This window comes from Lipophrys pholis, assembly GCF_963383615.2.
Source record: "Lipophrys pholis genome assembly, chromosome: 1".
In the NCBI taxonomy this organism is placed as follows: Eukaryota; Metazoa; Chordata; class Actinopteri; order Blenniiformes; family Blenniidae; genus Lipophrys; species Lipophrys pholis.
This window is the reverse complement of record NC_137635.1, coordinates 47,518,505-47,586,776: the sequence shown is the minus strand read 5'-3', so window position 1 is coordinate 47,586,776 and position 68,272 is coordinate 47,518,505. Positions and strand designations below refer to the sequence as shown.

Below are 68,272 nucleotides of genomic sequence, written 5' to 3'. Positions count from 1 at the left end.
ACCTTGGGGGCCATTTTCAAAAAGTATCGTTTTCAGTGGCTCCAGTGTCGTGTAAATACGCAAGTAATGTTTTGCATTTGCATTTGAAGTCATTCACGTGTAAACAGGCCCTGAAGTAAATGGTTAAAGTTTCCCGTTATCTCAGTGAGAGTCATGAAGGAGTTAAATTTGCAAAGATCAACCAGAAAGTTAAGGTGCTCATTATTTGAAAATCCACTTTGTTTGAGCCAAAGAGAAAAGAAAAAGGTGAGAGAATTGTACTGGCTCACAATGCAAGGGCAGTTTCAAAGGAAAGGGGTATCACAACACTGTGAACGTTCACATTTCTCCCTGAGCTAATGGACGTGAACAGAATAGAAACATTACTTTCTCTTTTCGTCGGTTGCAATAGCAGAGTAGTTGGGAGGAAGGTATTTCAATTATGTTCCAGCTCAACTTCCTCTTTGTTCTATTGATTCTGTGGTGTATTTTGGTTCCGTTTGCCGAGCCTGCGCACCGCCCACCAGCTGTCCTTGCAATGTCAGAGATGTGAATAGGAGTTTGATAAAGCCACATATGGCATGCTGCTCCAACCTCTCCATAAGTGCCATTCTGAATGTGTTGTCACATAAATGGAGTCGATAAGCAGAAGAAAATTGATTAGAATCAAGAGGACGGGGCGTCTGGTGTTTGTGACTCGGTGAGGATGTGTACAGTTGTGCAAAAGTGCTGCACGCGCTTGTGCACGAGTCTGAGCTTCAAGCATGTTTGATGTGTTTTCATTAGGGTGAACATCAAAACCACAAATGATGTTGTGATGTTCAGCTGGAAGTTGGATAAAGCAGTATAGAAAGTGAATGCATGTTTTACTTATCTGTCTGCATGCACGACTTGCAGAGGTCAGCATCGACATATAGAGAGGGCAGGGAGGCTTTGGGCATTATGGGATTCGGCTGCAATAACTAGCTTTTAACACATGGAATTGATAAAAAAATAAAATAAAAATAAAACATATATATATGTATAGTACAAACGAACAAGTTCATTTTTAAAATTTGTTTAAAAAAAATTTAATAATATATATGTGATTAAAGAAAACTACTTGCTGCAATGTGTAAAAACCGTAAGAAATTCTAGTAAACAAACGACTGTAAATAGGCTAAAGTCCCCTTTATACGACAACATTTTCACATGAAAACGGCAAACTTTTGTTGTGTCTGTTATCGACAACGGTGCTTGAAGCCACTGAAACCGCAAATTCTGGAAGATGGCACCCGAGGTGGAACGTTTTCTAAACGCTACGACTCCGTCTCTGGGAAACCGCAACTTCTCTGAAATGCTGCCACTGCGCATTCGCACTGTAGTTATTAGTTCTTCTGCACACGCTCGACTTGATGGACAATAACGACTATGGCGGCCTCGAGAGCGGCGTGACTGACTACATTTTTTTCTGCATTTCTGCCGTTTCCATGGAAACCGACGTTGTTTTCTAAACTTTGTAGTGTAGCATGAAACTTTTCTGGAACAAAAAGTCAAAATGATATGTTTTCACTTGAAACATTGCCGTGTAAACAAGCCCTGAAATTGTAATGGGACGTCCAGTGTTTTATACTTAATAGCTCACAAAGGTTTTAAAGAAACAATCAAAAGCTGAAAACATATGATACCTGCCATGATAAAGGGTTAAACGATCTAAAGCTGAATCTAACGCTTTTCCATCCACTTATTTTCACCTACCTAGAAAAGACATGATTTGCACTACCTTGCATTTATTGTTTGTTCTGTGCAAACCCAACATTTCTAAATGCCTTCAGCACAGTCAACATTAGCCAGCTGTCTCAAATAAGCACTATACAGTGAGTACTTTTAAATTGGTGCATGCAAACATTTTGCAGGAGTAGGTGTAACTTTTTTTTTTTTTTCCCCCTTCCCCTCCATCTTGGTTTTCTTTCTGGCAGCGCTGGCATCTGCAAAGAAACTTTTTCGAACAAACAAAACTGAGAAGCAGATAGATAGACAAATAAATAAATAAGAGTGACTGAAAGCTGCCGGCTGCCTGGCAATAAAAGCTATGAGAATAGCGATGCCTCTCAGAAGGAGAATGGAAAAAAAGAAAAAAGAAGAGACAGGCTTTATAGAAACTGCAGCTCTCCATATGGAGCGGAGCTCTCATCTCTTCTTTTGTTACAGTGACAGTCGAACCAGCAGCTGAACGTCGCGCGGTGGCAGGGTCAAGGACGACTTCGTCTAGCAAACACTGAGCTCCAGTTCTGTGTGCAAGTTCTCCATTAAGACTCCTCGCTGTAAACGTACATAAACATCCTTGAAATGTTTGATTTAAAAAAAAAAAAAAAAAAAAAGAAGACATTTTACATATCTCTGAAACCTTTAGTTGAAAACAGCCTCGGGAAGAAATGCGGGACACCCATATTTAGCACAAATGATTAATATTCAAATGTTTTGAGAGAAGAGGAAGGTTTCTATTTGTACTCATTATATTATGCAGTGCATTCGTAATATTTACTCACAAGTTGTTTTTGAGCTCTTTGATCTGTATAGATGGATATCGGTTCACTAATAGGCTGAGGTCTCCAGTCGTGCTGCTGAGCTTCTCCTTTCCGAGACACTGAACACCCCCTGTCTTAGGTTATGTAACTTTCTGTTGGTGCCACCAGTGCTGACAGCGGCAGAACACAAGGACTGCTCGTGTCTAAAAATGTCCTCCTAATACCCCCCTCCTGAGTCTGGGAGGTGAACGGAGGAAGGACAAGGCGTCGCTGTGACACGGAACAACGTGGAGTACAAGCAGCAGACAAACTCTTACAGTATTTTTTTGAGTTCTGGCTCTTGAACCTGCACACCTTGAAAATCCAACTTAAAGACAAGAGTATTTGTTTGGTATTCACTATATGTAAGTTTCACAGGAACAGCGTCAGTGGGGCATTGGTGACCGAGAGGTTAAGGCCTCGTTGACACGTTTCAATTGAAGATTTTTGCATTTTCATTTCAGAAAAGTCACCCATTCACACGGCAATGTTTTGGAAATGATGTACGTTTACATGGAAATGGGAAAAAGAGGGAAAAAACGGTGTAGTTTGTGCTGTTGTTTGTTTTGATAACAAAAACACACGCAGACAACAATACGGTCGAAACATTAACAATGACAGTACACAGACAATCTAATGGACAGACGACCAAACTAGATTATCACGGTGACTGTCAACCATAACACTATCAAGTCCCAGGAGAATATGGACTGGGAGTCATGACACTATGGAGGCAGCCATTGTTGTTATTGTCCATCTACTGAGCATGTGCAGAAGAGCTACTTACTACGGCAGTGTTTCCACCATCTACATGGAGACAGAGTCAGAGCGTTTTCAAAAAGTTTCATTTTCCCCAGATCCACGGAGAACACTGGAGTGTTCATTCTCAAAATGTTGCATTCTCAATGGCTCTGAGCACAATTATCATTTAAACAGACACCCAAAATGCAACAAAACCTTTGAAAACTTTCTCATGTAAACGTTGCCATGTAAACGGTGTCTCGCAAACGATGAGGGAGAATATTCGGCTGATTATTATCCCCAGTTAGGCTTTACAATAAAATTCCTTCTCTGTGTGGAGCATTTGGTGGAACTTTTAGAAAAGGCTCTGTTCGACCTGGAAATGGGGAAAAACGCAACTTTTTGAAAACGCACCACGGCTGTGTTAAGTAGTTCTTCTGCACATGCTCCCATATTATCCTGGGACTGGGAGAGTTTCATTACAAAAACAAACGACAGCATTGACGAGTGGCCGAACATGAAAACATGGTTTTCAGTTTTTCTTCCATTTCCCTGTAAACAGACGGCGTTTTCAAAATGTTGTCATGTAAATGCGAATATTTTCTGTAACAAAAATCCCAAACTAATTTCACTTGACTTGTAAACGAGGAGTTAGTTCAATAAAGTAGTATCTAAGATGAAGCTATTGTTATGCAGTTCCAAAAGAAATTTTCTTTCCCCAAATATTGTGCAGAAGGAGAGAAACCGTGTAAAATATTGTTATGACGACACTTGAACAGTCGGCAGACCATGCAGAGGAATTATAGTGCTGCTTTTTCCAACAAATGTCAACGTTGGCTGTGTCACACCTGCTCTTGAGGCAGAGTAATGGTCTCCATGCGGTTATTCATCAGCCTTTTCGGGCTATAATCTACATTTAAGCACTAGAGCCTTGGATCTAACCTTAAAGGTTTTTTTCTTTTTCTTTTTTCTTTTTTTTTTTGAGTGGTGATAATAATTAAATGAAACCCAAAGCCTGGAGCAAGGGTCATAAAACAAGAGTTTTATTGCACTAACATGTCATAAATGTAATTGTCTTACACACACACACACACACACACACACACACACACACACACACACACACACACACACACACACACACACACACACACACACACACACACACACACACACACACACACACACACACACACACACACACACACACACACACACACACGCGCGCACGCGCGCTCGCTCTAAGTCTCCGGTGGGCCACTTCACATTCAGCAGAGCCGGTTCGGCCAGAGGAACCTTGGAGGAAACTTTTAAATCAGACTGTGGACGAGGCTGGACAGATATGATTCGGTGACTATATTTAGGATTGCCGGCACAGTAATTTTCTAGGCTCTGTCATGTCTATGAACCAATTGACCTTTTTTGGTCGGGCCTCTCGTTGATGTGCAAGTCAAACTTTATGTTCCTGCATGTTATATACTCAGTTTTCAGGATGGAGGGCAGATTTACCATCAAGGTTTTTGAGCCAGTTCGTCTTCGTTCTGTGGACAGAAGCAGGTGTCTAACTGCAATAACATGTGTTGCTAAATAGTTTGTTCTTGCTTTGGCTTTGCCAACTACTGAAATGCTGTCCCCTCGCTCACTTTTTAGTGCGTAATGATGACTTCTTTGTTAGAAAGAGGATGTGCTGTTAATGTGAACCCGATGGATAAATGAAGCTATGAGTCATGAAATCAACTCCATTGGCTGATGATCAAAGTTTGTCCAGCAATAACAATGGCATTTTAAGTACATTTACTCTAATGAGGATGTGACAATACTGACTTTTATTTCAAATATATGATAATGGGATGCTGTTTTTTTCGATCAAGGATGTCAAACATGGCCCTAAAATGTATTTGAAATCCATGCTTTAGATAAGACTGACAGTAGAGACAATGAGGGCACAACAGTCCTATAGTGAAGCAATGACTATTATAGCTTCCTCAGCTAAAATAGTCATTTTATATCAATAGATTCGGTCTACTTCCACAAGTGGTAAGTTTGAAGAGTCACAGTTCTGTGTCCCTCCAATGTTAAATGTGTTTAAACCTCTTAAAATTGACATTGTGGTCATTGTCCTGTAACAAAACAAGGATTTTTATTGTTGGTAGTCAAAGCTAAATTCCATAATTTAGCTCGTTGACTGAAGCATTATTGATCAACAATTTGATTACTTCCTAATTCACCTTAGGTCCCGTTTACACTGTTTTGTTTCAAGAGAAAATGGAAAGCCCTTGTTGCGTTTCTGGGGTCTGTTTACACGACAATGTTGCTTGGAACCTCTGAAAAATGCATGCGCATGTGTGGTTTCATTACAAAAACAACTAACCGCAGCTACTTGTGACCAAACATAGAATTTCCATCGTTTTGAGCGTTTCGGCCGTTACCGTGTTTCCAACACAAACAGGGCCTTATTTTCAAACTATTGTTACTTGCATTTGATATTCATAAACACTTTACTGAATTGTGCTCCTATCGATTCAGAACAATAGACCTTTATATATAGTCCATAAATGATGTGCCACCATTGTTTTTTAGATATAGGCTGGCCCATTTTAAGGCTTACCTCACATACTTGGACAAACACGACAGAAGGTAGATGCTTTATTACTTGTAGTTCCACCTTTACGTTCCACTTCAATATATATTCTTGTACAAAACACATTTTGATGCATTTCTTTTGGATAACAGGATGGGCAGCAGTTGCTATTGTGGGGGACTTTCTTTATTTTCAGGGTCACTAGCATGAACCAAAAGCTGACAGCTATTGGATGATAACTGACAATATCAAGACAATACCTTGATTTGAGCTCAAAAAACCTCCCTTTGCTTCAAATGCAATGCAGTTGTAGTTCACATGACAATTAATGCATCCCTCACAGTTTTGGTTTTCTGGTTGCAGAAACTGTAATAAAAAAAAAGAAAAAGAAATATTCAACATTTATGTCATCACTACTAAGATATCCAAATGTGGACCAGCCATGATGCTTCCAATTTACTTAAATGAATAGTTTTTTCCTCACCATTTCCTCCAAAAATGTCATGTCTGCTAAATAATTAACATCCATCTGTTGCTGGTGTTTTGCACAGTTTCACACAAACCTCACCTCAGTTTGCCAACGTCGCTTTCCAAAGCAGGAGTCTCTGTCAAAAAAGGCTGCTACTCTTTTCATAGACAGTGTCATTTAATGAGAGGCACTTACATTAGACTCCAGCACAATTAGGTGCTTCACGACAACCTCGGGAATAAAATTAATCTCTCAAATGAAATTGGTCTCAGTGCTCAATATGTCACCCAGTGGGATGCAACTTCATTTCTATTCATTGACCCTCCATGAAATTAAAGCTCATTTCCTGAACGTGTAGCCGCGCCGTGGCTCCCCCAGCAGGATGCGGGCTTTCAGCCGTACCGGCTCAGAAAAACTTACCCTCTTCCCATTTGATTCGAGGATTAGATCCGATAACAGATTCGAGCCGGACAACCTCTGCGACAGCCGTGCAATCTCCTTTTTTTTTTTCTCTCTCCCCCAGTCTTCTCGCTGAATTTACATAAAGTTGATGGGATTTTGGCTCAAAATTCTTCGGATTCTCCCACATCATATGCGCACGACAAGCAACGTGTTACAGCACAGTGAAGGAAAAAACAATCGTAGGCATAGGACCGGGAAGTTATTTGTTGTTGCCTCAGTGAAATGGTCAATGGTTGGCATCGATAGGGTTTTAAGATCCTTTAAAATGACATTCAGCTATTGTCATTGGCTTGTCTACAAACAATACACTGCTTCACTCTACACATCTTGTCTTAAATGTCATGTTACTACCTAATAAAATTACTACGGTTCAACAACAAGACAAAGACATGTTTTTTCTTTTTCGCTTTGGTGGTAGTATATTGTGTACGTGTGTATGTAAACATAGTTTTGACGGCAGCTCTCGGACGAGGAGCGCCTCGTGCCACACAAGCAAAGAAAACGATCAAACCAAACTCCTTTAGCGCACTCAAAGAGTCCACATCGACGGTAGGACAGGTCGGCAGCAATAGAAAACAAGTAATACATCTTTCCGTTTCGCGTAGTCATGAAAATATCTGTTTTATACAAAATTAAATACAGTTACAGTATGTTACAATTTGTTTTTTCCCCACCCCCATACAGTCGAGCTCAAGCATGACTACGAAGCCTCTTGAAAAGAAGGAGAAGAAGAAAGAAAAAAAAAAGGACTAGATCGGTACTCGTAAGGGGCATGAGAATAATACATGTGCAGCATTTTGGCAAAAAACAACAGAGCAGATGCCCCTCAGCAAAATAACGTCACCAGGGTCACGAAAGCACAGGAAGGAGGAAGTGAGGACGAAGGGGAAGACCGAGGTGAGGAGATTACGAGTGAGGAAGGAGGAAGGAGGCAGTGGGGCAAGATCTTCCAAGACGTTCCCCGTCCACACTATTATTTTTTTTTTTAACTCGAGAAGATATTTAGAAATCGTGTGTCTAGTTTTGTACAGTTTCGCTCTCTGAATGCGTGTAACTCGATCTGAGAGGGAGTCTCCAGTCTGCCTTTAACGGGATAATCACAAAGCGAAGGGCTCCAGTCGTTTCCTCTGTGAAGTTATGGGACAACAGCGGCGGCACCGTGCCTCTTCCAAATCCTTCGATCATTCAATGTAACGCATCAGCTTGTTGCACAAATAACACAGTCACCCACCACTGCGGCCTGGGATTTACAAAAAGAGTTGTTTATACTGTATGCCGAGCACATTGTCCACACATTCCTTGTTCTTTGTGTCCTTAAGGTCGAGAGTTCAGTCCCAGCGTCTGTGGTCTCGGGGTTTTGGTTGAGGATTTGGTTCAGGTCTCTCAGCAGAGGGAAACAATCAATATCGGGACCACTCCGAGGACGAGAGCGAGCTGGAGGCCTACGGGGCGATGATGGAGCGAGGCCCGTCCAGACAATTGGTCATCGCAGTCCCCGGGACCCTGGCAGCTCGCTCGCTCGCAGAGGACGCCCGTGAAGCCCGGGGAACAATGGCAGCGCTGATGGTGGTGGCACGTGCCGCCGTTCTGACAGCGCAGCATCGCGTTGTCACACACCCGAGCTGCGGAGACAAAGCGGAGAGGGCAGGGGGAGACAGGGAGGCGTGATTAATAGATCATCCAGTGATAGGGTTGGCAGAGAACATCAACAGGCAGGTTCACAGGGCACAAGCTGCCTCTTCCTGTCCTGTCTGCGACGCTCGCCATCCTCGGAGCACAGCTGACACATTAGAGAGGGTAAAACCAAGGACTTCAGAAAAGTGTGCAAGAAGAAAAGAGGAAGAGGCCGCGAGACCGGGGCACTTAATAGATGCACAGTAAAAACACAGGCGGCCGCCTTTGAAAACACTTACACACAAAGGCTGTTCAGAACAAAAGAAAACAGACATTTCGCCGGGTATTTTTAGGAGGCACCGAAGGGACTCGAGAGCAAATAATCCTGGCAAAACAAAAGAGCAAACAAACCATGGCAGCGATGAGGTGAAATTAATGATTGGTGAATCAAAGGTTGCCAGAGTATTGTGAAAGTGCCCCTCTGCGCTGAGGGCAGGAAGACAGAACGGAGACGTCGCGGGACCGATACTTGGCGCCATCGCACCAACGCAGCCTTTCATATGCAAATCAGCGTTTGCAGGTAATCCACCAATTGCTGCTGTTTTTCATCTCTACAGTTGACCTTACAACACGGCTAGAATTAACAGAGTGCCGCACAGTTTTAACGGCCATACCGAATTCTCTTGTTTGGATGTCGATTGATTAGAAACTACATAAGCTAATATTCACATTTCGAGACAAAATAAAACATAAAAAAACCTCAAGACTCAATTATCCCGGGAAGCCTCTCTGCTGGCAGAGGTGAAATCCTGGAAGAGGTAATATTTGCCAAGAGATTTCAGTGTAATTGGATATCTCGCCTGCATAAATAGTAATCTCATTTTTGGTTTTCAGTAATGTGGCTCATGCATCAGAATAAACTCAACAAATAATCATTGCTCATGCCAAAACTGATTAAGAAGGCACTGGTATTGCGTTTAACTCGATAATATTCTCACCGGCTTCACGCCGACACCACTGCTGTTATGTGCTTTAAATGGAAAATTCCACCTGTGGATACAGGGTTTTATCTCCAATATAGGATTTTCAATAACTTTGCGATGAAGTGCGGCAAATTATACTTTTGGTTGATCCACTTTCCCTGCCTGGTCTGGCGCTGCTGTCGAGAGTCTGCAGAGATTTGTCATGTTGGCTTTCTTGTGTTGGACTGGTTTTATGTGCACTTCAAGGAATGTAATAATAATGGCATTATAGGAACAAGTATAGCAGCTCTTGAAGCCGGTCCTCACTTAGGAAGCAGCTGCTCTTAGAAAGTGGAAGGTTAAAAACTGAGCGTTTAACACCAAAGTCTGACTCCAATACAAAAGCACAGGGGAGAGCATATCAGTCTCAAAATGTTTCCAATTAAATTGAACTATTTCTCCACAGTTTGGTTTGAAGCAAAAAACAGAATAGACTGTAGAATTAGTACGACTCTCGCTCTACATGTGCTGCGTCTCACCCCAAGCTGTAATTATCTATGGAATTAAAGATTTTATTGGGATGCATTTGCAATAATGATAATATCAGTTTTTGTTGTAACTGGATGCCTTAAATTTGAAAATTTGAAAATCTGTCAAGTCTTTATATATGGACTGAGAGTCATGACACTCTGGAAAGAACATTGTTGTTATTGTCTATCTCGCTGCGTATGTGAAGAACAACTATTTATCCTGGTCGTGGTGGCATGTGCAGTAGTAGCATTTAAAAAAAAAAAAAAAAAGAGTTGCATTTCCCCCAGTTTCCATGGAGATGCAGTCAATTCATTTTTTTAAAGTTCCACCTTGGGAGCCGTTTTTTTCAAAAGTTGCGTTTTCAGTGTCTCTGAGCAACGTTGTTGTGTAAACACATCAATAGTTTTCCATTTTCACTGGAAAACATTGCATAAATGGGAAATTAATCCTTTTAACTCAAACATAAATATTGATAAATAGGATTTCTTCTTAAAAAAAAAAAAAAGCATTCCCCTGACTTCAAGTTCTCAAAAACATTTGGTAATTTAATTTGAATATGTTGGAGGACTTTGTTTTTATTATTTTGTAAAAAGAAAAAAACAAACATTTTGTATATATTTTGTATAAGATGGGAAAATGGGTGTAATATATGTTACACTGAATCCTTTGCTGACTTATCGACTTTTTATTCGTCCGTTTGTTGCCAAAGTATGCTTAAATTCAACTCCTGACTTGAATTCTGCTTGCTCGCAATGGACAACAAAATGACCCAAGTGGTCCACAAACGTCTGAGTCTGAACTTTTCGTGCATGGAAATTAAGTCAAAGTGGTGCCGTTCCTGTCCTCGGTGAGTTCCAACATTAATGACCTTCTGGCAACACAATCAGCGCCGTCTAATCAGGCTTTATTCATTTTAACAGCTAATGGAAAGCACCTGCTCTGTGTGTTTTGGAAAAGACCTCCATGGGATCTGTGGAGTCTCAGCTGCCTCGTCCACACATTAACAGTGTTGCCTGTGGCCGAAGGATAATCTGCGTGTCCTCCAGCGGACCCTCAGGACCGTTGTCTTCCTAAAAGCCTCGGTAGCCCAATTAGTTTGCTTATGCAGAGGCTTAAGCCTGCGGTGTCTTTGTGGAGCCCCACAGCATGCGGTCAAAATACAGACTAAAAGACATCCATTACTTTGGTTCATTTAACAAAGTGTGTGTGAGAGTGAAATGATAAAGAAGTTTGTCTGTTGATGTCTTTATGAATAAGAGAACATGGCAGTGATGATTCTTACTTTATATTATGATCGTCACCAGATCACAGCCAGTATTTAAAAAAGTAATGAGTACAAATAAATTACTAAAACTCTCAATATAATCTTTAGAATAACACACAACCTATACTTAGGGGCAATTTTGGTTGATGTTATACTTCCAATAGAATAGAAAACTATTCTGTTGGGATTTCTGAGTTTTGCTGTACACTTAATTTTATTATCTAAATCTGACTCCAGTACAGCTTCATTATATGTAGCTCCACTGTGCATTTAAATTAAGTAATGATTAGTCTATTTAAACTTTTTCCTACCATGAAATAAGTCATGCTGGGAAATATCTGCCCTGGCTTTGCAGTTGCAGAGAACTGGAGGCCCTGTCATGTGAACCCAAGAATTTCTTGCTGAAGGCTTTCCCAGTGTTTCCCTGCATACTGAATAGTTCAACATAACACAACACATACGTCTTATTCGACTTATCCAGCATTTTGAATCAGAAATGTGTGGGTTTGAAGCAAACGGCTCGTTAATCTCTAAAACAGGGATATCAAACGGAGAGCCTGCGGTCCAAAATCAGCCCACAAGAGACTCCAATCCAGCCCAGGAAATGACCAAGCTAACTGGAAAAATTGCAAAGGAAACATTGATTTTCTCAACAAATCTCTTAACAGTAGTGGACACAACGCGACCAGGGCTGAAATATCGGTGATTCCGCCATGAAAGTTGCCATGGAGTTTGTAAAATCACCCAGAATGCCACTGCTATAGGTGAAGTCTTTTGGACATTTCACTGTATTTTGCCCCAGAAGGTTCAATTAAAATTGGATTTATGTTGTAATTGTTTGGTTTTTGTGAAAATAGACATTATTGTCATGTATACTCTGCGCCACAGCAAAGAAAAACTTTAAAATTCAAATCTCAAGGTTATAATGGCTCTATTTTAATGGTCTGGCCCACTCGAGGTTTGACACCTCTGATCTAAGATTATGACTGTGAAACACTGTACTGGACCTTATCTATTGCACACAACCTGGATTCTTGTCCAAAATGTGGCCGTTCTGTGTGAGGTTTGCCTGCTTTTTCTTTTCTGTGATGGACTGAAGATTTGTTCAGGATGCACCTTGCTTTTCTCTGTCAGCTCGGACACTCTCCTGTCCTGCAACCTTCCCTCATATTCTGGGATGTACAAATTTGTCCTGTGTGGCATCACTCTGCCTCACTGCTGGACTTGTGGGAGCTGGAAGTGAGAAGACAGCAATTCGAGCAATGGCTAAGCGCCCGTGTGCTCTCTCTTAGATATATGTGTGCCTCACACCTCTGCAGGACGTGTGACATTTTAGCAGTATAACTGTTAGGACACATCCATCCTCGAGTCTGGGTGTCGCACGAAGCAACACGGAGAAGATTCACCACGCCGTCGACAGTGACAGGATGGACAAACACCTAAATTACATTTCATATGTTGTGCGACTGGACGCAGGGTGCACTTGAGAGGGATCTTCTTTGAATCAAATATTGTCTTTTACTCTGCCATATTCAGTCACACTGGATAAAAGCCAGTCCGTGCACAAGAAACACACCATGATACATGAATTGTAGACATTGCTTTTCCTTATCTTGTTTAGTTTTAAGTGTTTATCCGTTTGCACCCTGAATTCTGTAATCCTCTCATCTCGGTAAACTCTTGATGGCCTGCGATACTCAGCAGCAGGAGTGTCTGAGAAACCACGCTCCGATAACAAGCAGAATGTCACAGATCAATGACCGGGATCATAGCTCTTTCCTCTGCCAGATCTGGATCTTACGTACAAAGGAAGTAAGTCTGATTGAATAACAAACTCTCAATGCACAAGGAACTCGGTTTATTCACAAAGCCCTCATTACTAGATCCAAGTAATATGAATTCAATTCAATTTAAAAGAAAAAAAAAACAGCATTACCTTTATTTACCTGCAGATAAAAACAAACTGAAATTGAATCATAGAGATGGATTTTACATTTCTTAAAAGGCTTTTATGATTATAGATTGACCCGTGCAATCAACTATAAGCGAAGACAGTTTTCAGATACAGGATCTGCTAATTATATGCTCGGAGACAGAATAGTGTTGCTTCAATTACACCGAATCGATGTCTTTTGCCATGATGTCAGTGTAAGCCGAAACCTGTGTTCAGCCATGCCTCCAGTTATCATATTAACATGAAGGCTTCATCATTAGTCAATGATTCAGCGCTCTGAAGTTCGATATACTGTACGCTGTCAGCTGCAGAGCAGTGCTTGACAGCGGCGTCGTTACGATCTGATCTGAGGAGAGAAAGCACCTGGCTGTCTTCTTCTGCGCCGCAGTGTTTTTCAAGTCTAGAATTTGAAGTTGCACCGGAGAAGTATGAAATTTGAGGAAATATGCAACATTACCTCATGGCCGAAGCGTTAGAAGATGTTAAAAGACCAACTAATGGTTTACTGAGCTTAATGAAGACACAGGCTTCAAGGTTTTAAGTGGAAGTGTTTTGTTTCTGCATTTTTTTGCTTCAGAAAACTTTCACATTTACACGCCATCGTTTTGAAAACACTGGAGGCAAGCATTGTTCTTATTGTCCATCTACCGAGCATGTGCAGAACTACTAGTCACTGTGGCCGTGATGTGCCGGCACAGCAGCACCGCTTTCACCTGTGTACATGTAGACGGCGCATTTTCAGTAACTTCCATCTTGGGAGGCATTTTCAAAAAAGTTGAGTTGTCAGTAACTCCCAGCACCGTTGTCGTGTAAACAGACAACCAAAACACAATGAAAGGGTTGCATTTTCCCTTGAAAACGTTGTGTAAATGGGGTCTAAGAGTCTCAGCTTATCACGGAAAGGTAACATCATCTTACAAGAGGCTGTGTGCTTGTGCGTGACTCGTTAGAAGCAACATTAATCAAGTGCTCTCACTTTTCGGCATTGTATTACAGAATCTGGTGGCGAAGTTTGTCAGGGGGCTGTGGTGAGTTATACTTATGATGGGCAAGATTTTCTTGTGAAGTCATCAGATGCTGTGTTTTGAAACTTTATGTGTAAATCATAAACTCTATACAGGAAAGCTAAATCTCATGATTGTTTGTGACGACTGGCAGTAGAAAACACTAGATTATATTCAGGGGTGCATCTCTGCTCTGTAAGTGCAAAAAAAAAAAAAAAAGAGAGAGAGAGAGAAGGAAGCATTCTCCTTTGATTGTGGAAATCCTTAAAGTCTCTTTTTAATTTTTTTTCTTTCCTCGCTGTGTGAGCAGTGGTGCAGATGCGACTTAACACTCACTACAGAGGATATCTGGGCCTGCGGATTAGCTCGAGATAGCTGGAGATCAATCTACATAAACCCCCCTGGAGCGTCTTCTCTCCTTCCTTCTCCTTCTCCTTCTCCTTCGCCTCTCTATCTTTTGCTTTTTTCCTCTTGTGAGCGTGGCAGAAAGGGTGCACCCCCAGAGAGCATTCTGGGTAATTAAAAAGAGGGCATGATCAAAGAGGTTAGTAGGTTGTGGACTAGGTGATTATGAGGCATGTGGTCCGTTCCCAACAGTGTTCCCTCAACAAAAGGTCTAGCTTGTACGGACCAGCGTGCGCTGGTGTGCATGCAGGATGAAAGTATCGGAGCTTTGGGAGAGCAGCCCACTGCATACTGAAATCGGCACATTAGGCGTCGCACAGTTTTTTTGTTTTGTTTCAAAATGGCCAATCAATAAGCAGTCAGTTCCATGTAAGTACTGGCAATGTCATGCTGAAGTTACAAAGCCTATAAGCCTACCTTGGTTACGGTTTGCAACACCAAGAGATGAAGCATTTGCTCGATCTGTGTAAAAACGGAAAGGTTATATGTTACACTGGATTGTCATATAATTCATGCCGTTGAAGCAGGTTTGACAGCATGCATAGATTCACTCGCATCTGGACTGATTCATCTCAGGATCACTGGAAAGTTTCAGACATGTGAGGGATTAAAAAAAAAAAAAAAAAGAAAAGTGTGCATGCAGCCTGAATGGATTTTTTTTTTTTTTTCACAAGACAAAGGCAGAGATGTGGATGCATGTTATCTCCGGCTGCTATCCAGTTATGTGGAGTCACCTTCAGGCATCGACATGCGTAGGGATGCATGTCTGGAACAATGCCTTTCTCACATATGGTTTTTCTTTTCTTTGTCTCTGGGCGAAAATCTATCTGTGCGCTTCGAGCAAATATTCTCTTGTAAAAGGAAGAATCCCTCTCTCATAATGGTCATACATACAGGAATCTGTACTGGGATGTTTTTTCCCCTCTTTTCAGTCTTAGCTTTATTAATACATAATATTTCTAATAATTTTTCAAACCATGCTGCACAATTATTCCTCAAACCTTATAAGAATGGCAATGCTTTTAGAATATAGTTTGGTATAAAAAGCCAGGTTGATTCCAGTTAAATTCAACTCACAGTTTTAAAAGGTCAGAATTGATTAAGTTAGCCGCTCAATGATTTAATGCCATGTGGAAATAAATAGAGGCTGTTTTCTTATTCCAGAAGAACAAGAAAACTTGTTGGAGCTATGAAACTGGGCAGCATGATATGCAAAGGAGCTGAATTCAGAGGAGAAATTTTGAAGTAAATTTGACTAGACGTGAAAAAGATTCTGGTAATTTTTTAACTAATTGTTGGAATGCAGATCTTGTTTAAGTCTCCAGAACGTTTGGGGAAAGGTTTTCTTCATCCATGTATCAGATCACTTTTCTTTGAAAGAGCACAATATGAGGATGCATTTTTATTGCGTGGTTTTGTTTATTGTGGAAAAAAAAAAGAAGCTGATCAGTGGTAATGAAATTAAAGAAAATTTCTCACACAAACACCACCAGTGAAACAAGGCAGAGAGGAAAACAGTCGGCATGCTGAATTTAAAGCATGATCAACTTACGCACTGGTCCATGATTACTGGGAATACCTGCCGAAACATACAAAGACAGTGTCAGAATGGCAGGAAAGAAAGTCACACAGGTTCAAAGCCAAAAGGAGTCTTTAATATATTATTATTCCCCAAATCCTAAAGTGGAAGGGAGGACAGGCAGGGTGCACACAGGCATGAGAACACATATCAGGACGCGCAACGTCACAGATGGACCGAGAAGGACACAAGGACACGATCACGCCTATTTTTAGATTTGTCTTATTAGAGGTAGAAGGAAGCACAGTTGGGACAATATGAGGCGGGGCTAATCAACATGAGGGAGGGGCACATTGTCACTCAATTACACACGCGCACGCACGCACGCACGCACGCACGCACACACACACACACACACACACAGAGACCAGGGGAAGTCAATGTCACAGAAGCATGACGATTCTCAAAATATAACAGATGTGGAAGACATGAGATGAAGGTCCAGTTTACAAAGTTCCAAGTGACAACGCCTCGTTCATTTCAGAAAAGTTTTGCATTTACACGGCAACGACAGAGACACTGAAAATGATGTAGTTAGCGTGTCAGGCGACGAGGTGTCGCTGTTGCTTGTTTTCATAATGAAACCACACAGAAATGTGTGCAGTGTGTTAATCAGCATAAACGTTAACACAACCGAGAGTACCCGACATTCGTATGGACAGATGATGAATTGGATGCTGTTAGGGGTGAATAAAGTCCCCAAATACAACAAAATTCTTGTGGTTACACTTGTTCTCGTTGTCGTCTAAACGGAAATCAAAATTAGTGAAGGAACTAAATAATGTAGAGACACACTAGACAAATATCCATCCAACCATCCATCCATCCATCCATTGGACCTCTCATTGAAGGTGACTCGTCAGGGAAGCGCATTCGTTTCGGTTCTTGCTGCAAGAGGGTGTTTTTGGGTTGTGTTTTTCTCAATCTCCACTCAATGACAGAGCATGCCCTTCATCACCATCCAGGAAAGGTGAAAAAACATGAACCAAAAACAAAACACTAATCACCAGTTAAAGCTTGTGGTCATTTCATTCGTTTCGTTAAAAAAACAAACCAAACACAGTTAAAATTTTGTAAATGGAGCAGTTTGCAAACAACACCAAACCCACCATCTTGCATCCAGTTGGTGTTTACAGTGTCCGCTGATTAGAATCAGCTGTGGCTCCACTACACGGTCCAACATCCTTCATCTGATGATAATAGCAGGTCTGTGAGTGTGACGAAATGTCAACAGAATCCAAACGTGGACAATCTTTTCATCAGTGTTTTCATTCACGTTTGGAATAAGCAAGTTGGTTTCCTATCTGCTCCTGGCTTATGTTCAGTAAAAGTCCTTTTTCTGTTTGTGATTCTTGTTTTTTTTTTTTTATTGTCAGCCTTCTGTTAGCAAAAGGACTATAAGATTGAATAATGTTTAAAAATCAACAAAAACTGGGGGCTAAAAATAAAACTAAATATATTTGTCCAGAGAGTGATTCAGCGCTGTCTCCATATTTGGAAACCCTGCCGCCTAAAAGCCACGTGCGTTCCAGGAATTTGGCTGTCGATTCTCCATCTTTCTGTGATGGTAATGTCATCAGCGAGCCAAAGCAACCCTGCAATTAGTGCAATTTGTGATCGCGTTCACATTCTTTATCACTTTGTCTCCTGTGATTATGTTGCAGTGGAGTTTTCATATCATTTGCAACCCATTCATTACTTCATTACTCGTCTGGGGTCTGTCACAACAACCACTGGTGAGAAAGCAACTGCGAAACAGTGGGGGAAGCTCCAATTTGCAAGAGAGCAAGTATAGTGCAATTTTAAAACCAATGGAGGGCAAACAATCCTGCCTTTTAAAGCCCAGACATTCTACAGTCTGATCAAACTCTCGGCTCCAACCCCCCTTAACCTGTGAACCAGCTTTGGTACACAAGATGAGTTGATGCTCCCTGCAAAGTGGACTGTCAACATAATTTTTGAAGTGATTCCTCTTCTGCTCTGCAGTCACCTTACAGATATTCCTCTTCCATTTTTTAAGAAAACCTTGGATTTGAATCACTGTCAGCGTCTCGGCTGCTGACAGTTATTGCCCATAGCAACAAAGAGCTCAATTTGGGGCTCTAATTTATTAGATGAAGGGTCACGTATGTCCATATATCTGCACGTACAGGGATTTGAATATGTAATGGAGCATGGCCTGTCCTTACCTGTGAGATAAATGACTTCCATGATTAAAGAGGAGGACTTGATGACAGATGAAAGCTATGAAACTATAATTACACATTGCACGTTCAGCGTATTTATCTTAATACGAGGGCTGTGTGTTTAATAACCTCAGAGGAAATATGAGCTTCACATAATAGAGAAAGGCATGTTATGGGGCCCGAGCTTCACTTATGAGAGAAATAAGAATAATTCAAGACAAAAGGGTGCTCATTCAACACCTGGGGGACCAATATTGTTACGTCATTACATGTGCAACATTATTGCATTTTATGCCACTGCCAAACATGTGCTAATATTGCTTTTGATAAGGCTAGACCTGAGTTTCATCAGTTCAGTGCAGATGCGGCCAAGTGTTGGATTTTTTAATATCGCCCTGTCAATCTGACAGTGAGCAGCACATTGCAGGGAGACTCATAACACAGAGGTGGTACAGGGGTAAATCCAGCAATATCTCTTTAGAGGTCACAAACACACTCCCACACACAATCAGATGGGCTGCATGAGCATGCACGCGTGCACACACACACACACACACACACACACACACACACACACACACACACACACACACACACACACACACACACACACACACACACACACACACACACACACACACACACAGTGCTGCAGTATGTGCTCATACAATATATGCAACCCACAGAGTACAACACATTCGCGCAAATGACTTCCACTTCACCAAAAACAAACAGCTCGTAGACGAGCAAGCAAAACTGTGTTACTGCACAATTTTCCTAACGCAAAACCAGTGGATCAATAGCAATATCATATCTCTGTACAAATCTAATCAGCACTACACATCTGAGAACTCAAGTCAGACAATCAAAGCGAGCGTCTGAAAAACCTGCTGTCGATCCCGGCAGGCTGCTGCCTTGAGAGTTTGTGACTGCAAGGCTGAATCGGTGTGAATGGGGGATCTTCCACCATCTGGCCTCGCCTGGCCATCTACCACCACAGCCCTGAGTGGCTGTATCAGATTTATTGAGGCAATGAGCCCCCTGCCTCAGGCATGGGATTTGATAAATGTGACTCAACTCCCGTCCAAGATTATAATGGGGATAATGCAAAAGAGCACCTTCTGCCTCAGAAATATCATGTTCATACTTCTAATGGAATTGAGGTGGAGACACCGAATGCATCGTTAAAGAAAGTAACAGTCGATGCATGTAGATATCTGTTGATAGCTTATGTAATCATACTGAAATACAACACCCGGCCCCTTAGTATTGCATCTGTCTTTAATGTGTTTTAAAAGGGGGTGTTAATCAGCTCAACCTTAAGCAGAGAGGCTGCTTTCACATGGCTCCCCTTGACTTTTATACTGGGCTTAATTTTTTTGAAATATCTCCTGTTTCTCTTTCTGTCTCCACAAAGTTGTCTTAAGACAGATTTTCTTACATATTTTTTTGCTGTGACACGACAACGTGAAAACAGAAAAGCCTTAATTGTGTTATGAGGGTCGGTTTGGGGGGGGGGGGTCAATGTTCATAGTGTACTGTTTTCTCAATAGGTGTGTAGTTTCATTACAAAAACAACCAGCAGCATCAACTCGTGGCCCACCATGCTAACAACGTCGTTTTCAAAACAAAGTCGTGTAAACACAAACATGAAACAAAAATGCAAAAACAATATGTTTTCATACGAAACTTGCATGAACAGGCATGGTTATTGTATGGTCTTCGTAAATAAGGCCGGTATATAATTTCCTTCACACATCAGATAGTTGTTTTTTGTACGTTTTTTTTCCCCTTTTAAGATGAAGACTTGGACTCAATGTATCTGAGTGACTGGAAAAATAAGGTTGTCCCTGTGTAAACTCTGGTCTTTCATCGAGTTACAACACACTCTCAGAAATGTATGTTTACGGCTGAAGATTTCCAGATACAACGCCACCTGTAAGTCCAGTCATACGGAGGGGCCGTTTGTTATTTCATCTACACAAAGGAAAATGCAGCAATAAGCTAGTGTAAATAAAACGGCATACAGGAGATTTACAGCCCAGAGGCAAAGAGCTGAAGAAGTAAGGAGATGTAGCAGTCACTCAAGCATGACGACGGAAAGAAAAAAAGATGGTATATTTCATTATTGCAGCCTTTATCAGTTGTCAGTGTAGGCAGCAGCAAGACTTGGATGGCTTTTTGCCAGCCATCAGCATCAATTGTACATTCATTACATGGGCAGTCCTTGAGTAGATAACAATAGAAAGACTCCTCTGCTTACATATATTTGCTGTTCCTTTGGGGATGGGGAGGTAGGAGCCCACGCTCCAGGCTCGTCCGTGGTAGTGCCTCTTACAGCGGCTGCAGTCCGGCCCGGTGGTGTTGTGCTCACACTCGCAGCCCAGCTTCCCCTTGTCAAACACACAACTGTTGGCATGCAGGTTGCACTTGCACCTGAAACAGAGGGATAACAACAGAAGACAAAGGCGTGAATAGGCATCATTCTGCACCCATTGAAAAAAAGCCCTTTCCGGAGGGAATACGCTGCCGCGATGTTTATTTATCGCCTTTCAGATTTTTTAACAGGGGTAAATTGAAATCCTGGCGGGTTATCTGACTTGGATCATGCCTCCACAAAGCTTCATTATGCTCTCCTTTAAAAAAACAAGGCCTCATTTGTTGCGGCCCCCGTGGAGAGAACAGCGACGCGAATAAGGTCACTTTTGCTACTCCGAGAGCGAAATGAAAGGCACTCTGTAAGATTCACTAATTGAGCACAAAACGGGGATCTGATAGAGAGATGATAGACTAAAGAGGAGCCGCACAGCCGGAGAATTCTTGTCTTTCTCTCCGCTTCAAAGTTCACGTGTTATTTGGCGAGGCAGCCTTCAGGCGGGAGACCTTACCAGTTGGCGGAGCTGGTTTATTAGACCCGACTGTGGCAGAGCTGACAGATGCTCCTGACAGGAGAAGAGAGAGGGCCTGACGGCTTTCAACACTTTCAACCAAATCTTTCTCTCTTTTGACCACATGGAAGAAGTGTGCTTCCAAGCTCAGTGGAAAAAAATTAAAAAACGAACAAGTTGGAGATTTTTTATTTTTTTTTCAGTCAATGAGTGTTGTGTTCACTCTCATGGCAGAGGTCTGCCACACATAATATCTCACATGAGGTATTACAGTTTCATGTTGCAGCTGTATTCCAAATATAAATCGGAGTATTTGATTTTTGCCCCTAAGAGGGTAAAAGGTTCCAGCTCGTGGCTTCTGTCTCCTGGGAGATGGGGGGTAGCAGGGGTTGGGAGATTGTTACAGAAACACTTGCAGGGGATCATCGAGTGGATCTGACACACTAGACCTCCCTGGAGGTCGGGGCAGCTCATGGTTTCACATGTTTGTTTTTACTATTTGCTTCCGAGGGAAAATTTTCTGCCGCCGGAGATCGAGGAGCCGGGTGTCTGGTGCCTGCAATCGCCGGTAAAAACGAGAGCAAGAAATGACAGGGGTAGATAGAAATACATCCATTCTAATTGACTTCCTGGCCTTACTGTGACATCTCACATCAATGATAGATAACTGCGGGAAATCATGGAAACTAGACCCTGTATCCAATGAGAAGCAGCATTGCATAAAGGGAAGAAGAGGACTTAAAGTTCTGTGGATGTCTGGTTAAATCCCCATAAAGTTAATGCTTTGTTTTAACAATACTGTGAATAAACACAGAATTTTCAGGAAATGATTGTCAATAAAAAAAAATATCATAGGTAATTAGTTAAAAGAAAACCTAAGCCCCAAGTTTCACGTTTCTACAGCAGGAACGCTGAAAACAATATAGTTTTCATGTCGGGCCAATAGTGGGTGCTGTTGTTTTGTATTTTCTATAATGAAACCACGCACAAGCGCACAGAGAACAATATGCCATAAGCATTAACAATGGGAGCACACGGACATTCGTATGGACAGGTGACCAAGTTGGATTGTAATTACAGTGACTGTCAACTTCAAAACTACCAAGTTCCTGCAGAATATGTACTGGAAGTCATGACACTCTGGAGGTAAACATTGTTTTTATTGTCCTTCTACTCGCACATGTGCAGAAGAACTCAAATGTAGTCAGAGCCCGAATATTTCAAGACAGTGTTGTTTTTGCCCATTGACACGTCGACGGCGTCGGTAGCGTTTCTATAAAGTTCCACCATGAGAGCCGTTTTCAGAAAGTCGTGTTTCCAGTTTCTCTCAGCAGCGTTGTCATGGAAACAGACATTCAAAATACGAGGAAAGTTTTGCATTTTGACTTCGCGCAAACTGGGCCCGAGACTGGAAAAATGCCCACTGCTTTCGTTTCCAAGGCCTCTGTTTGTATAAACTAGTGAGAGTCTGTATGTCTTCCAGCGTTTGGCTTCGTTGTAATTGTTTCAACAAATCAGAGAGGGTCCGCGGTCTTTCTTGAGGGCCAGTCTTGGGGGACTACTGTTCTCAAACATAATCAATAAGTTTTAGCTTTCACTAAATACATATAATCATGCATGATTGCAGCTCTAAGTTACTAACCTTGTTATTAAGAAATAAGCTCCTGAGTTTACCCACAGACAGCAAAATTGTGCTCATTAGAACTCATAATTCAGTAATAGTGCCTTACAGAGTGAACATAATTGCCTGATAATTCATAAATAGTAAATCCAGAGTGGTTAAGTAATTAATCTATGGTTGTTGGAGGCATCATGATCAATCATTGTTAAATATTAAGGATCCAATCATAGAAATACTACATATTTAAATAGATTTCAACGATGCTCGAGCTGTAAAACTTAATGAAACCTACTGCAGAAGTCATGCCATACTTAAGCAAGATGGCCATTTACAATGATATTATTTACAGTGTGGTGAGGGGAACAGCAATAAAACTTAAACCTGAAAAGATCCCCTGACTGCTGTCAATGAGCACAATTTAATAAATAAATCCTCAAGTGCTGTCTCATAATATGGGCAGCCGTAATGGATGAGACTGAATACCGACCCACATTCACAGCAACTAAATAGTAGTGCCTCTTACCACGCATTCCCCACAGTCCTTAACTTTTTAATCAATTAAAGTCCCTGCTCCATAAAATTAATGACTGGCTGTAGCTCTTCTGCCATGCAGAAGGCAGCAGCTCCCTGAAGTCAAGAGCGATGAGATTTGACCTTCCACTTAATTAAAAACCAGCAAAATCTGGATCATCAGGCCCACCCGGCGCCGCTGGAGGGCTGATAGAGGATGTGGGCTCAGGGGAGCTCGGGGATGTGATGCTTTTGCCGCTGGCATTGTCATATTGAAATCTAGGCTTTTTTTTTTTTTTTTTTTCTTTTCTTGCTGTCACCGGTTTCGGTCACAAAAGGAAAGAGATCCCCTGTATGGCCAGCCTTTTGAACCAGCACCATAACGGACACACATTTCATAAAGTTTTCATGACCTTTTATCCCACATGCAGCCCAACAGCAATTGCTAATATCCATTATCTAAACAAGCGACCCTCCCTGAGGAGACACTGGGGATCGGCTCTCCTCGCCTCGCCGTCCTTCACATACGCTGCTCCTCTTTCACTGGAGGTAAAAGTGCTCTTCGATGAACTGAATGTCTTTATGCTTTATTTAAGTGGGTATTTCTGTGTGCATGATAGGGGTTAGTGGGAGTGACTACTATACCTTAGATAATGGGTGAAAATATTGGGGGAGACAGGTGGGTTTAAGACTCAAATCAGCACCCGGTTTGCACAACATTTCTTGCGTTTTCGTTTGAGAAAAGTTTTGTGTTTACACGGCAATGGCAGAAGCACTGAAAACTATGTAGTTTGCATGCCAGGCCACAAGTTGGCGCTGTTGGTTGTTTTTTGCGATGAGTCACACACACACGAGCCCAGAGAACAATACGTTATGAACATTAACAATGGGAGAACACAGACATTCATGTGGACCGGCGACCAAGTTGGATTGTTATTACGGCGACTGTCAACTACAGTGTAAAACTACCAATGGAAGTTTTTGACAAAAAAAGTTTTATCAATATATCAATACATTTTATTGATAAAATGGCTCCTGTTTCTTCACATTAAATTTATTTTTTCTCACTATTTTATCATCTTGCATGTCAGTTGCTGGAGCAGATTATCCTGCAATCCCAAGGTTGGTGGGTCAACTCCTCATCTCCTCAGCATATGTGAACGTGTCCTTTGGTTAGAAACTGAACTCCGAATTATCCCCGATGGAGGTCAAGCCCTTACCGTCCACATGGCAGCCATCATCTTTGTGTCTGCATGAATGGGGTGAATGTGACTAACAGCGTAGAGCCCTTCGAGACCGCTAAAGTGGCGAAAATGTGCTTTACAAGTGAAGTCCATTTGAATTATGCATTTCTAAAGCTATAAAACTGTATGGAAAGTCCCCAGCAGCCTTTATAGTCATGTAGTAGGGACCCTCCCAAAGTGCTGTTATCTGAAGATATTAAAGGATTTCTCTGGTCAGTTCACATGGATTGGGGATTTCATCCTCACTGCAGGGCCAAACAAACACTTGCAACAACCATTTATGACATTTTTTTGCAGCTAATTTAATGAAAAGGACTAATTGTGTTTTTGTCATTTTAACCAACATACGTGCGTTTGATAGTTTTACTGAAATTGTGGGTCATTTCAAATGATGTCTGGTTCAGATGTGCTTAAAATGACCTTCACCCTGCCATAACAGGTAAAACCAATTATTTAACTTTGTCCAGAAATTGGTTCACCGGCCACAGAATATCTGATATAGATCACAAGGTACCTCTACTCTCATAAAAATTCAAATTTCTTCATATTTCTGATTTGTGGCCTTAATAGTAAAAACTTAAGAGTAATATTTTGGTTCCACAAACGCTGCATAATCCACCAAACATGTCATGATTTTTTATTTTGTGAAATAGTTTAAAATGGGATCTGTGAATTGCTCTCAGTAACGAGCACGCCGCCTCTGGAAAGACACATTGCTGTTGGATTTTGTCAATAAACATTTTTCAGCCATGTGACCACCACAGATGAAATTCCATTTACTTTCTGCACCCGTGTGGAGGGAGAAATAACGGAAAATATATTCCAAAACCTTGGCTGAACAAACTAAGCCTGTCTGCAGGGCAGAGCAGTACTAAAAGTAAGCAGGAAAAAAAAAAGGCCTTTCAGAAATAGAGCTTCATCTACTTCAGAGTGCATTCGTGGTCTTTTATGTTTCAGATGACTCACTTTAGTCCTCACATTAGGAAAAAAAGGACATTTCAATGCTCTGTATCCCATCCATGCTGCACCTGGTGCATAATGCAACAGTATATTGGCCTCATCGTGGCCAGTGGATGTGCATATTGCGTGCAAGTGTAACAATGAAGTCCACTGTGCTATTTGTAAGGTGAGCCGTGGGTCTAGTTTGTGTTGATATTCAGCAGCAGACAGCAGCAGTGCCCTTTGTCTTCTCATCTGGCTGCTTCCTAACCTTGGTTTCTCCTGGCTGCTTGGCACTGTGTTGACAGGCTCGCGATGTCGAACACAGCTTTTCTTTCTGTGACAGCTCGTAGCATCGCTGGTTCGAGACAAGAGAGGAACACTGAACTCGTTAAGTTAAGTAGGCTGACAGGTGAGGGAAACTTTCCCTTTCTTTTCTTTTAGACTTAATTTTCCCGCACAGTTGTGTAGTGGTTAGTGCTCTTGCAGTTGTGGGGCATTTCTATCTGTGTTCTCCCTGTTGGGTTTCTCAGTCCAAGAACACATGTTTGAAGTTGATAGGTGATTCTAAATCAGGGGTGTCAAACACATTTTCGTTCAGGGGCCACATACAACCCAATTTCATTTTGAGTGGGCTGGACTGGTAAAATAGTGCCATAACCTTTAAATTCAAACGTTATCCTGTTCTGGCACAGAGTGCATGTCATCAAAATGTAAATATTTTCACAAAACCAAACAGTTATCACTGAAAATGACTACAATATTGATATAAAGTCAATTTTAATGAAACCTTCTGGTACAAAATAGTGAAATGTGAAAAGAAAAAACTCTCCTTCAGTGGTTGCATTACAGGTGTTTTCACAAACTCACCCTGACAGCACGGCTTTGAGTCTAGTTCGATAGCAACAAGGTAGCTCGCTTCCATTGCATCATCACCAATATCTCAGCTCGGGTCTCTGTGTTGTGTTGTGTCAGCTACTCTTAGGAAATTTGTTTTAAAATCAATGTTTCCTTTCTGAGTTTCACCATTTACTTGGTGGCTTGTCGGGCCAGATTGGAGCCTCTTGCTGGCTAGTTTTGGCCCAAGGGATTTACGTTTGACACCCCTGCTCCAAAATTGGCTGTAGGTGTCAAAGTGAGTCTGTTTAAACTGTGTCTGCTGCTCTGCTTTGCTGCGTCTGATTCTCTGTCTTCACCCTGGCTTTACTCATAGTCAGCTGAGATACCCCCCAATCTGCAGTCTGGCTTTTTGAGGCGAAACTTTCATTGTGTTTTGGGTGTCCGTTCAAACACCAACGATGCTCGTAGCCCCTGCAAGAGTAGATCGACAGCAACAATGTTTACCTCCAAAGTAGCAGGACTCCCATTCCATAATGTCCTGGGACATGGTTATTTTATAGTTGACACTAACCTGGAATAGCAACCCAACTTTGTTCTCTGCACAACCTACAGTGCCAACTTGTGGCCTGGCATGCTAACTAAATCATTTTTCAAAGTTTCTGCTCTTAATGCTGTCGTGTTAATGGAGCCTGAGTGCATCAGTTCTGTGTCTAAAGGGCTGTTTACCCATGTGCGCATCTGCATTCGACCACTATGAGGGAATTAGTGAAATAACCAATGCAAAAAGGGAGGCTAAAATACAAAATTAAACAAAATGAAAGCACATTAAAATCTGATTATGCTTATGTCAACACACCTCACAGACTCATATCAATGGTCTCTTTGTGTCTTGTCTCAAAAGAAGGTTTTGAAGATGTTTCATGAGGCTTCATCAGCTCTCGGTGATACTTTGAGAAACCTTTCCGAAATGCCTCTGCAGTATCTTGACATTCAAAGCCTCTCCTTTCTTTGTTCATTAGAGATTTAACCCATAGGCGCCTCTCTGACTGATAAGACCGGGCAACCCGGCCTCCCTTTGCTCTGTACCCCCCCCCCCCCCCCCCCCCCCCCGCCTCCTCCTCTTCACACAAGTCACTCACGGTCAGAACCTGTAATGTGCCTCCATGCTGCATAAATGCATACTGAGGTTCCCGGAAACGTTCCCCCTCGCACCTCCTGACCAGTGATCGCTGTGACAGATATGTAGAGATCAAGGCCGAGGGAAACTTTGGCCTTGTTGAAACTTTTAGATTGTCAATGTGTTCCCTGGACAAACCTGAAAAACCTGTTAACACTTTGGAAGGAGAAAGAAGCTGTTTGATGTCTTTTACATGAAAGGAGTGGACGCTGTGATATACATGAGCAGCAGGTGCAGGAAATGGAAGGATTTCATATGAAACTTGGATGGTCTGCTGGTTTCATGATTCTCACTTGCCTTGCATTCAGTAAAACAGCATCTACAACAATATTTGTATAGCTGGATGAATTTTGCAGAAGCAAATTAGATATTTTTGAACCCTTTCAATTACTACATTGCTTCAGGTACCATTCTTATCATTTCACCCTTACAAACTTGTTTTTAGAGAACTATAATGCAGTACTTACAGAGTGAGTACAATTTATATATTTCATGTAATTGTTTTTGACTTAGGATATTTATGTTTGCTGGACTATTTCTTTGTCGTACCAATTTTCTTAAAAAATGCAATGGTCCATATTGTGTTTGAAAGCATGTTTATTTACCGCTTTACTAGTGCTGCGTTTCTGAAATGAGCAGTTGAGCTCAGTTTGTGAGTTTCACACAAGAAAAAGAATGCCAGTGCCAAACAATTCATTCTGCTTTGCACTCATTTATTTTATTGGGTGATTGAAGTCAGAAGCAACAAGTTATATTGGCAAATAAAGAAGTTAAAAGTTTTAAGTGAGAACGCGTTAATTTAGCTTTTTTTTAATGTCTAAAGTTGTGCATTTACATGGCAATGTTTTGAAAGTGATGTCAATTTACAATGAATCAGCAGAAATGCTGAAAATGATGTAGTTTTCATGTTGGGCCACTGTTTTCAGAAAGTTGCGTTTCCTCCATTTTAACAGAGACGGAGCATTTTCGAAAAATATGACCATGGGAGCTGTTTTCATTACATTGTGTTTTCATGGTTTTGATGTAAACGGACACTCAAAATGCAACAAAAGTTTCCCATTTTTCACATTAAAAACGTTTTCGCCTAAACAGGGCCTCAATAAGCGGGAGGCTCCTAAAAGAGCCTCATAAAAATTTGACTACATATTTCTAAAATGATGGTTATCACCTTGAGGGTGTTTGAAAACCAATAAGTGAATGCATCCACACAGTTGCTTGGGCGAGAATAAGAAATGCCTCGATGAGGATTTGAGCTGGAACAATGCAAATCCAGCACACATAATGAGCTCCAAGGCACTTCTTTACGTTGACTTCCTCCACATTGTCAGTGGCATTGAAGTTTTTCACAGGGAGAGCGGAGAGTCACCTCATTACCGCAGGCTGTGTCACCGTGAAATTGAAGAGTCCGATTAAGGCTTGTTTTTGTCGCTCTGCGCTGTGGCCAATTATGTCATTCTTCGCTGGCGCAATGTAATACATATCAAGCAAATTGTTTGCCCCCGCCCTCCACAAAATATAAAGTAGCCCTACCAGGGCTTCCCAAATTGTTGGAGAAATATTAGAAATGGATCACAAGTTAATTCCCGCAGCTCCAATTTTCTTCCTAGGCAAAATGAAATTTGAATTTGCATGACCTGGGCCACTGCCCCTGGAAAGCCTATGATTTGTTGCAATGACAGGGCCTATTATTGGGGTTGTGCATTGATGTAAGCATGCAGTATGGTAATGTATCCCACCCTAATCCCACCTCAGCCCTCGTGGTGGAGGGCTGTATCATTCGCAATGTGATGTAAGCGGCTGAGACAAGCAGGAAGCCTTGAAGAAGCAGGGAGAGCGGAGACAGAGTGTATTACCATGGAAATCAAAGCTTGGCTACATGGGGGCATCCGTGTGTGTCTCAGTGAAAACAGTCACAACAACAGAAAAACAATTCAATTTCCAAGAAGGTCTTCTAACATAGAAAAGGGATTGGAATAAATAAGATTATAAAATACACTTTTTCAAGTAGAACTCAAACAGCCAGCACCATCCACTGTCTTACTGCCATCATGTGACCACCATCATGTGACCACTCATATCCACCGAGCCCTCCAGAGACAGCTTATGTAGATGCACTTATCCCTGGCACCCATATCTTATTGACAAAGAAAGCCGGGGCCTTAATGAGCGCTAATTAAAAGCGAGAGGCTGGGAGATGACTGGCAGAAAACATCGCCGCGCGTGACAGACATCTGGTGGAAGGGAAGTGAGCCGGCGTCGGCAGAGCTGAAGAGAACCTTACGGTGGAAGCCGAGTTGCGCCGGGGTCATGTGAACCTGCACTTGAACCTGACTTTCAAACTCTGTCAATCAAGCTGGCTGCAGCTGTCATGGTTCACAGGGCACAGGCTTAGATGATTGGAGAGGACAGGTGTGTGTGTGTGTGTGTGTGTGTGTGTGTGTGTGTGTGTGTGTGTGTGTGTGTGTGTCTGTGTCTGTGTGTGTGTGTGACTATGAGTGAGTGTATGTGTGTGTCTGTACTGTATGTGAGAGGCTGGATTAGAGGCAGTAAGCTTGCGTCTACATGTGTATATACAGGAAATGTGGACCAGCATAAATATGCAAGGAGAAAACTCATAATGGCGCCAGATTGCAGTTCAAGAAGAAATTATCAAATTTGAATTGGATTATGCGATTTGGCTTAGGTCAAACACCAGAACTTTTTAAAAATGTATGATTTTGGTTAAAATCGTATGTAAGCATTGCTACATAGTGTCTTTGATCACCACCACACGGCTCCCCTCCGCTGAGATGTCTGGTGAAAAAGGCGGTGCTTTATCTGAGATTGACGGATTTTACAGCCAATTGGACGAGAGGGACTTCTGTCCCAAAGCCAATCAGAGTTTGTCTGTTTCGTGGCTGAGGAGCAAAGTTTCCGTGATGTGTGATTTGTAGTTGAAGAAAACAGGTGCACAAATATGTTTTTCACCAGATTTACTGCAACAATTGGAGGAAAGAAATCAACATGACAGTTTTTTTTAATCTGTCACTTGTAAAACAGGATTTGTGTACCTGTAATTAAGAAGTTGTGACTTGTGGAGAGAAAACAATTCTACAGGTACACAACTCACGGTACGCAACTACAAATTCACCTTTACAAATACACAAACCTTTTTCACCAATAATACCTCCATACCACTTTGTTTGGGTGGATCTTGCCGATAGAAGGTCAGATTTTTTAACCACAGCGGTCTCCAGGTCTCCTTTTGTTGTTTTTTTTGGGGGTCCGTTTATGCGACAATGGCTGCAAGGTGGAACTTTTCAACTTTTCAACTCCGTTTCTGTGCAGATGGAGGAAAATACCAGTACTGCACATGTGCACTACGTCTGTAGTAAATAGTTCTTCTGCGCACGTGTGAGTAGATGGACAATAAGAACAGTGTTTGCCACCAGAGTGTCATGACTCCCAGTCCATGTTCTCCTGGGACTTAGTTTTATATTTGACAGTCACTGTAACAACAATCCAGCTTGGTCATCTGTCCACTAAAGGGTCCATTTACTCCCATTGTTAATGTTTATATCGTATTATTCTCTGCACATGTAAGTGTGGTTTCATTACAAAAACAACCAAGAGCACCCACTAGTGGCCCTACGTGAAGACTACATTTTCAGCATTTTTGCCGTTTCCATGTAAACAGACATTGTTTTCAAAATGTTTCTTTGTAATGGTAAAAGGTTCCTGTTACTACTATTATAGTAGTAGTAGCAGTATGCTGCTCCTACAACAACAACAACAACAACAACAATGAAAAAATATTTGGGGGAGAATTTTTGTTCCTGAATGGTCCTTTGAACATATTTTAAGGATTAGACTGGATATATATATTTTCGTTTAAGCTACTTAAGAATAAAATATATTTGTTTGTTTAGAGGTATTAAAAAGTCCAAAATGACATTTAAGAATACCACAGGCATGTGAATTGAAGTTAATATACAGACTTTACTGTATATATATTTTTAAGTGTTTTACATCTGCAAACAAGCATACTCACTTGTTCTTTCTGGAAATGATCTCTGTTAATAAATGAGTCGCCCTCTGGCGATTTCATCGTGTAAAAGAAGTTGAAAGCTTGGGCGCTCTGCATCTCCACAACATACAGACCGACTGTAGGACGTGTGCGTGAGCTCCTGGCGCAGCGAGTGTGGTGCGCGCTCACGTCAGACGGCATGCGATGCGACAGGACTCCACAAGTCCAACCGCCAAGGTTGAACTGATGCTATTTTTCAAAAGCACAGGCCTCACCTGCAGGGAATGAGCGACAGGCCGAACTAAGAGTCGACAAAACACTCCATCAGGCTACTCAACAACATCCTTTACAAACACTCAAGACAAATATTGATTGAATATTGATTGACTTCCTCCTGCTGCATTCAGGCCTGCATTATAAACTCACAGGCTTCGAGAGAGAGAGAGAGAGAGAGAGAGAGAGAGAGAGAGGAGAGAGAGAGAGAGAGAGAGAGAGAGAGAGAGAGAGAGAGAGAGAGAGAGAGAGAGAGAGAGAGAGAGAGAGAGAGAGAGAGAGAGAGAGAGAGAGAGAGAGAGAGAGAGAGAGAGAGAGAGAGAGAGAGAGGTTATCGCCTCATGACAGGATATTCAGATGTCAGTAATTTGGACAAGGGAATAAAACGTCCAACAGCAGATGACATGCTATAATGTCATTACTCTGCTTCCCCTTTTCCTGGGTGCAGCCCTCATTGTGGATCTCCTCTGGGTTTAGGTCGCCTGTGTTGCTGCGTTCCCCCTCGTGTGAATACTCCGTGGAGGAGCTGCAATAGACTCCTTTTAAGTGCAAGATACAGTTGAAATGTGCGATACGCTACTTTCATGAGCTGCGGGATCCCACCAGGGAAGGCAGACACAGAATTTGTCTGTGGCTTGAGGGTAACATTGACGAGCATAAAATAACACTTAAATGTTCCGTACCTTATCTAAAACTATTATTCTTTTCTATCTAAATTGCCTTTGAATAACTTCCATGTATACCGCAGAGGGAAGGCACAGTAACGTGCTTTTATCCCCCCCACCACTCCTTGAAATTTCCTTTTGTATAATATTTGTCATCTAAGAACGTCAGCGGGGAATAAAAGATCCTTTTTTAATTTCTCGACGCCTGGAGTTATGTGAACATTAGATTTCTCTAACATCCTCGTTTGTTACAAATCGGCGTTTGAAATTCATTTCCCATGCTGATAAAGTCAGCTGAACGTGAAACTCACCTGTCGTAAAGCTAAGATATAAATTTGCATGGTTCTGTCTTGTATTTCATTGATAATCCTGCAGTCAGCTGATGCAGCCGTTTCTAACCCAATCGGTCACGTTTTGCTTCACGTCTTATTCGTGTTCACAACTAAATCCACACGCGTGAGCTGGTCTAAAAGCAAATTAAAAGATTGAACCAATTTTGAAACCATACTGTTGTCACTGGTACATGATTCTCATGTTCTTCCACATCAGGGACGTCAAACATAAAGCCCGTGGGCCAAAACCGGCCCGCAAAAGGTTCCAATCTTTTTGGACATTTCACTGCATTTTTCACCAGAAAGTTTCTTTAAAATTGACTTTATGTATTCATCCTAGGTACTGAATGTTTGGTTTTGTGAAAGTAGAAACATCTCCATCACATATACTCTGCAGCACAACAAAGAAAAACCTTAATGTTTAAATCAAAAAGTTATTGAGGCAATGTTTAATCAGTCCGGCTCACTCAAGATAAAAGTAGGCAGTTTATTTATTTATTTATTCATAATAAATAAAATAAAAGAAATTACAATAATGAATAAATAAAATACTCAATACATAAAGCTATCAAACAGGGATGGTTATACTAAATAATAACACCAAAGTTTGAGTTATTGGAAGGAATAGTGATGTATAGCCTCACTCTGGTCTTTGCTTTCCATTTATGTCGCAGAGTAACCCAAAGCAAACAGACCACATCAAATAAATGTGTTTGGAAATCTAATAAAAGACAGTTTTTCACCTCTCAGGCATCCACAGTGAAACTCATATGATTAAACCCAAGCTGAACACCAAGTGGGACATTTCTTCTCCTTTCAACACACCCAAAACATTCATTTTGGTCGTGGATTTATTTAAATGCATGCATAAATAAAATATACATACATTTTTTACTAAAATACGGAGTTGAAAAGCTTTGTGTTTCTAATAAATGTAGATTTCTCTTCACACTCATCTGTGCTGAATAGGTATAATATTTGAAACTCATTATAAAGGAAAATAAGATTTCTGTGTCTACCATGTTTGTTTCTTCCATTTGCTTGCAGTGACCGCATTAGACAGGTTTCTAACACTTGCCCACATTTTGTCTCACGACTGAAGAAAATCTCAACACCATAAATGTCACAACTTCAAATATCATCTCAAAACTGACCATCGTTATTATTATCATTCCAAAGCTGGCCGACTGTTTCAAACCAGATTATTTACCGAATGTTGATTTTTTTTCACTGCATCACCCTTCCCTCCCACCAGATGTCCTTTCGCCTGTTCCTGATACACCACGCCCACTTCACCTCATCCCAGTTTCCACGTCTCCCCACCTGCTCTGCCTCTCCTCATCAGTCCTTCAGCACATTCACTGTCTGCCAGTTTCATTGTGTTTGGCCCGAGTGTTGCAGCCTTGTCGTGCCCGTTGTTCTGCTACCTGCTCGAATTTCTCGCCTGTTTCATGGACTTTGATCTCTGCTCTCCCTCTGGTTTTGTTTGCTGGCCTCCTGAAACTAAACTGCCACAATGTGTGTAAGCTCCCATTTCTGTGGGCTTTTTTTTCGTCTGTGTGGTTTTTTTTTCTTTCTGTAAACGATGCCAAACTGTTCTTGTCTGCCTGGTTTCAGTTTACGTCACGACTCTACAAACAGCATGAATTTATATTGACATCATGATAAACTGGATATGAAAACTGTAGATTTTAGTTCAGGGGCCACATAAAGTCCAATTTCTTCTTCAGTGGGCCAGGCCAGGAAAATAGTTTCATAATAACCTTTACGTTTTTCTTTGCTGTGGCTTTTGAAAAGGTCTAAATTGTCTCAACATAAAGACACTTCTAGTGATGCAAAATACAGTGAGATGTCTGAAAAGCGGTTGCATTTTGCAGCCTTTTGCGTGCATGTTTTTGCAAACTCCCCCTGACAGCATGGCTTTGAGGCGAGTTTGATAGAAACGAGGCCGCCAGCTTCAAAGACAGCATCACTGATATGTCAGCTCAGGTCTCAGTGTTGTGTTGTGTCTACAAAACTATGTTTTCGTTGACATTTTTACAGTTTGCTTGGTGGTTTGATGGCTGGGTTGGAGCCATTTGCGACCCGGTTGTGGCCAAGGGGCCTTATGTTTGACACCCCTGATGTAGATATCATTTATTTCAGTTTAATATTGATATGCATACATGTACAAGGTAAATTAAAAAAGAGTTGAATGGTGTTTGAACTGTACGACAGTGGAGTGTTTGGTTGTTGGCAGGAGGAGTCGAATACTCGTAAATTACCTTGAGATTCGAGTATGAACCAACAAATTGCAATAATTTTCCATTAAACAGAAAGTCCTGGTGAAAAAGGAACGTGAACAAAAGAAAAAAAATAATGGAAGGAAAGGTTAGGGGAAAAATCGAGAATGACATGAGGGATGAGAGAAATAGCACATTAGCACTTATGGATTAGCTGCCTCTCATTCCCAGGCCCCGCTGCAGCCCTGCAGATGTGCAGCGCTGACCGCGCAGCCAGCCAGTAGCGGTCATGTCTTAATTAACAAGCAGACGTTTGATCAATAAGTGAGGAACGATGGCGAGGGAGACGTGAAAAAGGTGGGACAGCCTGCACAGTTCAAGGTTTTTGTTTTCTGTTCACGTGGAATAACATTAGAAATCAATAGCTGGGCCACATGCTCTGACTCCCCACTCCACAGAGGCGATAAAGGCATTTCTATCTTTATTATTCCATCTCTTACACATCCACTTTTCAATCATACAAAATCATGGTACAGGAAAATCTGTGACAAGGTGCAAAGTGGCTCCGAGGTCTGCAAAGTCATTTTTTACAAGTAATATCTCGGGGGGACGAATCTCCTCGCATGGCTTCATGCATGCTACAATGGACATTTGGCATTCTTGGTATTTCCTGTCAGATTTATATCCTTTTAATAGTAGATTTCTAATCAATCACAATGAAGCTTTTTGTGAATTTATATAATTAAAAAAAAAAGCATTCTGGATTTATTTAATGCCAAGCATCTTTAAATGAGACAGATTAAATAACACAATAATCTGCATGACTCAAAATCAAGTGCTTATTTTTTTATCAACCAAAAAGCAAATATTTTGTAATTATTGGTGGCATAGCAAGAAGGAACAAATAGTTTCTGCTCAGTTTTAAACAAGCTGCTATTACTCTAGTCTGGACTAGTGACAGATGATCCATCTGGGGCATCAGGACATTTCCTAATGACCTGATTTTTATTTTTATTTTTTTCTTTCTTTATTTTTTTTATGAATCTGTCTAAGCTGGTTTTGTTTTGCAGGAATCTTCACAGGCAAAAACCTGGGAATAAGGCCCATGGGCCTTATGATATTGTAGTCATTTTCTGTCATAATTGTTTGGTTTTGTGAAAAAAATAGATATTTCATCACGTATATTCTGTACCACAACAAAGAAAAAGTTTACAATTAAACGCTATTATGGCACTATTCTATCAGTCCAGCACACTAAAGATGACTGTATATGTATATAAAATGTTAGTGGTATGGCACAGGTTGGGATTTTGTACCGTATACCAGTGGTTCCCAACCCAGGGTCTGGGACCGCCTTTGGAAAGGTACAAGAGATCACAAATGTGGCCTGAAGCTTCGTCTTCACTGAGTTTGTCAAAGAAAATCACAAAGAGACATTTAACAGAAACCCAGTTCTTTTATTCCAAAGGCTCCTACTATTGTATGTTGATCGAACTACATGTGACCTACCAGCGTTTGGTGTCAGAGAGCAGAGAAATGGCCAACGGAGTAATCCTACTATATATGAAATATAAATCCTGAAAAAGTCATTGTCGAAGAACAGTTTGACCATCCATCACTGCTTTCACAAACAAACCTGCAAGTCAACTTGACGTTGCAAATATTTAGTTGTGTGTGAGTGAAAGTTTATCAGCGTTGTGGAGTGTTTTTGAGAATTCTTAGACAGGATGGCCACTCTGTGATAAGGCTTTCACATTTGGTTGTAGCCAGGAGGCTGCTGAGGCTGGTGGGGACTCTACTCAGTCTCTGCCCCCCTGCCTCCATCAGGCTCTTTCAAGTGAGTTACTGATCCACCTCTGGACAGAAATCGTATGTTTATTTTCTTTTCTTTCTCACTGCAAACTTTTGGTTCGAAAATTGAATTTGATGCCCAGGGGCTGGATGGAAAATTGGGCAAAATAGCTTATTTTCCCCACATCCAACCCTTTGCTACTCTTTCTAATGAATGGCAAAATAAGATATCTGTGGGAGATGCTATTCTGTGCTGGGTGGCAGGCCTCGCAATTTAGTACTCATCAATTCATGTTTACAATACAAGCGTGAATGTTGGAAGACTGAGGCTCACTGGAGGACATATATATCTGTCGCACGGGTCTGACTTGGGAATATTACACTCGATCCATATAAAACACATGTGATCAAAGACATCAAGCATGATAAAATCTTGTCAGTTTTTTAGCACACTAATTTGTCAACATTTCTGCACCTAACGGTGAAATGAAAAAATACAATAAACAAATATGGTAGCCCCCCCCCCCCTCCATCGGGAAAGCTCATTGATTAAACCATAACTGTGCTTTTTATTAAACGGGGCAAGGCTAAATTTGGAACCGCAGCCTGGCAATTGTGAATGTCTTCACGTTGCACTGATGTGTCCCTGATGATTACCATTTAATCAGCTGCAAATGCTCTTAATTACAAGATTAGTCTCCTACCAATTAGCCAGCGTGCTAATGGTTCTAATCTGCCATTGAAGTCGACTGAATTTTAATTAGGGACTAACTGTTTCTATTCACCTAGGGCCAATCTGATGGGTCATTACCAACCTAGTTACCCTCATATAAACCAACTGCAGCAGGAAACACAGGTCCCATTTGGAGAGCAGCTGTGGAGGCTTTACGACCATCATGTGGGCCATTTCCATGCGTCATGAAATGACAATGTTTCCATTCCTGGAGAATCACAGAGGCAGTCTGATGACTTACTGATGAAAATATTACACATCGCGAGAAGACGAGCTTTGCAAATTAAACACGTGCTGTAGAATTTACTGCTAATTAAAGTCAGGATGGTTGAGAGACAGTTTATTGAAATTCAAACACGTAACACATTACTTAAAGATTCACATACATCACTCTGGCATTAAATTAAAGATTATATTTATAGCGAACTATTGAATGGGGTAGAGCAGTTGGCAGGTAAAGGCATGACAAAATCATTGCTGTTGCAATAAAGCCTCTGGCCAAACCATTTTTAAATTTTGTTTGTCATAAAAGCACTTCATATTACAAAGTCTCTTTCTTTACGACTCTTAAGGGAACGAAAATCACTGAAAACTCAAATGGGACAAAACTGGCAGATTAATGCCCCGTTTACACGACAAAGTTCAATGTGACATCACCTTGCGTATTCAAGAAAAGTGGTGTGTTTACACTGCAGCAACAGACAGACTGACAACGTTGTAGTTGGTATGCCGGGCCATAGGAGGGTGCTGTTCCTTGTTCTTGCTAGTTTTATATTTGACGGTCACCATAATAGCAGTCCAACTTGGTCGTCTCTCCATACAAATGTCCATGCATCCGCCATTGTTATTGTTTAGAGCATATTGTTCTCTCCACGCATGGGTGTGTGGTTTCATTACAAAAACAATCAACAGCAACCACTAGTGGCCTAACATAAAAGCTAAAAACGTTGCCATGTAAACATTAGATTTATCTGATACCAAAATGCAAAACTGATGTGTTTTCAATTGAAACGTGACGTTTTACAACAATGTTTCAATAGGTCTGAGATTTATATTTTCCCTGCAGACACCATGATCACGTTCCACCTGTGCATTCATGGGTTTTCTCTTGTGACTTTTGACTGCATGTTTCTCTGAGCCTGCTCTGTGATGGACTGCTGTCTGAGAATGAGTTGGATGAATCCCTGGATGGATGGATCAATAAAGGATTTTTTTACATTACAATGAAAATAGTGCTTTTTTTAGGGTCATCCAGGGTCAATGATCTGAGCCTCTCTTCATGTCTAAGTGCCTTAATGTTCCTGATGCCGTTCATGGCAGCTCCATTGTTGGTTTGTGTGTGTGTGTGTGTGTGTGTGTGTGTGTGCGTGCGTGCGTGCGTGCGTGCGTGCGTGCGTGCGTGCGTGCGTGCGTGCGCGCGCAATTGGTTGACTGTGACTGACGGCACTTTGAGCCTGCTGAAGCGGTGTAAATGCTTCAGAGAAATGAAGTCTATTTACCATTTACCATCTTCACAATTGTAGTGGGTGAAACCAAAGATGTGTTTCCACTGAAATGACAGCAGTGCTTTAAAAAACAAGTCTTGGTTTACTATCTGACTAAATGATTGCAATGCCATATTGTTTGATTATGAGACATCTGTGGTCTCTTGATGTGTGTTTGCAATAACAAAATGTAGAGAGACACACACATTAAAACGCTTCCTTTCGCTGTGGCTCACAGGATGCACTCTCAGTCCTCAGCCCTTGTCAGGTTAGCCCTGTGATAAAATATGTAGTAGACTAGAGTTCATTGTCAGCTCATGTGTCTCCTTTTGGCTCTGATTTGAGATCATTTTGAGAACAGACTGATTTAAAGGTGCCACCTGAACTGGCCTCTTCACACCTATAAACGTTAAACAGGCTTAGTTTTGGAAAGGAGCAGGATTTGTGGGATTTTGGATCCAGACTTTTCCATGAGTATATACACTATACAGAGACATGTAGAGGTGTCAATTTGATCATTTTATCATCAGTTTTTTCCTGGAACTGTCCATTTCTGCTCATCAGATGTACACAGTCATAAATTCTCCAATTACAAACAGTTTTTTCCAGTTGTCAAGGCATGATTTACATTCCTCCTGATCACCTTAGCTTTTGATATTTTTATGCTCTGACCTCATGTTTTCTCTCTCTACTGGGAACAAAAACCTGTAGGTTGCTGGTATATAACACCACAGCCACTTATAACATATAACTTCTATTATTGGTTCTGTTTACATAACTCTCTGGAAAACACGAATACACAGTATTGTATGACTAAACCTTCCAGTTGTTGAATATGGTAATGAATGGAGTCTCAGCAATAACTTTTAAAAGGATTTTCATGTAATTTGACCTGAAATTTGTCCTCGAAATGTGACCCTTATAGCTGCTACTTATGATATTGTGACTACGTCACTTCCGTTTTCTATGATAAATTTTTTTCCCGCATGCGCAGACTTAAAAGAAAGAACTAAATCAAATAAGCGAGTATACATTCACAAAGACTGATTGTTATTCTGATTTCTTCTATTCTGATAACCATCATTGTCTATAGTAGAATCTTCTGAAACTTAGGAAATCTGAGAATGATTGCGTTTTATAGATCAGTATGCCGTGACAGAGTTCTGATGTCGTTTTTGAGGGCCTGCTACCAGGCTTCGTGTTATTCCACAGCATTGCACTTGGATGCAATAGTAGTGTAGATTTGCACTATCAAATCCAGAAAACAATAAACAGCAAACCCTTCACACTGAATGTGAACATCCTTGAATGGGTTGATAAGAGCAGCTTGCTATACTTTTATCAAGGATAGAGAAGAATCAAAGACACAATCAAAAGAGACCTTTAAAACTAACCCAACCTCTGATTGCTTCAGAAAGCATGCATAACCTTTTTTTTGCACATTTATTTACTTTTAGCCTACACCGATAAATAGATGTTTTTTTTTCCCCCCTGCAGATTCTTTTAAAGTCAACAGCTGTAATTCTTGGTTCATACAGAACTGAGAGCATTTGTAGTGGCAAATTGCAGTCTTGCGCACCTTGTTTGCTTTCATGTTTGCGAGTTGTTTTGAAAGTGACTGGATTCTACTTGTGAAAAGCTGGATGAATTTGATGCAGTCTAGAAAAGAGCATTCCAGTGCAAACATTCCTCAGGACAAAAGCCAAGTGATGACGTCAAAGTAATAGGATGTTGACGCTTAATAGAGAAGTGCAGCAAGATATTAGGACCTTTTTAAAGCTAAAAACAAGTGCAGATCCTTGATCCTGCTACAAAGATGTCAAAATCTTAAGAGATTTAAACCATCTTCATTGATCAGATTGCTATAGAGAAGGACCTCTCAGTCTAAACAGTCCTTAAAACAATCCGAGACTAAGAAAAGTGATCACCGTTCATCATAAAAGTGCTAAAGCACATGTCAGTGCTATCGTGGCCAAGCCAAAATCCCAGTTGTAAACTTTATTTCACATCTTAAAGGAGGCCTGCAGATGGCTATTCACACATTTCCTATACAACATGACACTTGGCAGGATCTGGAATAATGGGAACCTTGACAGTTACAGATGTGCAATGCCTTTGGAGTATCCCCCAAGAAAAGACAAATCCGTAATGACTTCATTAAGTGGAAGTGGATTGATTACTTTCTGAGGCAATGGCACAACTCGTTTCATTGGCGTAGAAAGCAATAACAAATGGATCTTACCTGCCCTGCACTTTGATGTCAGAGATTGCGTAAAAGTATCTGGACAAGTTGTTCTCGTCCACCATGGTGGCTCCAGTGGCCGGCTTAAGCAGCCTAATCCTCAGATCGGTGATCGTGAAGAAGTCTCTCAGGTTCTTGGTGGTATCCAACTGGCCGTATAGCGAGGCCATGTTGTGAAGCCGCGGCCCCGCAAACAGAGCAAAGCGGTCCTTTATCTCAAAGCGTACCGTTTTGTCATTCTTCCACACGTAGCCGCGGGAGTAGTCCTCCGTGCAGATGATGTCCAGCAGGGTGCGCTGAGTCAGGTCGTTCACCGTCTTGGGCTCCATGGTGAAAGCATCTAGGCAGTCAGTGGCATAAAACTGGTAAGGGGTCCAGGTCCGACCGTAGTCGAGGGACTTCTCCAGAACCATCTGCTCCGGCCGGCCTGACTCGAAGGTGAGCACGATGTCGTCGGTCAGCTCAACAGTTTTGTTCCACGACAGCGTGATGTTAACCTGCAGAGGCTTCGGGTACTTTTTCCATGACGTCGATTGCCAAAACGTTGTAGGGTTACGACCCTCGAAGTCGAACATCAGCTCGGGAGGATGAGCCAGCTCCTCTGTGGTGGCGTCACACTCGTTGTTGCACATGTAAGGGTTTTCCTACAAGAAGCAGAATTAAACATTAGTAAGAAAACACTGCGAGAGACATAAGGGATATGTAATCTCAGAGGAAATTTGCACATATAACTATTCAACAAGAATGTAGACATAACATGACGACTGCCGAGGGCCGAGACATAAGTTTTGCTAAATTCTGCATATACACCGAACAAGCATATATTTTATTACCTGGTTTTAATAAGCTAATATTTCTTTGTTTTTCCTCATGTTTTGTCTGATAATGTTGATAAAAACATCGTTCAAGCACACAGAAGCAGGAATCAGAGTGAATACAGACATGAGAAGAAATAAAGCTGCCGTCTTCAAGAAAAAGCCAAACATGAGTATTGTATGTAATTTTCAGTTGATTCATAATTTTACACGGATCCCTGTTGGGCTTATCAGGAACTGTCGCATGTGGCAATGGGTTGTAAAATACCCAGATCTGCAAGCTTGTATGGAGAAACAAATTTCTCTCTGTGCTTATATTTTTAATGCAAATGCTAAGACTTAGTAGTTTTCTGAGATAACTTATTTAAATACAGACTCACCTATATTGAAGACACGAAAAAAGTTATACCCTTTAAAGCCACGAGGACTTCACAACCCTGCACAATGCAAAAATGTCTAGGCCAAATGTAAGATATAAACATAAAATTTTAGAAGAAAATTACTTAAAACTAGTGAAATTATCTGAAAAGAAATCTTGAAATAAATAGTATTTTAAAATCTAGATTCAAGATTATGCTCTAATATCAAGGACGAAACATAAGTAAATAACTTTTAATCAATTATGTCTAAAGAATCATATTTTAAATCTTGGGGAGAGACCCATAATTTGCAGTTCATGGATCTCTGGCTGCTCTTGTGTGTGTTGGGCCCCTCCTTGGTTGGGAATCAATGGTCTACAATATGAGAGATGAAAAATGAAAAGAAGAAGAAAAAAGAAAAAAGGAAGCAAAGAAAAAAGACTGAAGAAAATAAACATGACAAATACAACAACATAATGCCCATAGGCATGCAGCTCCCCAGAATTGTTGGGATATTTTTAAATAGCCTTTCAGTGTTATTGCACAAGTAATTTTTTTGCATACTTTGGCTTGTATTAGAGAACGTCTCATTCTGTGAAAGGAGGAATAGGTCAACTTCCACCAAACTTTAATTGCTAAAGAAAAAAAAGAAAACTGAAGTTCGAAGGTATCCAAAGAAATTTGACTTGTCAAAAGATTTTCTGTGTTGAAAATAACAGGGATAAGCTGCACCGTGTGGTTTTAGGAAGTAAAGCAATTGAGATGTCAAAAAACAGTTAAATATTTAGCTCGGGGATGAAATATTCAGAGGAAAAGTGGATTTCTGGAACACTTGTTAGTTATAAAGCAACTTGCTGTAATAGTTTCACCATCACGATTACAAACCCCTAAAACATCCCACAAGCCCGCAGTAAGTCCACTTCCCCTTGAAAGGTTATTCATTTTCCCCGTTGCCATATTGTGACTCCACAGCCGCACTGGGGAGGAATTCTTTCACTTTCAGGTCAATGTGTATTATATAATCTGCACAAGTGATGTCAGTTGGAGAGCTACCGGACGGTGACCCTCTCATTAAGATGACACCATTCTCTCCGTATCCACATTGAGCACCATTGCTGCCCACGCTGCCACCCAAATCGCCAGTGTAATTGATATTCCTGTGTGGTATTTCCACCGAGATGGGAATGGAATCCCGATGAGTGTTTCTTATGAAACGCGCAAAGGGACATGCATTTTTCATGGGCCCGTGTCTGCTCCGTACCACAGACATCCAGTGGGTCTCCATGTTTGTGAGAGCATGTTTGTGAGGAGAGAGAGACAGAAAGAAAGAAAGAAAGAAAAAAGAGAAGCTCTTGATTTGTTTGTGTTTATTTGGGTGGGGGATAGAGAGCTCTGAATGTGTTTGCTTGTGTGCACATGCAGTATGCATTTGTGTGTTTGTGCAGAAGTGTGAGAGGGAACATAGAGCGAGCGAGCAGGAGAGAGAGAGAGAGAGAGAGAGAGAGAGAGAGAGATGAAAGAGGGCCAGAGAGCACAAGACACACTCCAATTGACATTCCTGTCACCTCTGCTCCAGGAACAATGAGGTTAAGTGCTGATGAGATTCAGATCAACTGTAAAGCAGTTCAATAATCAGCAAACCTCTGACACTCTACATGCAAAATCATCGAAAGGTGAGAACAGTGCTATCTGCAACATTAGTCACTTATCTCTCCGATATTGCAGTGCATTCAACCCAGACAGCCACTTTCTTGAGCGAAGATCACTGGCAGGAATACTGATAAGCAGACACCATTATATTTCATTTGAAAAGACCAATGGCTGCTTTTTTGTCTTTGAGTAAGTACCAGAAATTCGTCTTGCTCCAAAGGAAAAAAAAAAAAAAGCATGTTCTTGATGTTTAACTTTTTCACAGGAAGATGTATGAATGACTCGCCTGTTTTAGATAAAAATCTTCAGTCGATTTTATTTCCTGTGGGACCACGAAATGCTATCAACCACTCGCTTCTCAGCTAGGAGCGATAACTATTCAATGAAGTAGAACAAGACCCAGAGATTGTGGGTTACTAGGCCCGCTCAGCTGACTCAAAGGCGCATTGCATGATCCAATTAGGAGGGTAATAAGGGTTATGCTGTTAAGACAGAGTCTGAGAAAAGGAGTGAGTGGGAAGGAGTGAGAGAATCTAACCTTTTTGCTGCATGTGTTTTTGAAGGCAGCTCTCGGTTGCTAAAACTGCTCCGCTCTCACGCCCATGCACGCCCACACACATGCAAAGCGAAAGCCTGAAAGGCCACGCTGTACCCTGAAAGCAGAGCCGTAGAAACGAGAGAGACTGGAAGGAGTGGTAATAGGGTTGATGGGGGCTGCCTGAGTTCTGCCACAGGGACAATAAATTGTGGTTGAGTCAACTGTTTACCGATGGTGTGTGTGCCGAGTGTCGTTATATCTGGAGCTTGAACAGCCTTGGAGGCCTGCTTATAGCCCACTCCTCTGCGGAGAGAGGGACGCATGGAGAGAGGCAGACATTGTAAGAGAGAGTTATTTCTCCGTTGTCATCCAAGAGCATGAATTTTTCACTTATGTATTCGTTTCATTTGCTGTCACGGCTCGGTTCGGGGGAGCAGTGGGGTGGCTGCCTTCGTATTTTCTGAAATGGGCACCTTATCCATAGATGATATAAAGAAGTCTGACTGCAGCGTCCGTGTCTAATGAGAAAAACAATTTCCTGGCAGAACAGCGAGAAGCAGAGTAAATTGAAGCTTTAAAGAGAGCGAAATTTGCCTCATCACACCAACACAAGTGTTCGGAGGCCAGTGGAAAGCAGTCATAAATTCGATCCATAATCATTCTCTAGGTGTTTGCCTTGACTTCAGGCCTTCGGGGAAGAGATCGCTCTGTCCAAGAAGGCCGGCCATGACTGAGCACAGACCTTTTATAAAATCCCCCTCCGTCATTAATAACACACAATAATCCAAAGGCATTTCCTCTCCCAGTAAAGCCCACCGTAATGGACTGGTTTTCATGCAGTCCTGTTTACGTGAAATGAAAGACTTGGAGAAAATGTTGGGACCTTTAATCGGATTTCCCAGAGTGGTTATTTAACAACAAAAACAGTGCCTTATGAGGATCAATACCTTCTGTGGTCAATTAAGACCAAATGTTTCAGCTGCGGGAGAGGAAAATGTAAGCAATTGAGATGAAAGAAAGTTAAGCTCTTAACCAAAAAAGGATAAATGGAAAATGTAACCTAGATTACTAGATTGGTACCTTTAAAATGTGATTATTTTATTATTGTGATTGTAAATGGTGAGCCTCAGACTGATCATTACCAACAAGTGCAGGGATGAGGATCTGTGGTGAATTTAAATAGGTGTCGAAGACATTAAATGGAACTGTACAAGGGAGTATGACTATGTATTTTGTGCAGGTGTACACTTTAAACTGAACCTTCACATCTTGTCTATTCTGTTTGCACAGCACTTTGATCCACTGTGGTGTTTTCAAAGTAATTTATGAACGAGGTTGATATATTGTATGTTGACCAGTTTTATGCACCTCGATGGCATAACCTGTAATCAAATATCTTGAGTTTTATGAAGCGTGACAAATCAATGAGTGAATGGATTATATATCACACAAGATTCAATAAATCTCCCAATTTCATTTTTGTTGGTTTTATTTTGCTTTGACGCCTCATTGCAGACATCTCTGACTGAAATGAAGCAAATTCAATAACAGCGGGCTGTAATACTAATTTCATATTGCCACTTATGCGTTTGTTCCATGGTTAACTTCAATTCATGTCACAGATGGTCAGATAGCTTTTCCAATTTCACACCTTTTGACATTACAGTACACAAAACACTGCCAGAGCTTCTAATGGCCTGTTTCACATTGGTATTACTGACATCTCTATTGCCAGCCGTGGCCGACGTGCAACGGAGCCCAGCTGGTTTCTGTCGACGCCATGCTATCGGTCTGGGAGCGGTGGCTCAGTGCAGGAGGCCCGAGCAGCAACTCTGCGGCTGGTCGCTGCTAATGATGTCCTGATCTCTGCAGCCTATAAGGTCAATCCAATATCAGGGAGTCAGGCAGTAGGCAAGTGAACGAACAAGGAATATACAGTATAGACTGCAGCTGGGGATGTATACCTCAATGTCATTCACCGGAGTACAAAGCAATCAGGACATCCAGTCGTTGAGATTGTGCAACTCAGTGGCGATGTAGAAATCGATGGATTGAAGAGAAACCGGGGATGCATGACGATATCGGCACATCTGTATTTGCCGATAAACACAAATAAATGAAGCAACTGCTTTTCGTATAGCGATTTCATTTTGTTTCTTATTTTTTGGGGCGCAACCAGAGTGAACACACCATGAGCACGCTATGCTGTCAAGGAAAAGAAAAAAAAAAAAAAGAGGCGTCATTATGTTGATGAGTGTAAAATTGGGAAAAATCGAACATGTCGGCTTGTGTGAAGATTTTTTTTTTTAAGTTTTAGAAACTAAATAGCCATTTGCAATGAACGGTCAACGTTGGTCATGCAAAGAGAAATTGAAACTCGCAGGAAATCCAACCAGGATCGTTTCCCGGTTCTGCTCCGTGTAGCACGCAGACACCTCAGTGCATCGTAAACGGCTGTTCAGTGGTTCCTCCCACCTCATAACGTTCTGAGAATATTGAAGAAAGAGTTTACAGTTTTATCTTTCAAAATGTGGTTTACATGTAAGTCGCAATAGTTTTCTTGCTTCGGTCTTTCAGCTGTCACAAAACAACAGCAGTCCCACCATCGGGTTGACAAAGGCATCATAACTTAATTGTGATTTAATGTTGTCGGTAGTAGTGGATTGGTGGATTATATTATATTAGCACTCAGTCAAATTAAATTTCACAAATATTGGCATATACGATATCGGCACATACTCAGTATCGTCCATCCCTAAAACAAACACAATATAAAGAATGAATTTCACCTTAAGCAGTGTGATTGACAACTTTCACACTGTGGAAATACGCATTATACAGATGCTAATGTACTTCCACCCACACACACATTTAAGAATGCCTGATGTTGTGCGAGGCAGATGTTTAAATGAGTGACATATGGCCTATGAGACTGACAAAGCACAACCTCCTGTTGATGTGCCTTTTGACAGAGGATGTGGCTCCACTGATAAATCCTCCAGCCAATGACAGCTGCTGTTGAAGGATGGGAGCAAGCAATCCAACCAATCAGTTCAGCTGACAGAATTCTGGACCTGGAGCTCAGATCACAGATTGAACTTACGACAGTTTTCTACTCTGGCCGTCTTCTTCAAAGTGAGGTTATTATTTCACATTTGTGACAGTCGGGCTTTAACTCAGAGACATGCTTCCAGCTTCGCTTCACAATAAATCTTCTTTCTGAATGTGCACAACATGGCTTATTTTGTTTGAGTGATGCCGGCTTTAGGATAAAAAGACAATGCTATGCAAAGATAAGCCCACCAGGAATTGAGTGAGAAGCCACCATAATGAAAACTATGATAAATATTGCTGTGGGCCATTCACAGAATTGGCCTTCCAGTTTCAAATCTGAGTTCAAAGCCGGATGACCCAGTAAAACCCATGCAGACACAAGAAGAACATGCAAACTCCCCCCAACAAAACCAAAGCTCAGATCTGAATCCATGTATTGTAAACCACTACACTAACACTGTGTGATGTCACAATAAAAATAAAAACAAATCATATGCCTGTTCTGGTTGAGATCAGTGATTCCCAACCGGGGGCTCCGACCCCCGTGAGGGCGCCAAAGATTCAGGAGGTTTGCGACGCTTCATTTTACTGAATTGTTTTACTTCAATTTACTTAATTCACTTCATTTTTAGGCGTATAATGACGTTTTATGCCTTAAAAATAGGTGAGTATGCATTTAATCCATTTATCTTCCAGATCTATTACATTTAAGGTTTTAAATCAAAGTGGATTATTTATTTAAGAATATTTTTAAAGGTTTCAAAATTCCGCACTGTAAGGATATGGGCGTGTTGATCGTGAACATCCTGTCTCCAATATTCACAAAGGTAACCTTGCAAAGTGATCGAGAAAAATACTGAAAGCTGAAATGGTCATAGAGAACAAAAAGTGCACCAAGAGGGTTACATAGAATAGAAGAAATGGACAAAATTAGAGCTAAATGCAACTTTTACAGTGAAAAACTAGCGAATGAAAGTTTAATACTGCAAGTTGAATTATCAGAGTGTAACAGTGTAAATCCAAAGAGTTTATCCTCAGAGAAAAGGAACTCATCATTACATAAAATAACTAAGTGTATGATTATCCTTTAACTTATATTTTTTTTACAGTATTACAGGGTGTGGTGGGCTGTCACTAAGGTTTACAATGGTAAAATGTGTGTTGTGAACGGCTGGTCTAGATTAAAGCAGTCCAATGCAGGATTCTGTATTCATCTGGCTCAGTTCGTAGTGTCACTGGCATTTCCAACAATACACCCAAAGATGTAAACAGACGGCACAGTAGGCTCCTTTGTGGTGTGCATTATGCAACAGAACAGTCCTCACATTCACGACAATGCTGTGTGTTTTCCCCAAATGCACTTATCATAATATTGTGGTGGTGGAGTTGCTTTCTGGGAAACACATAATTGCTTGTGCAAATAAACAGAAAACGGTATTCTTCTGTTGCTGAAACGGGATGCAAGGTGCCACGGCTCTGATGCTTGTCTGCTCCTGCCTTTTGTTGACTGTTCAGCAGTTAGACTTTATTAGATGGGCGTCTCCATCTGCTTATTTAATGTGGGTCATTGTTCTGATCATTTCATACCTCCACTAATAAAATGCAATAACTAGTAATCAGGGTGGATCCTCCAAGAGGCCAGTTTATTATCTGAGATAAAGGTTTTTAATGGACAGGAAATGCCTATTATTGCAAAGAAATGGTTATCTTGAGATTGTGAATACCAGCTTGTCTGGATAAATTCACATTAGTGTGATGTCAATGATATTTGTAGTCAGATTATTTAACTTATTTACAATTTTTTGGGTTAATCTATGGGTTTGCTCTTTAAAAGCATTTGCTCACCTTTTGAAGTAAATCTATAATGTGAGCGGCTTTAATATCAGGCTGAGAGGTTTGTCCCGAGCACTCTGTCCCTTCCTTGGCTTGGTGCCTCCTGGCTGTGAAAGGAGTCTCTCCCACCGGATATAAGGTGTTGCTGGATTAATCAGCCCATCATCTCGCTCGGCCTTACACCTTCTAACCCTCCACATGACACCTGCAGACCTGTCGCCGGCCCAAACCCCCTCTACTCCACCTCCAGATGTCCATCCGCATTCACAGGGTGACACAAAGAGCGGGTTCGACAGCTCAATTTCACTCAAATGTATTAAGCAAAGCTACAATAATTTGAGTTGTAGGGATAAAGAGAAGACGTCATGAGGTTGGTTTCCAGGTAGATCTCTGGCGACTTTCCTTAAGAGGAGAGGCCGCTCAAGTGTACACAAAGAGTGGGTGTTGATCCTTTCAGCGCTGGATATAAGGTGAACGGAACAGACAGCTGAGATGAGCCATGGTGAGATATCGATGGAGTCAGAGCTTTGGCAGAAACTCAATAGAGCTTTAATGACCTGCAGTCAGGGCCAGCAGTGGCTCACAACTGAGCCAGGCTTTTCATTCTTCTGACCTTCAGAGCAATGAAGGACGGGCGAATTGCACATATGACCTACGTGTGCTCCATCATATCATATCTAAGGTTGGAGGGTTATGAAAGACCTGACCAAGGCATGCTGGTAGTTCAGTACTGTGCCGGCGCCATCAACACAAAGCAAACAATAAAGCAGCGTAGAGACAGCTAAATAAACATAAATCAAATTTATGTATCCTATATAGCAGACCTGGGCATTGTTCGGCCAAACGTGGCCCGCGTGAGGAAAATGTAGAAACCGAAAACAAATCAGTTCATGGTGATACTGTTTCGTCCATTTTCACTATTTTGAACAGGCATCGAAGCTCTGCACTTCCTTTCTTCTTTTTACAACGATTGTTCATGAAAATACAATTTCCCACTTCTGTCATATATTGTACTTTGTTGTTAATATTTTCTGGAGTTGTTTTGTTTTGGACAAATTAATCTTGGTTATTGAGTATTTGTACTCAGTATCGGCAAATAGCTAAATGTGAGTAGTCATACTTATATTCATCCTGTAAAAACCTGGTATTGGTGCAGTCCTAGTTTTCAGTACTTTGAGTTCACGAGTGCTGGATAATATTCCTGACTTTTCCTGAGAGACAAATATCAAAATACAATAACTTTAAGTGGCAAACAAATACCGTGTTTTTTCCAGTGGAATTACTGGGTGATGGTCTGAATAACAATGTTTTTTTCATTGTTGAGATGTTCTGATGAAGTGGACCGAAGAGGTTTTTAATATGTTGCTGGGTTTCTGGTAAAACTATGCAACTTTATTATGATATGATTTTAGCCTGACAGAAGGAGCGGAAAGAGTTCAAATGCTATAAAGACACAAAAAATGTGGAGCATTACTTAAGTGATGGAGGTTCAGGGGTGACTAACTTGGGAGTGAATAAGATACGTAGATTGTTTCAGGGCCATCGTTCTCCTTTTGAGCGTAATATGTGAGGCTGCACACAGCAAACAAGATGAAACCGTGTATGCATCAGGTGGTTTTGCAAACATCACATCAGAGGGCGCAGAGGGGATAACTGTAACTTGCTATTGGCGCGGTTGTGTGATCAAAACACAAACTTCTCCCGGCGCTCGTGTTTCAATTTGCCACATGCCAAACACTGCGCCCTTTGGAATCCAGCCCTCGCCAAAGCAGTCCCTTTGAGGGTTGCAACACAGCCAGTCTGGCCTTTTGAAGTGCGCTGCTTGGCAAATAAACTGCACCACGATCCAGGGCCGCTGCCTTGATTGGGATTCACGGGGCGTCGGCAGACGAGGGGAAACGCACTCCACATTAATTAACACCTGGCCTCATTATCTGTCCCATGTGGCCGAGTCCCACTGGGGTAAATTTAACACCGCCTTGTTGTCACTGGGGATACTGATGGTGAGATTTAATATCGACGTGCATGGAAATTCTATCACGTTCACATTTGGAAAACAAAATTAAAGCCATTTGTTCATCATTTGTTTTTATTTGTGTGGTTACACACCTCTGTATTCAAAGTGTGTGTTGATAGAAGCGTGTGTGTGTGTGTGTGTGTGTGTGTGTGTGTGTGTGTGGTTGTAGATTTCTGCATGTGCGATCTCGGCTGTGTGGGGGATTAGATTCTCTCTGATGTCAGGATTCAATAAAAAGCTTTAACATTGCTATAATGAGAGGATGTTTAATTCTCTTTGGTAGACCTCTCTCTCTCTCTCTCTCTCTCTCTCTCTCTCTCTCTCTCTCTCTCTCTCTCTCTCTCTCTCTACTCTGTCTTGCAAAGCAGCCATGGCAGAATAAAACACTACAAGTCTGATTTGTAAAAATGGAAGTCTTTCTTGTCGAGGCACTGTGGACAGAGGGCTGAACATGGTCATAAACAGAGCACAGGCATTTAGCAACGCTTTCATGTTATTGCCAAAACAGCCGTGCCAGGAAATGAAAATTTGAGTCCTATTTACTTTAACCATGCTAAAAATATCTGAACTCCTTCAGTAATTTTCTGCAGGTGTCTCCAGGCCTGAAGATGAAGGGTTTTGAAATGTGGCCAGTGGATGAATTGGAGCTCTCTCTCTCTCTCTCTCTTTCTTCTAGGGTTTTTATTTGTTCAACCGTCACCATTTCCCTTCACAAGTGCTCAAACTTAACAAAAAGGATTTTGTCTTATTTGTCACAATCAAATCAAACTGAAAACGACTCAGATATATCTAAATATGTCCAAAAGTATTATTATTAAACGCGCACGTTTGCGATTGCGACGACTACGCTTTCAAGTGAAAACGCAAAAGTTTCATTGCGGTTTGGGTGGCAACTTTTCGAAAAAGGACTACCAAAGTGGAACCTTTCGAAAACACTCCGAATCTGTCTCCGTGGAAACGGGGGAAACGCAACTTTTCTGAAACACTTCTTCTTCACACGCGCGAGGAGCAGGACAATGACAACAATGTTTCCTCCAGAGTGTCACGTCTCCCAGTCCATATTCTCCTGGGACTTGGTAGTTTTATAGTTTACAGTCACTGCAATAACAATCTTCCTTGTTTGTCCATACGAATGTCCCTGTACTGTTAATGTTTAGAGTGTATTGTTGTCTGCACGCATCTATGTACGTATGGTTTCAATAAAAAAACAAACAGCACCCACTAGTGGCCCAACATGCTAACTACACTGCTTTCAGCGCTTTTACAGTTTCCATGTAAGCGGATATCATTTTTAAAGCATTGCCGTGTAAACGTGAAACTTGTCTGAAACAAAAATGCAAAAACAACGAGTTTTTACTGGATAGGTTGTAAACGAGGCCTGTCTTTATGTTTAGCACCTTGAGTAATTCTTTGACTGAGTTGACAAACTCACTGTAAAAATAAACAAAAAATCTTTTTACGCTTCATGACAAATGGGATTAGGGGCCATAACTGGGCTTAGTTATAGAATGTTGAGTGGTGGTGGCAGACTCAAGATGGGAGCAGTGAGCTCATGATGGGACGATCACGGTTTGATACCCAACGATTCTGAGGCAGTGTCGGGAAGAGCATAAAGCGTAAAATTTGCAGGTTAAAATCCGATCATCATGACGATCATCAGTTAAAAATGTATAATTCCACAATTTCTCAGCATACTGTTTGTGCCTGAATGTATGAGTAGTTCACATATTCACTGGCAGGCTTTAACGGTTGCTAGTTGGTATCATTTTTTTTAATGAAATATGACATCACTTCAATCAACTTGAAATTTTCTTTTTTTTTTTTTAGGTTTTAGCCTTAATGTGTCCTGAATAAGGCATTAAATCTGTCAGAGAACCTTATCCCGGCTGAGCAAACAGCCTCATGTGTTTTGAATTCCGCATTTGCAACACTAGTTTCCTCAATTTCTCAGGGATCAACTCTGACTAATCCCTTTGTAACAATTCAGATGACAATGGAATGGAGTGTTAACGATACGCTCATTGGTTACCCTAAAACTAATGCGTTATTTTAATATGAGCAGTGTTAACCCTCGTGGGGATCTGTCACTGACTCGCAGCTCGGTCTTTCACGACGGGATGCAGGGGTCATCGCGTGGGAATGGCTGGAATCTGGGATGAAATTGAGAGAGTGAAAGAGAGACGGAGCGAGCGCCGAGAGAGAAATTGCTGCATTGTTCATCAGTGCGTTAGCTCATAGTGTGTCAACTCATCCACCATCTTTTCAATCTGCATAGTTATTAGAGGCTTTTATTAATTTGAAATGCCAAAGTGAGGAAGAAAGCATTGCTGAAATGTCACCCTTTTCAATGAGCATGATAAAATCACGGCAGCCACTTTTGGAAGTGAACATTCTCTTTCCCTTTGGGTTTTTGTCCCCTTCTCTCTTGGTCTGTCTGTCTGTCTGTCTGTCTCTCTCTCTCTCTCGCTGTCTGTCTCTCTCTCTCTCTCTCTCTCGCTCTCTCTCTCGCTCTCTCTCTCTAGCGAAGTCTCCTTCAGTCTTCCTCAGATCGATACGGCCTGACACCATGATGGCTGCCTTTCCTAAGGGGAGGTGGGTCGCAACAGTTGCCTGTCATCTCAACACTATTTCTCTTTCTCAAGCCTCGCCCCTTTGACTGATTCCTTAAAAAAATGAAAATAAACAAACGAAAAACAAACCGAAGAAGAAAAAAAAATTGTCGCACCGTGAGCGTTGACCTTTTCACGTTTCATTTTCTTTTTGACTTGTTTAGGATTTCAGCACACTTTTGATGTGCTGTACATATTAACACCTTAAAGCAGAATATCTGTCTTTAGAGCGTGGAGGTCTTTCTATGTGGAGTTTGCATGTTCTTGCTGTGCATGTGTGGGTTTTCTCCCATCAGAACTCCGATATGAGATTGTCCCGTTTACATGAATATTGAACAAAGTGATCAGATCGATGTGTGGGTTCAGATGCACCAACAATATAATACCATTCAATCAGTGGATCATTCCCAGAATGCTTTGCACTTGATGTGACAATGTCCTCCATATGAAACAGTTACTTTGTACACTTCTTTTTTTTTCATACATCTTGCATGAAGCGTTATGTAGTGAACACAGCAGGTATAGGGGCAATCTAATCATGGCTCCATTTTTAGCAGATCAGCAAAATGAATCTCATTGACCAACCAAAAACAATCTTTGAGGTTAGTACAGGGGAGTCAAACTAATTTTAGTTCAGAAGCCACATTTTCATCTTGAGTAGAGCCATAAAGATCTTAAAATTTAAACTTTAAGGTTTTTCTTTATTGTGGTGCAGAGTATATGTGATAAAAATTTCTATATTTTCACAATTACTATGGACAATTAATACAATATCAATAAAAATGTAATTAAAAAAAACACCTTCTGATGCAAAATACAGTGAAATGTCCAAAAAAGGAAAATAAAATGAAATGTTTTTACAAACTCACCCTGACAGCATGGCTTTGAGGCTAGCTTGATAGCAACGAGGTTCCTAGCTTTTATGGCAGCAACACCGATATCTCAGCTCGGGTCTCAGTGTTGTGTTGTGTCGCTACTCTGAAGAAATTTGTTTGAAAAATAAAAAAACAAGATTGTTCACATTTTCTTGGCGTTTTGGCCGGATTGGAGCCTCATGCAGGCCCACGGGCCTTACGTTTGACACCCAAGCTTTAAGGTCTCAGGATGATCTATAATCGAAAAGATATTGAATCAAATCCAAAAAGAGAAGGCTAATTCTTTATCTGTTCCACCCTGAGCTCAAACCGCCAAATAAGTAAATTTGAAGCATCTTCCCTGCGTTTGAAACCACATCCTGCTGTGATGGATATAATTAGAATGGAGACTTTATTGCCTCCTACAGACCATAACAAAAAAAAAACCCTACATACAAACCTAATGCTAATCAGAAGCTGAACTCCAGAGACTCCCACACTCATCTTTGTTCTTATGTAGTCGGTCGATGTGTTTGGAATATCTTAAGACCTGTTTAAGTTATTCATATTTTATATTGATCAAGGAGCTACTTGGATGGAAGGGAAATACCCCCTACTGTGTTATGTATTCCTCTTCTACTGAATTATTTTCATCACAGACATGGAGAACAATCGTTGCCCTCCTCTCATAATGAATGATGCTAAATCTCAAGAAGACCTGGCAGTACAAATGATATACAGTGGCAAGAAAAAGTTTGAAAACGTTTAGGAAATTCCTATTTTTCTGCATTTTTGGTCATAAAATGTGATACAATCTACGTCTAATCAATGGAGCTGAGCAATGGATGGATGGATGTTGCTTTCAGCAACAAGGATGTACACATACAACAGTACTTAGACATGACGCCAGTTCTAAAATCAGGATAAAGAGGCACAAAAGTGAGACGCTCAGGAAAAAAAAAAAAAAAAGGAATCGCTGTGACCTGAAGAACACTGTTAAGAAAACACAGAAGTGGTTTCTGGGAAAGCTGTGAAGTGTCTAGTGACTCAGATTTTGGACCCAATAGAGCTTTAAATACGTTAAATAAGTGAATGTGGCCTTTTAAAACGTCTGCAGGTGTAATGCCGTCATTTTCCCACCGACCCAGACATTTGAGTTTAGAGCGTTCATTTCCCATGAGAGCACTGCTTGATTACTTGACACTACTCGGTCTGGACCAAATTGTCATCGGTGTCTTGAGGGAGGGGAAGTCCTTCACACGCACATGCACTCCTCTTGTAGGGGGGGGGGGGGGGGACCTTCAGCAGATGGGATTGCCAATTTGAGATTTTTTAGGTGGCAAAAGAGAAACCGGTTTGCCAACGAGCCTTTGAATAATTAAATTACTGTGTCCTTTACATTATGAAAGATGTGAAATGGGTGCGCAAACATTGAAAACAAAGGCATTAATTTGTGTGGGGAGACTTCAAATTTGTATTAATACAGTGTAAAGTGCCCTGATATTTCTTTATTTCCTCATTATAAAGATTATAAGAGCTTATAGAGACACGGAATATTGTTAGGGAGCTCAAATATGGCTTCTATAAATACTGACTCATAACCCAAACAATCTTTCAGTAAACAGAAACTTTTCCACAAGTAATCAACAAAAACATTTAAAGGGGGGGGAAAAAAAAGTCACATACACATTTCTGCATTTGGGTCAAGTGCCGCTTGAGCTGACTGTGCTTTCCCACCACTTGTCGAGTCCCCAAGGCACTTTATACTATTGATCACATTCACCCATTCACACACACCAATGGAGGCAGCTGCCATGCAAGGCTTAGTCCATCCATTTGGAGCCGGTTGGGGCTCAGGGACATGGGGACAGTTTGGGAATTGAACCTTGCAACCTTCCAACTGAGAGACAACCCGCTATACACAACTGAGCCACACATCACATCACACATCAGAGTCATTTTTAAAAAGTCATTCTCATTGGCTAAAAAGGACATGAAAACAGGCACAATAACTAAAATAGGAATAATAACAAAAACCACAAGAAATAAAAAAGACTAAAATAAGTTAAGACGGCTGAAATGTCAACATTTTTGAAAAATTGTTCAAAGGGTGAAACTGCTCAGTCAGCTGCTTAAACAGCTGAAAGTGTAATGAAAAATGTACTATCCTAAACTTCATAAATGAAATGTAAGATGCAGTTTTTGCACATATATTTGCGGCTTCACTCAAATTTGATTTAGTGGAAAGTGACTAAAGGTTACAGCCGAATAACAGAACAGAAAGTTCAAACCAGCTGAAACTTCTTTAACATGACAATAAGTTATTCACTGTACTTAAATGACCCCCGCAGTCACCATCTCAAGCCAATATGATAGTTTATGAGTAAAACAACGTAACCCAAAAGAAGTAAAAGAAACTATTACAATGAATTAAATCAATTTAAAGCATCAAAATCAAGTGCTTCACTACCGGGGCTGAATTAAATCTGCTATCTAAGAATGACTATCTTAGTAGTTCATCACAAGAGTTTTGTACAATAAAATAAAAATGTTTTTGTATTACTTCACATAAGAAATATTAATGCTGCGGAAGTGTGAGAAGAGAAACACGGGCTGATACCACAAGGAAAAAAGATTTTGTTCATTTCATCTCTTCTCCTACAATTTCCGGAACCTAAATAATGCTAACGGAAGCAGCCTTTTTTTTGTTTCTGCATAAACGTAAACCCCAAGGAAGAGAAAACTCATTGTAACGTAAACATTTATGGAAAATGTGGAATTTCAAAATGTGATAATGGATGAGCTATGAAGTGGGAATTCGGTTTCATTTCGCCTGTTTAAGATGGAAACTTGGTGCAAAGGAGCTCTTTGATAATGTAGAATTTAATCTATATGTTAATTACAAATCAATGTGACAAGTCCTACATTTTCCCTTGGAAAATATATAAATAAAATTATTCATGTAGAGTTATATCAGTCTGAACTGAATATCACCTATCTGGTAACCTTTAAGGTTTCCACCAGAATTAAAATCTGGACTTAGTTTGAACTTCTAATAATGATCAAATGTATTCTGATATGTGTGTGCCGGTGACTGGAACTGTGTCAAGTGGAAATATATGATATTTTTCACCACATTTACAACACAGTGGGCAAACATAATATGAAGAAACATCAGGGTTTTACAGCCTGCTGTGTGGAGCAGCATGGTTCCACCACATCTTCTCGCTGAATCTTAATACAATCTACGATAAGAAGTGTGCAATCTGTCTCTGACGGAGAATTATTCACAAGCGTTCATGTTTTCATAATAAGTATAACTGGGCAGTGCTTCGGTTAAGTGGTTAGCACAGTCGCCACGGGGTTTTTCTATGTGGTGCTCCCATGTTTTCCTGGTGCCCGCTGTGAGTTTTGCCACAGTCGCGCGTTATCCAACCTCAAAACATGCTTTGGGGTTAATTGATGATTTGAGATTGGGGATGAATGTGGGTGTTGGTGATTGTGTGTTGGATCAAGATGGACTAGATATAGAGCAGGGGTGTCAAGCACATTTTTGTTCAGCGGCCACATGCAGACTAATTTCATTTTGAGTGGGCAAAACCAATAAAACCTTTAAATTAAAACTTAAATGTTTTTTCTTTGTTGTGGTGCCGATTATATGTGAGGAAAATGTATATATTTTGACAATTACGACTAAAAATAATTACAGTCAACATAAAGGCAATTTTAATGACAATATGGGTGTTTTTACAAACTCACACCAACAGCATGACTTTGAGGCTAATACGTGTTTGCTATCATTCATGGCAGCATCACCAATATCTCAGCTCAGGTCTCAGTGTTATATTGTGTCCACTACTCTTAAGAAACCTCTTCAGAAATCTATGTTTTCTTTGAAATGATTGCATTATACTTGAATTGGATTGGAGCCTCTTGCAGGCCGGTTTTGGCCCACAAGTCGTGTAGAGCATGGATATACAACTTTGACATTCCCACTCCCATCAGGCCAAGCTGTGTCTCTCCACCTCGACCACAAGGCTTTTTAAAAATGTCAATTAAATGTCTGATAATTCACTCAACATGCATGCATTTGAAATCAATTCATTGATAAGGAAAAAGTTCAACTAATACCAAGGTTGATGTGATGAACTTATCTGCGAAGGCAACAATTCATTAATACTTGGTAATTGACTCTAAGATGGATGGATGGATGGATGGATGGATGGACGGATGGATGGACGGATGAACAAACATGTCTTTGTCATTCGAGGTTGAATGCCACAAAGCAAAATTGCAAATATTAGCATACCTTGTTAAGATTTTGTTTACATCTTTGTGAAAGGCTCAAAACCTGATTCTTAAATCTTTTTTAAATGGAAAATGAATCAATCACCTATTCATATTATGACATGTGCTTCATTTCTGCTCTCAAATGTTAAGCTGTCCAGTAAGACTCCGTCTACCTGAACCACAAAGCCCATCATTTCCTTCTATATCTGCATGCATAATTCATCCGTCTTAGTATTTACAACCCTCAAAGAATTAACCTGCCACAGATCCCTCGGGGGTGGGGGTGGGAGTGGAGGTGGGGGGGTAATGCCGACATATCTCTCTCTGTCAAGTGCTGGCGTCATATGGAGCTCCCAACCTCCACATGTTCAAACACGACATGGATATTATGCATCATCAGCTGACAGAAAACAAGGGACGGGGAAATTAAAAAGCCAGGAGACAAAAGAGGTGGCAGGCGAGTGAAGGAATAAATGATGAGTTCTCCCCCCGTCTTCTGGCGGAGTCTGGGGACATGTTGCATGTCATCTCGGTGTCTTGGTACGCAGTGGTGCGGCGATGATGTGCCGGGCAGGGCCAGTTCAGAACAGAGTCAAGGGCAGCGGGGTGACGGCAAGTTAAACGCTCCAACTGTTCTCTGTCTCCAAACAAATATATGGATGAGTGAATTTTCAGCTGAGAAAAGGGGAGTACAGAGATCAAAGAGGGGCAATGACAAGTTCAAAGGTGACCCCTGAACTGCTTTGTTATTTCACCAACTGCAGATAAACGTGGACTTTACGGGGCGGATGCTCAAACTGCTTGTCTGCGGACAACACACTCTGAAAAGTTATACTTTATAGATAAATGTGCTAAGTTGTGTCTTCAAGCAAGGAATTAAAAAAAGATATAAAAAAAAATCCATAATATCATAATTTAATAATGAAATCATATATTATATATGGCAGAATTAACAAGCAAAATATCAGTCACATAGGAAATCTTATTTTGCAGAAACAGAAGGAAGGAAGCATTTCTGTGTTTGCAAATGTGATTTTGACTTCTCAAAAAAAGAGTTTGAACTGATCAATTACTTTTATTTAAATGAGGGATAACGACGCACATCTGTGTCTTCAGAAAAAAATGGTTTAACTTCATTGCAATATCAACACCGTGCACTTTTTTTTAAAGTCAAATCTCTCTTTGACCTGTGAATCACAATGTATTATATGTAATTATTATATTATTAACATAATTCAAACAAGAAAAATGACTCCTGATCTGACCTTGAGATAATTCAATTACACTCAAAGTTTACTGAAAATTCCTTATAATTTGAATATAACCAAGTATACCTCCTCTGTATTGACATAAAATTAAGTTATAATAATAATAATATTTCTATCTTTGTCTAATTGATAGCTTTATAGCAAACAAACAAATTTTATATATACAGCTCAGATGTTTCTCAACATACTAAAATATTTTCTCTTTATCAACAATGTTACAGAAACAAGTTAATAATTGAATAACGATCGATTTTATGAATCTTTTCTATTGAAAATCAAAAACATAACAAAAATAATGGCGATATTAAAGGTCCAGGGTCTTAAAACCTCTATTAGACATCAACATGTAAATATATGCAGTTTTACATGCCACGTCTCAACCAGGAAGGTAAATAGTTATTTTTCTACTTCTGCTTTTCTCAATTTCCATACCTGCTTAAGAATTGCTTGAAAGACAATAAAAATGGAAATTGTCATTCATATAGAAGAAAAGAAGACACTTGACACTATTTTGATTTCATAGTTGTCCACAGTGACAAACAGAAAGTATTCATGTTTTCTTTTTCGAACAAATAACTAATGTTTATCTTGAAAAAAGAAAGAGCTTTGTGATGGGAACATTTCAGAACCTTTCCCAGATGATGTGTCAACACAAGGCCAATAGATGCATCTCTCCTGTGCAGACTGTAGCTAATAAGTTGCACAGAGGTAGAGTTGAGCCTCATATCTGCACATATTTCTTCGGGACCTCGGAGCCTACGTGTGCAGCCAAAGTTACTTCCCTTTCTCTTGCCCATAATCTATTTCTGATGTCTGTTACGTCAGCTTTTGTCTGCGTGTGCGACACAGATTGAAGCTTCACAATGACTCTTGTCATTGCCCGCGAAGATAAGTCTCTTGCATTGACTGTCAATAACGTGGCCGTCTCGGAGCAGCTTAGTGGGAGCTCTCGTCTTGTCTTCCCTCCCTAAGCCTCCGAGGGGGCCGTGTGGCGAGCTGGCAAGCGGCAGCTCGTCCTCATCCGTTCTGAGAAAACTGAATATAGTTCAGAGGAACAACACGAATGTGCCCAGTTAGATCCGGAGTAGCTGGCAGAAGCACGCTTCCTGAAGCGGTCTCAGAAGTGTTTACACATTTTCCAGAGTAATGTGGTAGAATCATCATGACTGCAAATAGTGGGTAGCACGTGGGCGGATGACATCTTACTCAAAGCTCACATTAATTCATTTTAATCAATCGCCGGATCCTTACGTAGATATTGTGGGAGGACAAAGTGTCTCCCTCAAAGGTCCTGCATTGATCAGTGCGGTGTGATGGTAGCAGGCACAGACTACTGACAAAAGCGAGTTTATTTATCCGGCATAACCAAACTGTGACCATTTTGCAAACAGCCATCTGTCCAGTGCTTATTTATGTTTTGTGGAATTATGTCTATTCCCTCTGAGTGGAAACTACAAATAAATTGATTTAACTCTGAAAAAGCATGAAAATTAAACCATCTTCACAATGAATTGGATGTAATGGGCTGGTACTTTTTAGAATTGCTATTAAATTGACCAAAGATAACCTGATTTGGACTTTTGGGACAGAGGAGGGCTGTGATTAAAAACACGTTTGTGTCTGTTACCCATATCAGAGATGATTATGAGAGGTTTTTGATGCAGATGTCTTTCAGCGGGCGCTCTTCTGCATTAATAGCTGCTGTTCATTAGAGTCCGTGTGGTGCAATAGGGTAATAATTGTCTCGCCTACGACCATTCAAATGCTTCTAATTGGATCATTTATATTAATACCGCATATTAAAACTGTCTTTTGTATTTAATTACAACAGGGATCATTACTAATTTTGTCTAAATCCTGAAAAATGGAAACAAACCAGAACGTATCAACAAATCAAACCCTGACTGCATCCAGTTGTACTACAGTGAAATCAGCTTTAACTGGCACGCTGCCTGTTCTATGCTGAAAAAGAGCTCAGAGCCCGGCGCTGAGTGATAGTGAGTGACAGTGCCACTGTGCACTGCGGGAGAACGGGCTTAATACCAACACATTTTGCAGAGCCCCCGAAGGTCTGCAGCTAAAAATATAAACAAGGCTAACTCCTTGATGCAGAACACCTGTCCCAGACGCTGTTTATCCTGGACTGTCTCAGCTGCTTATCCTCAGCACTCCATAGGAAAGAGGCCAGATAGCTGAAAGGGGGTAACTTTACCATTTTATCACACAACACAAGGCCCTTGGACCAAAACCAGACTGACAAATTTTTTTTTATAACAAATGTCTTCAGAGTAAGGAACACGACACAATACTGAACCGCGAGCTGAGATATTGGTGATGCTGCAAAGAAAGATGGCAAACTAGCATTAGCCTCAAAGCCATGCTGTCAGGGGGGAGTTTGCAAAATCATGCAGAATGCAACAGCTATAGGAGAAGTTTTCTTTGGAGATTTCAACGTATTTTGCACCATAAGTTTTCAATAAAATTGGCTTTATGTTGCAATTGCAGTGAAAATATCAATAGTACCATCACGTATACTCTGCGGCACAAGAAAAGAAAAACTCAAAAGTTTAAATTTAAAGGTTATTAGGGCTCTATTTTACCAGTCTGACCCACTCGAGATGAGATTGGGCCTGAACTAAAATGTGTTTGACACCCCTGATGTAAAAGATTACTTTTTTTTAACGGTTTATATAATATCCATGATAACAGCCTCTGGTATAACTATATCTGGAGGAGCTTAGTTAGGACCGAAAAAAGAAAAAAAAAAACCATCCCTGAGCGACAGAAATGGGAATCAAAAGCACAAGGTGGAGGCGGGAAGGAGGCGGGAAGGAGGGAGACGAGTCTTCCAGGATTCTTTGACCATCCGCGGCGAGTTAAACCAACTCCTGGGGAAACTGATTAGAGCAGCAACACAACTGCAGGCAACTTTAGCGATCGGCTGAAAGAGCTCATTTGCATGCCTCTCTCATCTCGGGCGAACTCTCAGGAAGCACCGGTGGATAAGGTCACCGGTGTCAGTCTGCCTGTGCGCCAGCGGAGAATGTAAACAGATCAAACACACAACAGCCATTTACGCGGGTCCGGGAGGAGAACGTGTTCTTGATCATCCGTACAATGATCAGCTCAGATTCATGTCAGAGGTGATGGACATCAGATTAGGGGACATCTGAAAAGTCACATCACTGAGGCATGCTGCCAATTCGCCACACAGCTTGTGTTTTTGCCCGTTTGAAGGTAAATATAACACCACAATCATGAGGTGATCAGAGTCAACTGTTCTTTTTTAACTTTTACCTCCTCAACGCTCTCTATTAAAATAAAAAAAATTAAAAACCTGTGTGATAATGAAGACATACCTGTGTTGTACAGTGATGGCTTTGTAGCTTTTGCCTTTTTGCAAAGTTTTAGCTCTTTTGACTTAATGAGTTGCTATTCATCACTTTGACTGCGCAACGTGTAGTAGCTAAGAGCTTCTAAAATGAATCACCTATCCCTCTTGCTTCTTCTTTTTGTGACTCAATACACCATCTTGTGGTGCACACGTGAATTGCAAGGCCAAACAGGATTGTGCAAGTTAGAAAACGTGCAGATTTGGAAAGTTTTATGACAAAATTCTGCTTATCACTATCAAAACAGAGACTCGGTTGTGGTTATCAGGCTGTAGATGTTGCTCTTATCCACTGGTGATGGCATCCATTAGTTAACAGTCATATATTTATCAAATTATCACATTGATTCAAATATTTGTGTACCACTAACTTCATGAGAGCCGCAACCCTACCACAAAATGAGCGTTGTAGAACAATACAAAGCTATTTCTGCAAACTCTTCAACCGTTGTGTAAAGTGCCAATACTTTGGTTATCAGCTTCTTTGAATCGCTTAATGTCGTCATTCATGACTTTGGAAAATTACTATAGACTATAAGTTCTGAGTTTTTGAGGTGGAGCCATTGACCCTAAGTAAATATGGATGTGGTTTCTCACACTGTTCAGAAATAATGTAACATGTGCCGGTCGTACATGCTGCCATTTGCTAGAAGACTTTGCTGGGAGCAGCGAAATGTCCAAAACACATTCTCCTATAGCTGTTGCATTCGATATGTTTTTACAAACTCCACCTGACAGCATGGCTTTGAGGCGAGTTTGATAGCAACGAAGTAGTAAGCTTTCAAGGCACCATCGCCGATATCTCAGCTCAGGTCTCAGCATTGTGTCATGTCACTACTCTGAAAAAGAATGTGTTAATAAAAATGTTTTCTATGGAATTATTACACGGTCCTTTGTGGTTAATTTGGCTGGATTAGAGCCTGTTGTGGGGGCTTTATGTTCAACGCTCATGTGTTAAACAATCATACATGGCGATCTTTAATCTATTCTACCTCACAAAATACAAACTTTTCATGCCATTAATACAAATAAATATAAATACCAATAATCCCTCTTAAAACATTTTAAAAATGACTAGTTGATGAAATTTTAAGGTAATTTATCACAATTTTACCTCACAAATATGAGAGATGAGCCACAAATTTATTTCCATTTAATATGGAAAACTTAGGTAAAAATTCATTGATAAATATTATTGATTCCAGTATGAGAACATTGTAGTCTGGTCAATCAACGTGCATGTTTAGTAAAAAAAAAATGTTGGACTGACTTACAGATGACAAAATGTTCAACTTTAACTACTATGTGTTTGGCTTGTTCTCTGGTCCAGTTGAAGCTTCTTGCAACATGGAGACTTCTGATATCGGGTGATTTAAAATGCAACAAATTTCAACGAAATAAAAGGGTGATTTACAGTGATTGTGACATAATGAACAAATGTAGTGATAATACTACTAAATTTCAAAGATTATGGTAATCCTTTTTACTGAAGAATTAAACAAATACAATTTGTCCATGTATTTGGAGTTTAGGATAAATATCACAAGAAACAAGTCATGAAAAATACCAGCATATGAAAAATATAAAACGTCGTATTCAAGAATGATGTTGATGAAAACGATCCGTCCACATGATCGAAAAAAGGAAACGTGAATCAAACATTGATTCAATTCAGCAATTACTGTAGAGAGGGGGAGAAAAAGAAAATCTGCCCACTTTTATTTTTTGTCTGTATTTTTTCTTTATGCTCCTCGCGTTATGTTAATGTTGCACATTCGCGATTATCTACTGGGCTGCTAAAGGTTCCACAGTTTGTTTTGATATAAAGCCCCACGGAACATCACACCCGACTGGAGACCGGCTCCTTTTTCATCCGACAGTGGCATTAAATGTCTCAATGCCATCTGGAGCAGCGAGAATAAAAACTCTCCTTTTTAAAGATGCCTATTTTAATTGGCAAATATTTACTTGCAGGAGCTCTCAGCGGGCACGCACACGACTTCTAATGAAGCACTTTCAAGCCTACGGGCGTGCGCCGCTTACGACGAGCGTGTTTCTAAACAAACGCAACCTGGGCTTGAACTGTTGATAATGGTTGATAAGGGCCAATGAAACACAACGCAGAACAGCGTTGCAGAGGACCATGCAGGACATATTAACAGCACCACGTACATCCTGTCACTTCCTCCATGCGAGTGCATGTGTGCATCTCCATTCATCTCATCGCACAATTTCAGCTCAATTACCTTGATACTGATATAGAGGGATAGAAAAATAATTTACAGTCTGTCTTAATTTTGTAATTCTCATCAATACTAAATAAACTCGCTTTTGCTTTCTTGCGTACCTGCTGGCGACGTTGTTGACAGATGACGTCACGTAAAACTCGCTGGGTTGTACTCCGTGCAACATGATCGGACCCAATACCAATGTCGGTGTCGGTGCATCCCGACTGATATATGTTCACAACAACAAACTGAAAGATTTCAGTAAACTGCTTCTCCAAAGGAAATAAAGGAAAAAGAAAATAGCTGCATGTAAAGCAAATGAACATGTGGTTGAACAGCTTTTAAAGATATGCACTAAACATTTACATTGTTTTCAGCGAAATCTCATGTTTTTGCTTCTTGAGCTTTTATAACCTACTACATATATTGTAGTCCACTATATTAAAGTAAATATTCAATTCTGTGTGCATGAATGAGTCCAGATGAGTGTGCTGCTGTGGCAGGTAAAGTGTGCATCCCGACGCGGCGCGGATCTATGTGTACATTAATCTCTGCTGCAGCAGCGGCACATCGCCTTGTATGCTCTGCTCTCTATCCCTGACCCAGAATGCTGTGTGATCCTGTCCACAGCCTCATTTGTCTCCATCAGGGGACAGGCGAGGTTACGACTCACCAAAGCGCAGTATGTTTCTGGCGGATCTCCACACGTGATATTTGGGGGGTCGAGGGCCACTCGCAGGTACTTTGTCATGTCGGTGGCTTCTGGCTGACAGGCCATGTAGTCCCATGCCAGGCCCTCCTCGGTATAGATCTGGGATTTGCACACGTCATAGTGTCCCCAGGCTGATGGGTAATGTTGCATAGCGTGTGCCACACTGGTGCACAAAGCCTGCAGTGCGAAGAATACAGGCCAAAGCATGGTTGATCTTGTTCTGTACGCTTTCTGTGAAATTCTTCTTCTTCTTTTTTCTTCTTCTTTTTTTTTTTAAAAGTCTTTAAAACACCAGCTTTGTCACAGAAATGACAATATCACAAAGACGGTTTCTAAATTTACAGCTGTGAACGGCAAACGGCAGCATTGGGAAACCGTGGCACCATGTTGCTACTTTTGTGAGAGCAGCTTCAGGCAACGATTAGCGACCCCCATTCAATTATTTTGTCTTTGATTGCCACCACTTCTGCCTGGATGATGAAGTGTGCCAACAAGTGAGCTTTTTCACTCGTGCTGATGGCTGATGAGGGGGTCAACCGACGGTCAAATGTGATGTGCGCGGACAAGTGACACTCCTCATAAGTCAGCGGACGTCTCGGCTTGATCCTCCGTCAGTCGTGTTCGTTCTGAAACGACGTCATCCTGAAAGACAGAGACAAAGAGAGTTTGGTGAATTCAATTGGATTTTCTTTCTTCAGCGCCAAATACAACTCAGTCGTTCAAAAGCGCTTTTACAGAGAAAAACCCAATAATCGTATATGAGCAAGCAGAGGAGAGAGTGGAAAGAGAAAAGGTCTCTTTTAACAGGAAGAAACCTGCAGAACCCGACTCAGAGGTAGAGACTTTTTCAGAGCGTTTTTTTCAGAACTCGACTCAGACTGGGAGACTTTCTGCAGTACCAGACTCGGAGGTGGAGACTTGCTACGGTTCCAGTTTGGGTTAGAGGATCGAAAAAGAGAAAAGGAGCGGACAGCCAGACAGATTGCGGGGCATCTCACGATGTTTTACCACACGCATTTACTGCATATGGAAAATCTGCCATTGTTTCTGTGCATTTTTGGATAATATTTATTAATCATCTTGCCAAAAATTGCTTGATCAGACAAAGATCAATCTAAACTTTGCTCCTCTCCTCATGCATGAGGTTAAGGCCCTGGCTTCCCGAGTCTCACTGTCTCAGCACTGACTGACGATGCAATGTTTGTTTCAACGCCTTCAGAGGCATTTGGGAAATATTAGAGTAAGATTGGAAGACAGAAATTGTCTATTTGAGGGATTGTTCGTTTCTCGGAGCTATCACATGCCATCAGTCAAATGGCCAAACTCATCAGGCGATGATGCCTGGCAGCAGTCAGCGGAGACCTCCGCCATCTCCATGTCTCAGGTGAAATGTGTTGCGCGCTCGGATTG

The 68,272-nt window shown here is 41.0% G+C and overlaps 1 protein-coding gene across 1 annotated transcript; it reads right to left on the bottom strand.

The window, feature by feature from the left end:
* Positions 1–8,161: 8,161 nt before the first annotated feature.
* LOC308108497 (netrin-G1-like) lies at positions 8,162–67,072 on the bottom strand (the record flags this gene model as incomplete). Its single annotated transcript, XM_080461477.1, has 6 exons — positions 66,824–67,072; positions 41,245–41,888; positions 20,541–20,713; positions 16,065–16,091; positions 14,930–14,974; positions 8,162–8,400 (listed from the first exon to the last, which is right to left on the bottom strand). The coding sequence occupies exons 1-6, from the start codon at positions 67,067–67,069 to the stop codon at positions 8,162–8,164; spliced, it is 1,374 nt and encodes a 457-aa protein (XP_080317603.1). The 5' UTR covers positions 67,070–67,072.
* Positions 67,073–68,272: the final 1,200 nt, after the last annotated feature.